The sequence below is a fragment of the Lycium ferocissimum genome, chromosome 2 (genome assembly GCF_029784015.1).
Source record: "Lycium ferocissimum isolate CSIRO_LF1 chromosome 2, AGI_CSIRO_Lferr_CH_V1, whole genome shotgun sequence".
NCBI classification, from domain to species: Eukaryota; Viridiplantae; Streptophyta; class Magnoliopsida; order Solanales; family Solanaceae; genus Lycium; species Lycium ferocissimum.
In genome coordinates this window covers 4,544,747-4,598,010 of record NC_081343.1, presented here as the reverse complement: position 1 = coordinate 4,598,010, position 53,264 = coordinate 4,544,747, and the positions used below count along the sequence as shown (strand labels likewise).

General features: G+C 37.0%; 1 protein-coding gene across 1 annotated transcript; it reads right to left on the bottom strand.

Moving 5' to 3' along the window:
• Positions 1-16,015: 16,015 nt before the first annotated feature.
• LOC132032968 (biotin carboxylase 1, chloroplastic) lies at positions 16,016-36,693 on the bottom strand. The gene is made up of 16 exons (XM_059422793.1): positions 36,256-36,693; positions 35,513-35,841; positions 34,740-34,881; positions 31,482-31,580; positions 31,312-31,368; positions 29,424-29,495; positions 28,664-28,753; positions 24,997-25,056; positions 23,301-23,486; positions 23,090-23,182; positions 22,565-22,646; positions 21,192-21,298; positions 19,075-19,150; positions 17,776-17,822; positions 17,631-17,693; positions 16,016-16,265 (listed from the first exon to the last, which is right to left on the bottom strand). Exons 1-16 carry the CDS (start codon positions 36,310-36,312, stop codon positions 16,212-16,214), a joined length of 1,614 nt encoding a protein of 537 aa, XP_059278776.1. The 5' UTR covers positions 36,313-36,693; the 3' UTR covers positions 16,016-16,211.
• Between the last annotated feature and the right edge of the window lie 16,571 nt (positions 36,694-53,264).

The window sequence follows — 53,264 nt, the reverse complement described above, 5'->3', positions numbered from 1 at the left end:
CGTGGATGCAAGCATCATAAGGATTGGCCGAGGCACATTTGTAAAGCTTCAAATGAGATCATGGCTTGCGAGCCGCCGATGATAATGGACGCCAACACTTGGAGAAGATTAAACGTATCAAGCCATTAGCTTCGACACACAAGTAGTTCACACACGCAGCCGGCTGTCGCCTTTATCATATTTTGTAACCGCTTTGGGAAAAATATTGTTAATGAAAACTAAGATTTATGGGGCCAGTGGTTCGACTCAACAAATGGCACAATCATGTTTCAAACGACTAGAAGAGCCTTGCTCAAAGGTCTTAAGAATGCGTCTAGCATAATTTATTGCAATTATATGATTGTGTGCCTATATGCTTTCACATGTTCCATCTAAATGATTGCTTGATGATACATTCCGACCACTGCCCAAAAGAAAAACACAAAAGAATACCAAAATAGCCAAAAAATATCATATGCCAAAATGACTAACTATTTACAACTCTAAAAGGTTGACTTGCTACCATGGACGCTCAAGATAGCCAAAGTGCCACCACCCCCATTGTCAACTTGGTTAGCAAGGAAGAAAGTGAGGACTCACTCCGTGAGAAGATTCTCAAGCTAGAAGGAAAGATCAAATTGGTCAAGGCAAATATCAAAAAGGTCGATCGAATTTTAGACTTGGCTACAAGCCCGCCAAAAGAAGCTATTGGGCTGGAACACTATCATGAGAACCTTACAAACGAGGTCAAAGGAATGACACGAAGTTATATACCACTTTTGGGCAAATAGGATATGCCTAAGAAAGAAACGAGGTTTTCAAAGAGGAGTCCGAACCAAATGAAAAGGAGAGGAGTCAGCCATCTAAAAGGGCCACCACAGCCGCCTCTGTTGCTAAAGCTGAAAAATTACGAGACACTTTAAGGTTCCACCTGCCCACCATCACCAACTTGGTAGGTAACTGCCCTCAAAGCCGATGCATGCCCCTACAAAGTCACACCAGGGCATGTACGATGCGAGGACTCTACGAAAAAAATAAAAATCGTGGGGGCTGCGTGCTCTAGTCATGAGAGGCTCCCACCATGGCTCCAATTTATGTGCACAAAAAGGTGCCTATTCCACAAAAATCAACACGGCCAGACCGCCGATGAATGCGTGGCCCTCAAAAGGAGGATCATAAGACTGATTGACGACAAGACAATTCGCAACCTGTGGGGACCACATACATTCTTTATTGGTCCATGATCTAATCATCCCTAGTGAAGGAATCACGCTGGACGCTTAAATTGGCATTGTCACTTCACCATTTTTAAATACTGGTATGCGAGCATCTTTCAAAAGTTGGCAAGTACAGGAAACATTCGCCCAATCGAGACCTGATACGCTCAAATTATGGCTAATAAATTGCATAACGGGACGTTGTCAAATATAGTAACCCAACTACATTGGGGTAGAATCCCACAGGGAATAGGGTGTGAAAAGCTTACTAATGTAGTTGAGTAGTTTCTTCCGGTCTAATTTCGTACTCCATTGAGTTTGTAAAAGATTGTTTGTTGATTTTCTTGTAATTGAATGGATTAAAGAAATCAAGGTTGTGTCCCTCTTTAGATGAAGTGTATGCTATGAGTATTGATCTTGATACACTTCTAATGGATTGTTGTATGAATGCACTTAACCTTTAATAGACTCCCTAATATTTCCCAATAGTTAAGGACTATTCTCTTTATGATTTTCCCAAATATAAAAGAGTCGATATGAAGAACGGTAAATATGTGCCAAGTAAACCCCTCTTATTCCTAAGTGAATCTATTAAACAAGGGTTAACACCCCGAGTTCTTGTTACTTGTTCTTACCAAACCCTACCCTAACTTATTTTCCCAAATAAAGAAAAGTTTATGGCATAAGCTAATGTTTGCAACCGTCAACTAGCATTAAAGAATGAAGAATAAGTAAACGCTAACAACCCATTTGGCGCATATATATCATCCCAATTCTCAATCACATGACACCCATCATTGGGTTCACAACCTTAGTATTAAATTTAGCTATTCATATTGAAGAACGAACAATAAAATATTAAACAAGTCATAATGCTTACGTATTTAATAAAGATGAAAAAGCTATAATCTGTCTCAAAAGCTTCAAAGAGATAAAGTATTCGATGCCATGAAGTCAAAGAATAAAGTCTAACAATGAATGGTACATACCAAAAATATGGAATTACACCTGACAAAATTGCCCCTGACGGCATAAGATACTGTCCGTACAATTAAGTTCTGACCGCATATCAAAATACGATCACCGTATTTCTCTGCTAGGTCAAAATATATGAGCAACTTATATGGTCCGTATTTAAAAGTACGGTTCGTATCTGTCTTCCTTCAATTTTCCAATCTTCAAAGTATGAGACAAGATATAGACCGTATAAACATACACGGTCCGTATTTCTCGACCGTATCCATAGTTCTTCAAGTTCAACTCTCTAGTCCTTTGCTCACTTATACATGACCAAGAGTACAGCCCGTACAAATATGTACGGTCCGTACTTCTCCACTTTTTGTGCCAGTTTATGCAATTTCCTTGTTTTTGTCCTTTGAACCTTCAATTACCTGAAATACACAAATACACGTCAAAACGACACTTACTTGCCTAAAAACAGGTAAAACTCATCGTCAAAAGGTATCAAGTGTGCTGTAATTCCACTGCACATCAACACCCCCAACTTGAAGTCTTTGCTTGTCCTCATGCAAGCAACACAACACAAACGACTCAACTAAAAGCTTAGATACACCAAGTAAAAATGTCTACAATGGTTTTGGCTAAGAACTACCGCCATGCATTTTTCTCACTATTGACCCTCTCAATTTCACAATTTCAAGACAAGATGTATCACTCAAAATATGTTATGATTCACAATGAAGCTTTAATCCATGACATAAAGTTATTGGAACTAATAATGTATATACAAACGCTACTTCGGGCAATCACTTGTTTTCACGTTTCATTTAAACCTTATGCTCACAAAGACCAAAGAATGTCCCAAACACATATGTACAAGAAGAAACGAGACAAAGACAAAGAAGGAGAGAAACAACTCACAAGGAATTTCATATACTACAAATGTAAATGCCATATGCTTGCCCTTATTTTCAATGCCTTCAACTTCGGACGGTTCGGTTGTGATCACACTAGGACTTTTTCTCGGCTTGTAATGTAGGCTTAGGGATGGGTAGGATAGATATTTGGGTATTAGTGACTCACCCTCCTTGAACACTACATTTCTCTTTCCTTTATTTTCCTTTCTTTCTTACTTTTTCAACTTCGATGTGGTTTAACAAACTACTGCATATTAACTATCTTTTTGTGCAACGATTTTCAATTTTTTTTTTTTTAATAAGCATTTACAGTAACTACAAAACAACCACATCGAATCCTCTACAGGTAACTCACACCACCCCCAACTTAGATTTTAGGCCTCTTTCACACATGTTTTACCTCCAACTTAGGATTTTGGCCTCGTTTTCATCTAATAGTGTTAAGGAGGGAAAATGTGCAAAAATAGGACTATTTCAAACAAGGGTATGGGTTAGTTAACGACTAGTCAAGAAAAGGATCAAAGGCTCAAAGGAGAAGACTAGGGATCATATACATGAACGAGTAAGGCTTATAAGACAACATGGCTACAAAGAAGGCTTAAGATCATCTCAACAACCAAACTGTCCTTAGAATTCAAGTGTCACGACCCAACAGGAGGGCCGCGAGGAGCACCCGGTGCTAGCCCACCCGGGCACCCCTTAACATACTTATACATCACATCTAGGTGAGCCACATAGTAAATCACGCTTTTCATTCATCATCATCCTAATCTCATTGGGCAACAACACATCTACATCATCATTAACAACTATGCCCATATAAATGTACATAAGTCGACAAGGCTATAAAAAATAATAACCCAAAATATAGGCCGACAAGGCCAAACACATCTAACCATATACACATGTCTACGAGCCTCTAAGAAGAATACGTCGTATCATAGGCGAGACGGGACCCCGCCGTGCCCATAAATATGTACACAAAAGAATCTATACCAAAAATGCAACGCCCAAATGAAATGGAGCTCCGCTACGTAGTCCCCGAGAAATCTAGCTATGGATCAAGTCTGTCTCACCCGGCCACCTAAGGCATGACGCAACGTTCACAAAAAAAAGGACGTCGTACGAAGAATGTACCGAGTATGTAAAGCATGATTAATATCAATATAAAAACATAATAGATAACATATGAAATAGGGGAGATAACAAGATTCACCTGTGACAGCACTTACTTGCTTTCCATAGGACGTTTCATTTCTATTGCGTATTCGTGTACATACATTCATATCCGTACTCGGCTTTACCTTTCGTATCCATTTTTGTATTCGTATTCATATTTCCTTTCATACTCATGCTCATATCATATACATTGCATATACATAGCCTTTACTTGGCATTTACATATACTTAACATATTCGTACTCATATTGATGTCACATACATAGCATTTATATAGCATACCCGACCACGAAGGTTCGGTGTTTCACATACACAGCCCTATCAAGGCTCGTTGTCATACATACCCGGCCCTACCAAGGCTCGATGTTATCCGTACCCAACCGCAGCGCGCGCGCGCGCATCGTCATATCTAGACATATATACATATACATATTCATTATATTCTACCCGGTCATATAAGCTCGGGGTTCACAATAGCCTCTCATGGGCACCCATACATATAAGCTCACATTTATCTTTAGCCTTTTTACTATCGCCATTCATTACATTCTACATTTAGAGGATTACTCGTCGTATAAGAGACTTAGTACAGTCGTATCATTTAGAGCGTCATAAGCTTAGTAGCTTCTAGAGATAGGATCGTTGGAGAATATCGTAAACCTGTAGAAGGATAATTATTTGGCCAAAGAACCATGCCTTATGAAAGAAGGGTTAGAACCATGCCTTATGAAAGAAGGGTTAGCCTTACATACCTTTCCGTGCAACTATTCTATCACTTGTACGTTCTTCTTCAAGGCTCACGTTCTACCTTCATTGAAGTGCATACTCATATTAGATAACGGATAGCTTAGCATTCATGACTAATTCTAGAGAAAATCAGACAGCATTTCCTTTATTTATACGACTTCCTCCATATTATATATCAACTCCCAAATATCAATAATAACATTCGCAATATCATCACAATAGCCTTTAGTCAACTACATTACTCTTACTTCACCATTCACTTCAATTCATCCATAACCATAGACATATCTCGACAATATGTTTATTCACATACAATGTCGATTTCCATAACCTCAATATCATCTACAACATGATCATATTCATAATGTATCAAGAATCATAGCTCATTCCAAACATTTACTCAAAAGTGGCACTATTGTACATTCATGACCCATTTCTCATATTCTTTTGCAACCCAAGTGTTTTAACTTCCAAATACTTTAAACAACATGGAAACATCATAAAACTTACCTTAGAAGGTGTAGGAATGAACCTGGGTGAAATACCTCACTTATGAGCAAAACCCTAGTTTTTCCTTCACTTGGATTTCTTGCTTTGGATGAACTTTAATGGGTTCTTATACTTGATTCACTTGGTTTGATGAAGTTGAACACTAATTTCTCTTGAAAATATTGTGAAGAAATATGGAGAGATGTTTTAGAGAGAAGGGGAGTGAAAGATGAAATGAAATACAATGAAACTTGGATCCCTTATCAAATACACAAATGTCCCTACAGTAACATACGGACCAACATACGGTCCGTATATTTTTCTTGGCCGTATGTCCGGGAGAAGTATGTTTGGTCCAGCCGAGGTGTCTTTGCTATTTTGGACTAAACCTACGCTGGACATACGGTCCGTATATTTTATACGGCCGCATGTCCGGCCGTATAATGTCCAAAGGTTCCAAACTTGTTCTGCCGACTCGTTTGATCTCCAATCCTTATGGAACCTTTTCTCTTGTCCTAGCTCAACACCTCACTACCATTCTAAGGGACGTTATAACTCTTCTCCAAAATATCTTTAAGTCACCATTAACTCGTTACTCATAAATTCTTTGTATACTTATCGTAAGCCTTGCCTATTGGCAATCTTTCTCGTCTAACATCGAATGTCTTTGAAATCTTACTTAAGGTCATCAAATGCTATTTCTTACTTATCGAAACACCATATACTTCGTACTCATCGCTAGTCTATTCACTGAGCATCAATGGAAATTTTTTTCGGAGGTGTAACATCAAGCATGACTAGCCAGGCAAGTTCTAGATTGCAAAAGCAATGCATGAACAAATGCTAACATCTGACCTACAATGAATAAGGATTATAAGAAAAGTGATATGACAAACATTCATCACACACGATACCGCAATACTCAAGATGTCACAAAAAGAAGCATGCATGTCAATTCACTAACACATTCCGAGAACATACAAATTTTTTGGAGAGGGGTCATCTTTTCATCAAAATACATATCATACATGCCATGCCCTAAGTTCATCACCACTACCATCTAAGTCATAATTACTCTATTTTACCTAAGCAACCTAAACATGCCGCCTTCAATAGAAAATAAAACCCTCAGAAAAGAACTGCAAGCAAAAGAAAAGCCGAGGGGGTCCTAAATACATATCTACAAAATACAACAACTACAGTAGCCCTACCCCCAACCAAAAACTATGCATTGTCCCCAATGCATCAAAATAAGCACAAGCAAGGGTAAGGGGACCTGAGGCGCACTAGGTACTCTGATCATCTCGAGACAATGCCACCTGCGGTCGGCAGCTGGAACATCGATTGTCGGTGGAAGCTGTTTCGAAGAGTAACGAGGAACAATGGGCTCAACCGGCATTGATGGTCGGTCGAGCGAAAGATCGACCCATGGTAGGTGTGACTGATGCGGTACCAAAACGTATCATGATAATTGTCACGCAGAGAATTATGCACATCCAACTGCAAACTCTCACCCTCCAATAAGTGCAACCTCCGAGTCACCTCATCCGGATCCTCATCCGATGGATCCATGTCGTCCCATTTTATTTTACCGTTGTTCTGTATCGTGGGGTCAAATTTTCAACCTGTATGAAATCCTCCAAGTTAACCTGGGTCGTCAGAATAGGATCATTTAAGACAACCTGCTCTCACCTTCAGCACCTCAACCTCAGCTTTCAACTTAGTATTCTTATCCCGAAGTGGTCCCATATCACCCCGGGTCCTGCCCTTTCTAAGACGGTCAATCGCGTCTCAAACTCATGAAGTCTCGTATGAATCACCTCATGAGACTGCTCAGACGCTGCCTGCACCGGTGCTATAGCATAGTTAATCTCTTTCTTAGTAAATTTTCGGATCTGCTCCATGATGATAGAGACCGACTTAGCCACTTTTGTTGCATTGATTGAAATATCTTTGAAGTTGTCTTTGTTCAATGCAAAGGGGTCAATCCCTCTTTGTACTTCAGGTGGAGGAACAACCGAAGAAGTCGGCGCAACAGTAGCAAGTGGTGCGGCGGTAGTCGATGGCTGGTGGTGAACAAGAGGAAGCTAGGGAAAGAAAGGAAATGATACCGGCGTGAAGCGCGGTGGGAGGTGCCTCTGTCGTGGCATCCCCTGTGGCCCCAAGACTAGGCTCGACTTGCATCTCTCCATGGTTAGCAGGCATCTCCAACAAAGTGTCATCAAGACCATCATCCTTTCTATTTCTCCAGTCAGCCACGTGTGCGGCCTTAACACAATGATCACGGTTTGGAATGCTCAACACACCTGCCTTCTGCGTTCGCAATGATGCACGAAGACATCATTGGGGGTGGCCGTGGCACTCTTTCTAATCTCTGCACCGCCCCATATTCGCCGGATACCTCGACAACGAGTTGCTACTACCCGACTGCGTACGCGAGGGAATTATTGTGTGAGTGGTGAGCACCTTGTACCTCACCAAGCTTCACCAAAATTTAGCCTCCAGTGTGAGAGTCCTCTTGAGAATCTTTGCATTCTGATTTGTCAACCAAGGCAGATCGACCCTTGTTATTACATAAGCTACCCATTTAAGCACAATTGTTGTCCCTCGCCTCTCTGATTTATCCAAAGATTTAGTCTCGTTGGATGGTGCCCCATAATCATTGCCAAAATACTTTGTCGATTGCTTTGCTGCTGATATCTACTTTGACATTTCGCATCGTAACCGCAACTAGTACCGGAACTTGCTGTATGGTCTGACCCGGTCATCTCATCAGTGTTAAAGTGGCCCCATACGATGCATAGAATTCCCAAACAAGGACAAGGAAATATTCTCCAAGACGGTTACCGAAGACCTCGAACTGATAAAGACAGAGTGCCTCAACAGTGCGAGGGTAGGTGCCCCATCCCTCAAATGTAATTCGCCTCTCCTCCCAAATATTTCTTCGCAGCTTTCCCCCTTTGTTCGTCGGAGCTATCCCTTGGTCAAATAGTTCTTTGGATCCCTCGACCCCAAACCGTAGGCTATCATCCGCCAATTGTTTACTCTTCAGTTCCAACCTTTTGACTTATTCTTCACTAGCAGAAGGCTCCGTGGCTGAACCTCTTTCCTTTTCAGTCTCCTCATCACCTAAGTCAGATGAGAAAGATTCCCCCTCTTCAGACTGGGAGGAATCAGATGATGGTGTAGTGTTTTGAGGTGCGGATGTTGTAGCGTCCCTTATCTTATTCACTGGTATAACCTCATCTTCCTTCTCTTGGTCAGAAGTCTCATCTCACAATTGGGTTTGGATAGTCGTCTTATCCTAATGACCCCTTCCAGTTGGTTGGGACCCTCCAACTCTTCTAATAGTGTTCTTTGGAGGCATACCTGTGGAGAGACATCATTAGTTACACAGAACTAAAGCAAAAGAAAGAAAGGAAAATCTTTTATTTTAGATGGTCGTAAAAAAGAATACGGTCCATATAAAAATATATGGTCTATATAAGCTGGCCGTAATATTTATGTTTTAGAAATACGGTCGAAGATGCGGTCTGTATAATAAAGTATGGTCTGTATTTTCTCTCGTAGTTCTTAGAATAGAAACATAAATTCTTGGCTCACTTATTACGGCCCAGGATATGATCCGTATAAATTTATACGGGCCGTACCTTAAGTCGTATTTCCTTATCGACCTCTACTTTTTTCATACACCTGACTTTGCTTTAGTTTAAGTTCACACACCACACAAACACATATATTTCATGGTTTCACTTCCTCATAGATGGGATATGAGGGTTGGGTTACTCAGACTTCACCCATTTTGAGCAATTTTTTTATCATTGGCATTTTGCCGAACAATTGGCGGGCATAATAATTTCAGACTTCAAAATAGAAATCGTCCATCGAAATGCCCTCAGACTCAGTAGGGTTTCGATATGCTCATCCTTATGAGTCTTAGACCCCATCACTTTGCTCACCCCCAATCAAAATTCATTAAACAAGATGTTCACCCTATTAAACCCTAAGTTCGACAATGGTAAACAACATAACAGATCAATCATACCATATTGTGTAAAGAAAAATTGATTAGAGCATTAACACACCTGTGAGTGATGACCTTGTTGACACCAGTTAATGAGCAGTAAGAGAAAAAAAAAATCTGGGAATAGGGTGTTATACGTATGGAAGGAAGGGGGAGTGTTTGATGGATGAGTTGGGTGATTTGTTTGAAGGATTTATAGGGATTTAAAGAGTGGTTATGGTGGTGGGTGTGTGTAAGGTCGTGGGGATGGTAATGAGAGGAAAAATGGGAGTGGGAGCGGGAAAGGCGGGGTGAGTTTTAAACCTTTTTCATATGTTCCGACTTGAAATACTGTCCGTACAATTAAATACGGTCCGTATTTCTTAAATATGTACCTGGACAATTTAATGACGTGGCATACCATAAATACGGGCCGTATTCCTAATCGTATTTTTAAGTACCGCCCGTACTTCTGGACGTATTCTTAGTTGGCACAAAACAATATGCCACTTTTCTTCCCTTACCATTATGGTCCCTAAATACGGTCTGTATAAATAAAAACAGCCCGTACTTCCCGGTCATATTTGTTGGATGGCAGAAAACAGTGAGCAACTTATTTTCCATCATCGATACGATCCAAAAGTACGGTCCATATAAATAAATACGGCCCGTTTGTATGCTTCTGTTACTTAATTTGTTTCTGCATTATAGTCCTACACCAAAGCAAATGTCAAACAGCACAAAAGCTACTAAAACACTGCAAAGAATTAAAGAAAACAAAACTAAAAACCTTGGGTTGCCTCCCAAGCAGCGCTTGATTTACGGTCGCGGCACAATGGTGTTACCGTTTTACTCTGGATTAGGAGTGTATGTATGCTTCAATCGGTGACTATCAACGATTATGTCTCCATCAATGCACCAATGGTAGTGCTTTATGCTCTGGCCATTCACTTCAAATGTCTGAGTTCCATCTCCAGACTTCTATTCCATTGAGTTATTGGGTGAAACACTCACCACTTGGAAGGGCCCGGACCATATGGATTTCAATTTGCCCTGGAAGGGTTTTAGCCTTGAGTTATACAACAAGACATCATCGCCTTTCTGAAAGTCCCACTTTAGGATTTTTACATCATGATAGTACTTCATCTTCTTCTTTTACAAGGTTGCACTCTCATATGTGTGGTATCAGAACTCATTCATCTCATTTATTTGAAAAAACATTAGCTTGGTTACCTCCTCCCAATCCATATTCAATTTCTTCAATGCCCACGAGGCCTTGTGTTCAATTTCGACTAGCAAATGACACGCCTTGCCAAACACCAGCCTATAAGGGGAAGTTTCAATGGGTGTTTTAAATGTTGTTGTGTAGGCCCAAAGAGCATCATCAAGTTTTGAGACCAGTCGGTCATGTTTGCATTGACCGTCTTGGACAAAATACTCTTTATCTCCCGATTGGAGACTTCCGCCTGGCCACTAGTTTGAGGATGATATGGAGTGGCCACCCGATGCTTGACACCATACTTTTTGAGCAGTACAACAAACACCTTGTTACAGAAATGCGTACCACTGTCACTAATGATAACTCGTAGGGTGCCAACTTGGGTGAAAATGTTCTTCTTAAGAAAGTTGGTGGCACTCTTCCCTTCATTATTGGGTAAAGCCACTGCTTCTACCTACTTCTAGACGTAGTCGATGACCACCAAGATGTATTTCATGCAACCTGAACTCACAAAGAGGGCCCAATAAAATCAATGGCCCAAACATCAAAGAGTTCAACCTCCATCACAAAATTCATAGGCATATTATGCCTCTTAGCAATCGTTCCTTGACATTGGCATTGGTCACAAGACATTGCCGTCAAGTTTGCATCATGATAGAGAGTCGACCAATAATATCCACACTCGAGCACCTTAGCCGGTGTGCGATTTTCACTATGATAACCCCCCATAAGAGAGTCATGGCAGGCCTTCAAAATATCCATCACTTCAGATTCGGGAACACAATGACGAATGATGTTGTCGGCGCATGTTTGGAACAAGTATGGTTCATCCCAATAATATAGCCTGTAATCTCTTAAGAACTTTTTTTCTGGCACGCTTTGATCTCGTCAGGAATCAGCCCGGTCACCAAATAATTCGCTATGCCAGCATACCATGGTGCCACATCACATGATACTGCAAGAAGCCTTTCATCTGGGAATGTATCATTAATTTCGAGTTCCCTCTCCGGTCTGCCAGCTTCCTCAAGCCTTGATAAATGATCAACAACTTGGTTCTCTGCCCCCTTATGATCTTTTACCTCAAAGTCGAATTCTTGTAACAAGAGAACCCAACTAATCAATAGCGGCTTAGCATCTTTCTTCGCCATTAAGTATCGTAGTGTTGCATGATCAGTGTACACCACCACCTGAGAGCCCAACAGATAGGCATGAACTTCTCAAACGCATACATAATGGCAAGCAGTTCTTGTTCAGTCACTGTATAGTTCATCTGAGCACCACTCAATGTTTTGTTTGCATAGTAGATTGAGTGCATGATCTTGTTGTGATGCTGACCAAGCACCACTCCAATTGCGAATCCACTAGCATCACACAGCTCAAGCGATAGTGACTAATCTGGTGAAATAATAATAGGAGCAGAAGTAAGTTGCTCCTTCAACTCATCAAATGCCTTGCGAAACTTCTCATTGAACTCAAACTTAGCCTCTTTTTCAAGAAGCTTGCACATGGGATTTTCTATCTTCGAGAAATCTTTTATAAAGCGCCGATAGAACCTGGAGTGCCCCACGAAACTTCAAACTCCTTTAACTGAGATGGGTGGAGGAAGCTTTGAAATCACATCAATTTTGGCTTGATTTACCTCGATTCCCTTTCAGAGATCTTGTGGCTAAGAACAATTCGTTCCTTCATAATAAAGTGACACTTCTCCCAATTAAGAACTTGATTGGTGTCCTCACACCTCTTCAGCACTAGACCCAGATGGTCAAGGCAATCATCGAATGAATCTCTAACAATAGAAAAGTCATCCATGAAAACCTCCAAAAAGTACTCTACCATATCTGAAAAGATTAACATCATGCAACGCTAGAAAGTGTCAGGTGCATTGCAAAGACTGAATGGCATCCGACTGAACGTAAAGATCCCATAAAGACACGTAAAGGTAGTCTTCTCCTAATCTTCCAATGCAATATTAATCTGATTATAGCTAGAGTACCCATCCAAGAAGTAATAATAAGACCGCCCTACTAGCTGATCAAGCATCTATTCAATAAAAGGCATAGGGAAGTGGTTCTTACATGTCACAGAGTTCAGCTTTTGATAATCCATACACACTCGCCACCCTGTAACAATTCTTGTCGGAATCAGCTTATTCTTCGTATTGGGCACCATTGTGATGCCACCCTTCTTCGGAACACATTGAACTGGGCTAACCCATTTGCTACCAGCAATCGGGTAAACCACTCCAACATCTAATCACTTAATAATTTCTTTCTTAACCACCTCTTGCATAGGTGGATTCAATCTCCTTTGATGTTCGACACTCGGTGTGCTCTCCTTCTCGAGTTGAATTTTATGCTCATAAGTACCAGAAGGAATACCCCGAATGTCTGCAATGGTCCACCATACCGATATTCTTTTAGAATTTCCAGCAACCTCTTCGTCTGCTCATCAGTCAGTAAAGTAGAAACAATGACCTGCAATATATTATCCGAATCGAGGAACTCATACCTCAGATGTGCAGGGAGCTGCTTGAGCTCAAGTTTTGGTGGCTCAACAATCGACGGTTTTGCTGGAGGTTTTTTTCGATTCTCAAGATCGAGAGACAACTGTTTTGGCTGATAAGAATAATATCCCAATCCTTCGAGCGAATTAACAGTCTCTACATATCCCTCCATATCATCTGCATCAAAATTGACTAGTATAGCCGCCAATGTCTCCCCAAGGCACTTTTCTTCCATCTTGAATTCAACGGCCTCGTCTATCACATCTATAGCATCAATAACCGAAATGCTTTCGTATGTAGTCGGTAGTTTCATTCCTTTCTTTGGCCTGAGAGGTCACCTCTTCATCATTAATACGAAATTTGGTCTCGTTCTTCTCTGAATCCATTAGAGCCCTTCGTGGAAAGGAAAGGCCCAAACTCATCCCAGTGGGACTTCATATGGGTAAAATGTCACGTTAATACTCATTTAACACATTCATACTTAACCCGGATTTATGGAGTATTACATGAATATTCATTGACGAAGGGTACAAAAATGGCTCTGTTTACCCTTGTGTTTTTATGAAAATCAGATTCTTTGATATTGTTGTGTGAGTTGATGACTCGAATATTATTGAAACTCTTGAAAGGTTTCCATACAGTAGATTATCTACTGAAAGAAGTTGAAATGAGAAAATTACACTGGTCTTGATTACATATTTTCGTGCAATTGATACTTTTATATATCTTGCTATAACTATGAGCATAATATAGTTTCTCTTACATAGAGATATTGAAATAAGATCAATTGCATACTGCAAGTGAGAGCCCTGATATGAATATGTTTTCTAACAAATATGGTCAAGTTTTTTTAATATACAGGGCATTCATTTGATCGACAGAAATGTTCGATCCCTATAGATTATTTATTCCCATGAAGATTATTGTCATATCATATTGTTCTACATAACAGTCAAATAACAAATATAATAGCAGCTTATATAGCAAGTTTGAAATGTACTTGACATGACTTCAACAATATATAACGATAATTCAACTCTATCAAAAGAATGGAGATGCAGATGATCAACCAGTTCGTCAAATGGTAATTTGACAGATCTGATCACAAAAGTGCTGCCAACAAATAATAAGCTAGAATACAAGATCAAAGTACATCATCTTCAATAATATGTGATGATTCAATTAGAAAAGTAAAATACACGATGTACTCTTTTTCCCTCAACCAAGATTTTGTCCATATGGATTTATTGGTAAGGTTTCACCGAGACAGCTAGAAATGTGTATAACCAAATATTTGTACTTTTTTTTTTTTTCCTTCATGAGAATTTTATCTAACATGATTTTTTCCTAGTAAGGTTTAGCGAGCCACAATATCTATTAAAGAACATCTAGGGGGACTGTTATAAATAGGATGCATTATGGATATCCATTTAAATACTCAACAATTTCTTGAAGAAGATGGCAATCAAACAGTCAACTTGCAAGTAGCTCATGCAGGCAACTTGCAAGCAGCTTTATGCAAAGCCTTATTTAGCTTCCTAAGGCTTGCAAGTAGCTGAAGCAGACAACTCGAAAGCAACTTCTGAAAAGCCTCACAACAACTTTTTTCTTCTATAAATAGAAAGCTAAATCAATTCATTTGTACATCAATCTCAAGAGAAAAAATATGTCTCCCCAACTTTTTTGGCTACATCTCTTATATTGTATTTTTATTATTATTTCATAACATGCAAAATATTCTTCATTCATCAGTGATATTTACAACTATTTGACAAGCGTATTAAATAGAGCAGAACAAGACAATTTTAAAGAATTGACAGGGCTGCTACACCTACTAAATCATAAATAAGAAAACATTGTAACAGCTGCTAACGGAAGAAACAACCTAAAAATGGAAAACAATGTTAATCTATCACTAAGCTTTGCAGTCTTTTTTTTTTTTTTTTTCTTCTTTTCTTCTTATGCCTGTATCTTTTCACCGCCGCCACCAACATATGCAACAGTTAATAGACGTTTAGACATGCGATTTCATATCATGAGATAAAATTCCAAATCACCCAAAAAGACATGACTTGAGATTCCAAATCATAATTTCAAAATTTTCAAATGTAAAAGTTAACACATAAGTTTATATTTTATAAAAATAGATTCATAAGTTGATAGATATATTTACCAATCATGTTTACCAACCATTTTATATCAAATATTAAAAGATCTACAAGTTGATAGTATATTTATAATAAATTTACTCTTACCAACCATGTGAGTTATATTAAGAAGTAGTTACACCACAACTCATGTTCAATTTTTCATTTTATTGAACTAAAGATTGATCAATTGATGTTGTATTTTTTTTTAAAAAAAGGCTTCTAGTAGCGTATTACTTTTGTTTTAAACTATGATTTGCTCATTTGGTAAGATTGTATAAGAATTGAGAAAGTTTAGATAGTTTTCATGACTTGTGAGGTTTTTATGCTTAGAAGAAAAAATACAACTTAAAAAATCCAAATTGCATGTCCAAACAAAACTTCAACTTCAAATCATCATGATTTCAAATCATGTCCAAACGGCTCTCCTTAATCTCGAGTAATGGGTTGATACTACTGTTTAACTTAATTATTTAGCAGCAGAAGGGGGTTCTCTATTACTCCTTTCACAAGGAAAAGTAGCTTTGATAAAGATTCATCTATCACTACTAAGCAGCCACCGATCACCCAACCCCCGCGCTCCTCTCCGCTCCCATTACTTTTTCCAAATTTTGGTAAGAAAACCGAAAAGGAAAAAAAAAAAAAAAACTTGTCGTACAATTTAATTCCATCTTCCAATATATAACAAGGCAAAGACCAAAACAAAAAGAATTCCATTCAGTCTTGTGTAGTTTAATACATTTAAACTGACAACTCTTGTATTCAGAACGGCAGTAAACTCCAGATCCCAATGCTATAACATTGTACCGCTGACGAGATGTAAAGGAGAAGTTAAACGCAACAAAAATGAATCAAGCATTAGCCTTAACCAACTCCTTGGTAGCTGCTGAAACTGATGGTTGGGGCTGCAGGTCACAAAGTTGAAAGACCGTTATATAGTGAACTATTAAATCTTACAACCTTATGCACGTCAAAAATGTAGTTTACAAGCTAATTGTGGAAATTGTTATATGTGGTACTGGAAGGATTGGGAAAGGGAGAAACATTGAGAACATTAAATGATTACACTGTGTCAACAATAATAAAGAATAGCTGTGATCTCCTTTCCATAACCAGAAATGCTAACTTATGACTGTCAAATTTGACATCCTTAGGTTTTTAAGAGTCTTGAGATATTGTTTGATATTGAAAGAACAGAAAAGATCAAGCACTAAACTGAAGTCTGAAAGGCCAAGCCTCCAGGAACTGCTCATGTTTATCAACTATCAGGGTTATTGGTATAATACAACAGTAGCTTCTACTTTACCAGATATTTCAGGTAATGATATGTGTGAATATCAAGACAGACCACACTACTGGTTGGCCTGACGCAAGAAGGATAGAGGAGGTACAAAGCTAGAAGGCTTTCAAAAAGAGGAGTATGCCCTGTTTCAGTCTAGAACTTGCAAGTTACATTGATCACAAGCAAAATCAGATCCAAGATTGGAAGTTAGCTACTAAATTTTAAAGTAACATCAAGCAAGTCAAGCCACAAGTATGCTTTTTAGCATAGATAAAAAAATACTACATGAAAAATCATCGAAACATATTAGATGAATAGGGGTGTGTGTGTGTGTGTGTTATACACACACATGTATATGTATATGTATATGTATACGTAGACATAGACATAGACACAGACATATCTGATCATACAATTACCTCAATGAATTTTTAATTCATGTTCCAAGACAATTAATGAAACCCTAACTTCAACACTTCTGCATTCCCTTTAGGCTAAAAATGCAACTAACACCTCAATCCCAAGCAAGTTGCCTCGTCTATATGAGTCCTCATTAATCATGCATTCCCGAGGGAAGAAACAAAAAACATGAGTGAGAAGCAGGATTAGAACCTGTGCGAAGTGTGGACCATAGTCCACTTTGGAACTACTTCCACTGAACCAGTGGCCCATTTCATGTAGGGTTCAGTTGCTTCTACATTTAGTAACAGTGACAAATTTTGCACATACACAGAAGGTCTGGACCAAACACAGTGGGTTCTGCTGAACCCACAGTGCATTGACTCTGGCACTTATTAGAAGGGAAGTAAAAAGCAGGCTGTTTCTTTGTGAACTCTACATAGAAGCCTCTATCAAATGGCACACTTATGTTTATTTTAATCAATCCTATTTATATATGACAAGTTGCAAGCAAGCAGTAGCAGCCAAAAATGAAATATGGATGGGTAATCTAGTTTAAGGACTCAAAAATTTCAGTTCCACTACTTACAGCAGCTAATTCCTGTTCATGCTTTGGAATAAAAGCGGTATCGACTTTGCCGTTTTTGAAGTCCTGTTGTCCAACAAACAGAGAAGATTAGGCTTATTAAAATCTCCTAAATCAGCAGTTCCAAAGAACATGGTAATCCGCCTACCTCAATATCAAGGATGAGTTTGTGATATTCTATTGTGGTTGGAACTCCTGTCACAGAGAGTAAAATTAAGACAACAGATAACATGTAGGAAAAATAAAGCTAAGTGGAAGTGGCAGAAAAACTTTAAAGGGCAGCCCGATGCACTAAGCTCCCGCTATGCGCGGGGTCCGGGAAGGGCCGGACCACAAAGGAAGTGGCAGAAAAACTTTGAATGGAAAAAATTGACTTCGGCCCAAATTTCAACTGAATGGACGCAAGAAACAGATATGTATTAGCACGCCACATGGATGAGAAAGTGACTCGGCTGAATATCTTGACATACTTCAGGGAAATCAAATTATTTACAAAAAAGTAAACTCAGAAAGTAAAGCAAGCAATGAGGATGTAAAGTAGTTTGGATTAAACTGTGTTACCAAAAATGAGGAACAGCTGAAATAGGTAGTTAGGTGCCTGTGTATGAACCACCAGCAAAGAGTTGCAAACTTTGCAAGTGGGAATTGCAAATAACTATGTTAACATTCAGCCATTCATTAGCATAACTGTCTGAACCCCCCACCCCAAATTCCTCAGCTTTTTATCCTCAGTGCAGTGTACTTTGCATATTATCTGTTCAGAGTTATTTATCTAATGAAAAAGTTATTCCGTTTGGATTTATTAAAAAGGCTTAATACATAGACAGCCGCTTAAATTTGTCAGAAATTCCATTTAGACACTCGAACTAAGGCTTGTTCCAATTGAGCACTTGAACACATAATGAGGTGTTTCTATTCAAACACTTTCGGGTCATTTCGAAAAAACTTTTGTGCGTGTTCACTAGCGTCCATTACATAGGTAAGTTAGACACTTAAAATATGTCACAACCTTTAATTATATGCATTTTCCTCAATAAGCCGTAAAACCTCAAACCTATTCCAATTGAGGCTGATGTGTATACTTAAAGGAGATGACCTATTTTATGTGGTTTACTTAACTATCTAATAGACACTTGAGAACAGGCACAATTTAAAAAAAAAAAAAAAAAAAAAAAAATTGAACCGAAAGTGTCTTGTAGGAGCATTTTATTATGTGTTCAAGTGCTCAATTGGAACAAGCCTTAGTTCGAGTGTCTAAATGAAATTTGTTGCCAAGTTTAAGGGGTTGTCTAAGTATTAAGCCTATTAAAACCACATGCTAAAGAGATAAATGCAACTGCTAGAAGGATTTCAAGAACCAGAGCAACTTTGACAACAATCTCCATTTTTGGAACAAATAACCACACCCAATATTGAGGAATACGATCAAGAAAACTGTTAGTTGTACCTGTGATAATTGTGTCATCAAGTGCTCTTTTCATGCGCTCAATAGCCTTCTCACGTGTTGGAGCCCACACAATTAGCTGCACAATGTTTAAAATTTAAAGTGAAGAAAGGTATTAACAGGAGAAGAGTAAAAGAGCTTCACTAAAAGATGAAACAGCTACTGAGCTACATTTTTCAAATTCAGAAAGATCATATAGTCATGCATGCTTTGAGAACCCCATAAAACAACATGCTCCGAAGTCCAATCAAGTTACGTATCTTAAAGATTTTTTTTTTTTTTTCAAATCAATAGATTTTGGGTATTGCAGGAGTATTAAGGTTGAGGAGGTTAAGGGTGCTGTTCGTAGGATGCGCAAGGGAAGAGCGGCAGGACCTGACGAGATTCCTGGAGAATTTTGGAAGATTGTGGGCTCGGCAGGTCTGGAGTGGCTGACTAGGTTGTTTAATGTCATCTTTAAGACGGCAATGATGCCCGAAGAATGGAGGTCGAGTGTAATGATCCCTCTATACAAGAACAAGGGCGATATCCAGAGTTGCAACAACTATAGAGGTATCAAGCTGCTAAGCCATACTATGAAAGTGTGGGAAAGGGTGGTGGAGATGAGGGTGGTGTCTATTTGGAGAGAAAGTTTGGATTCGTGCCGGGACGCTCAACTACGAAGCCATCCATCTATGAGAGACCGGTGGAGCAGGTATAGGGAGAGGAAGAGAGACTTACATATGGTATTCATCGACCTAGAAAAGGCTTACGACAAAGTTCGAGGAGATCCTATGGAGATTTAGTGTGCACATGGCGTACATTAGGGTGATCGAGGACATGTATGAGGGAGCCAAACCGGGGTAAGGAAAAGAGGCTTCCCGGTTGTGATGGGGTTGCATCAAGGATCGGCTCTTAGTCCGTTTTTATTTGCCTTGGCAGATGAATTGACGCGGCATATTCAAGGCGAGGTGCCATGGTGTTGCCCTGACAAGTCTTGATCGATGAGACTCGTAGCGGAGTCAACGCAGAGGTTGGCATCAAAGGGTCCATGCTGCAGTACTGGAGGGATCGGGACCCTCGAGGCCGGCGTGGAAGCGGTCATTCAGAAGACAAGCAGTTTCGAGTATCTTGGGTCTATTATACAAGGCCTGACGATGATGTCACACATCTGGAGCAGTGCTGTGATAAGAAGGTGCCACCACAACTTAAGGGCAAGTTCTACAAAGTGGTGGTTAGACCAAATATGTTGTATGGGGCGGATATGAGAATGTTGAGATGGATGTGTGGGCACACTAGGAGTGACAGGATTAGGAATGAGACTATCCGGGACAAGGTGGGAGTGGCCTCGGTGGAAGACAGAGCAGATCCGAGATGGTTTGGACATGTGAAGAGGAGAGACACGGAAGGTGCGGAGGTGTGAGAGGTTGGCCATGGATGGTTTCGAAGAGGTAGGGGGCCGAAGAAGTATTGGGGAGAGGTGATTAGACAGGATATAGCGCAGTTACAGCTTACCGAGGACATGACCTTAGATAGGAGGGTATGGAGGACTCAGATTAGGGTAGAAGGCTAGTAGATAGTAACGTTTATCCTTTCATATTAGTAGTCACATTATCGCGATATAAGTTCTTGTGCTTTGATTTCTGCTACTATTTGTTATCCTGTACTTTGATTATCTTATTTTATCTGTGATAGCTACTGCTCCTTTACAAACTGCTTCATCATGGCTTAGTCGAGTTATTTGCATTTCCATATCGCTTTGAATCTCTTGGCCTTATCCGACCTCTTGTTATGCTTTTATGAGGGTCTTTCGGAAACAGCCGTCCTACCTTGGTAGGAGTCGAATCACAGACATTCCACGTTGTGGGATTTCACTGGGTTGTTGTTGTTGTTGTTGTTGTTTCAAATCAATAGATAAGATATGCTGCCTTCAGTATCAGTTAGACGTATATGTTGACCAAAACATAAGGACAGACTTTCCACAAGTTTTAACTGTAGAAATCTGCTTCTTGGTCTTGGAACTTCCATTTAGTGTCTCAAGCAATGGAAAAAAGGCAACCTGACCTCCTCAGGTCCTCTTGCCCTAAAGAATAATGCTAGAGAGGGTCCACAGGGATGGGAGGGCGGGTGGGTGGGTTTACCTTTCCTAGCAGGGAATCATAGCTCGGCGGAACCACATAACCAGGATAAACGTGGCTATCCATGCGGACAAATGGACCTCCAGATGGCAAATACGCAGTGATTCTCCCTATTTATGCAAAAAACAAAGTTCAGTGTCTAGAAATATCAGCGTGAATCATAGAGAAGACACCTATTCCACTTTAGTATTAGGACTCCATCGGGTGGAACAGCAAAAACAACATACCCAGTGTAATCCCACAAGTGGGGTCTGGGAAGGGTAAAGTGTACACATACCTTACCCCTATCTTTGCAGGTAGAGAGACTCTTTCCAATAGACCCTCGGCTCAAGTAAAGCAGATACACAGCAATTAATGAAAACAGGTGGAACAGCAAAAAAAAAAAAAAAAGTGTATATTTAACAAAGTGCATTTATAATGGCATCCAAGTTACAGATTATATCTTCCTTCTCTCCAAAATTTCAATATATAACATACTGCTCGAGCTACATTTTAGGGATATGCAACAGCACTTTCTTTTTCTTTTAAAAGCTAAGATTTGGATAAGATCCATCAAGCCATATACATAGCGCACATTTGTATATCCCCGTCATCTGTTCTCTACAATACACGTAAATAAATTGAACAGTGAAAAGGTAAATATGTGTCTACAGCAAGAACAACAAGAACTACACTTCAACACTAGGCTATTTGGTGTCGGTTGTATACATCCTCAATATCCATTTTGCTCAATTTGGACTAGTTTCGTCCCAAACCTGAACAATTTGGCTTCTCTAACGATCAGGGGTTCTTTTTCTCTACTGACGAAAGAATGGATCTCTAAACAGACCAAAACGACTCATAACCAACATAAATATTTGTATGTTGCTCTGGGTAAAACAGATCAGCTTTAAAACCAGAATCAGTTCTTGGTTGGTGTAGAAAAAACACTTTTTAGCAAAAAACTATGGTTTTAACGAAAACATATCATAATAATCTAATAATCACTTATCGAACTGATCATACACAAAATCAGAATCCAAACCAGACAGGCCCTTGTGTATAAATATCAGCATAACCTTATTAAAGCATCCAAGATATTTCCTAATGATGTCATTGCTTATGCAGTTCAGAAAATAAGTGATTCCGTTATTCAGGCACACTTGATACTGCAGCGCAGTCTGATTCAACCTTGAGTTGCAACCAATTAGTGAGAGTTTACATTAGAGATTCCAGAAAGCTAAGTGATTCACTTATCCAGGCACACTCAATAACTTATCCAGGCACACTCAATACTTCATTGCAGTCTGATTCAAGTTTAACTTGCATACAAGTTAGTGAGAGTTTTACGTTGGAGAGTTTCCGAAACACAAGCTTCAAATCAACTATATTTTTACCAGGTCCGGGTCTGAAATTTTTGAATGCATCTTCTGCATTTATACGGCACTCAATGGAATGTCCTCTAAGCACTATATCTTCCTGTAAGCAAGAAAGAGAAAAGGAACGAAATAAAAGATTAGACTTTCACAATTTCAAAATGAACACATTAGTTCCATTCCAGCCAGTCTTAAAACATAATGCCCCTACTTGAAAATAAATACACTCATTCTCCTCTATTTTGTTTTTCAAAATTATACAAATCAAACTGTTAAATAAGACAGTTTATACTTTTTAAAGTTTCTTTTACACTATACAATTTATCAATAATTCAACGATCAAATGTGGCCCCACCCACCTACACAACTATCACTTAAGAATACATGTTCTTAAATTTGAGTAATTTAACAAGTTAGATATTTGTTTGATTGAAATGAGTAACTTATTTTCCTCAGTTTAAATGTTCTAAGTCAATTCTTTAGAAGAAGAAAATCTTAAAGGAATAAAAAAGAAAAGATAGAAAGGAAATGATTGTTCAGCATTACCTGTTTGTAGCGCAGCTTTTCTCCCATAGCCACGCGAATCTGTTCTTCTATCAGGTCAACAGAAGATATCATTTCTGTCACTGGATGCTCCACCTAGATTTCAGCAATATATTACGTTACTTGCACGCAAAAGAAACAAGAGGAAAAAGATACATTCTCTATACTTAAATTTGCAACTATTGACAAGACATTTCTTGACTAGAGCTTTTACCTGAATACGAGTGTTCATTTCCATGAAGTAAAAGGATCCTCTCTCATCTAATAAGAATTCAACAGTACCAACACCAATGTAACCTATAGATGCTGCTGCTGCAACAGCTGCATCGCCCATGGCTTTTCGTAGCTCGGGTGTCAACGCAGGGGAAGGTGCTTCCTCTAGCAACTTCTGGTTTCTTCTCTGCAGAAATAGGGTATTTCAAAGATGTTACACTAACTAGTGGATCTCTCATTCCCCAACTAAAAACTTAAAAAATGTAATTTAATGGATTCCTTAAACTTCAACAAGTAATAAAATAAAGAGAGATGATTTGATTGATCAACCTTTAAATTTTTTATAACTAAGCAAATTGTCGCCGGAACTAACATAATTTCGTACTCTGGAATGAACTATCCAATTATGCAAATCATGACGATTATATACTCATTGTGATTACTAGTTTAGATCTATTGATAATGTAACAATTTTATTAATGTGGTAGGGAATTCCCAACATACACATGGTATACAAAATTAGAGAACCTACAAAGAACATTATTAGTACAGATATAGTGACGACGTAAGGGCGAACAGTTTTTGGGGAAAAAAAGCAAATATTAAAAATTTGTCATGCGCAGAGATAGTACTAGTCACCTGCCTCTCTACCTCCCAAGGTAGGGGTAAGGTCTGCGTACTCTCTACCCTCCCCAAACCGTATGTTGTGAGAGATAGTACTTGGTACCAGTAAAATACCAAGTCTAGGTTGGGCGAAATCAAGGAAGTTAAGAAAGAAAGGTCACAGAGAACAATACCAACTGTAGTCATACCATACACAGAGCTGCCAGTGTGGCGTTGCCATATAATCCCAGTTGGGACTGTAATTGGCTGTAAGTTGCATGCTTATTAAGTAACTCAACCCACCCACTACAAGATTTTCTCTGCTTCCTATGGCTATAAATTATCATTGCAGGTGTAAGTAAGAGGGTAACCAGGTTAAGTACAGGTCTTGCACAAGTATTTTGTTCAGAAACTGATATACCGCTTTATGAGTTTACGTGGCGAAAACTGACAGGACCCTAGTCTTCCACTTTGTGCCTGGCAAGTCCAACACCAACAAAAATGAAAGAAAGTCAACATAACCCTGAAATTGCAGGCAGTATCGCTACCTCTTTGGTTTAGTTGATGGCATTTTTGACAAAGGTTTGTTGAGGTGCGCTTAAGCCCTGAAGCTAGGTGCAAGATAAGTTGTGTGCTTCCCGCACTTAACTGGCGCTTCAGTGCCGGCAACGAGGCACTAAGGCGTGCATCACACCACCCACAGGCTTTGTCTTAAGGAGAGCGACACTAAACAATAAATATTTCACCTAACTGTATTTTGTTTCAATTTTTTGTTTATCTTACCGTTGTTGGGATCAACAGTTATTATCCTTAGACTACATATATAATTTTTATCTTTCCCTTCAATTGCCCCGTTTTCCATTGAGGCCCGTGCTTCATTTAAGCTTTACGCTTAAAACCCCAACTGACTTCAGCGCTTCTTTTCACTTTTTGGACTTAGATAACTCAGGTTGCCTGCCCCTACTAGCGCGTTCCTAGTTACTACCACACAAAGAGATAAGGTGTATCTTAGAAACAGTGAGCTGCATTACTGACTCCGTAAAAGCTGCTTTTTCCAAGAGCAGAAACTCAAATTTCCGTAATATTATGTCTACCTGAATACTGCAATCACGCTCTCCGAAGTGCACGACATTACCATATTTATCAGCCAAAACCTGCATATGACAAAAGTTGTGAATCAGCAAGGCTGAAATCAGACCCTCTAAGAAAATTGACGGTAATTGAAATAATCAGATTGGTAATAACTCAATTGACACATATAGCCAGATAAAACAAATACATAATCAAGAGACATATAGCATATTCAATCAATACACTTAAATTCATCTCAGTTCTAAGGACACAATACCCTAATCATGTGGCAGCAATTTTCTCATATTCAATAATGTCATCGATAATGAAGTTACGCACACAATCAAAGCACGCAAAATAAGGGAGAAAACCAGCATTTAGGTCATCTTCAGTAAACATGGTGATATTATTTTCTCGGTGAATACTTATTTCACATCTGACGTACTCAATACGCATCAAGTATATGGATACTAAAGGGAGAAGCAGACTCCAGAACGAATTCATTAAATTTATCAGCAACTGCAGACTCAATAAACATGCCATCCTTTGAATAACAACTAAGATTTATTGAATACTAAAATAGTAGATATATCTTGACTGACATACCTAAAGCAGACAAAGAAGTTGGTGAGAGAAGAAATTTGCAGAACGGAAGCAAGATCAAGAATAAGAAATGCCAGCAGCCCTCTTCTCCACACCAATTTTCATCCCAGCAAAGAGAGATGTAAACCTCACTTTTTTTTCCCATATGGGTTCAAAGGACCATGATACCTCCAAAAGATTGTTTACGGTACATTGTCCATTCCAATGAGTGACCAGGAATACTTTTGAAATGGCATATTTTTCAGTGACAAAACTGATATTTGTTCTTTTTTTTTTTTTTTTTAAACTGGTAATGTTGTATTCCTCAGCATTAAGGATATGCTGGCAACCTTAAGACCAAAAAAAAAAAAAAAAAAAAAAAGAAAAAGGGATAGATACTACTTACAGAGAGCCTAACAAATCTACAACCTCTGATTCCTCTATTTCTTTCTCTTTACACCAAAAATAAAAAGATACAATACAATTCCATTTAACTATGTGAATGGAATTGGACCTATCTTCAAAGCTTCTACTATTCCTCTCTCTCCACAGAGTCCCCAGATACAGTGTGGGATAATTCTCCACCATTTCTTCTGGCTCTTGCTTCCTCCTCTTCTAATCCAGCAACTCAGTAGATCTGCAGTGTGCTCAGGCATGGTCCATTTTGTGTTTGTGAGGGTAAAAAATAAAGCCCATAACTGTGCAGTGAATTTACAATGCAGAAAGAGATGGCTGTTGGTCTCATCTGTTTCCCCACATAGTGGACATCTGGAGACAATGATCTGTCCCTTTCTCTTCAAAACTTCATGAGTCAAACAAGCCCTTCTAACTACCAGCCATGTAAAGCATTTCACTTTAGTTGGTGCGATTTTTTTCCAAACATTTTTCCACAAAATTTGGTGGTTTCTGTTTTGTTGTGCATTGTCAATTTCATAGACCCTTTTAACTGAAAATTGCCCATCCTTGTTATGTTTCCATCTTATAGAGTCTGAATCTGTTGTAGTGCCACTGAAGCCCTCCAATTCATGCAATAACTTTGCCACCCTGTCCACTTCCCAATCATTCAAAAGTCTCCTAAATGATAAATCCCACCCTTGAGTAGTCCAACACTCATTGACAGTTGCCTCAGGATTGTTGCATATGATGAATAAATCAGGGAAATCTTCCTTCAAAGGGGTCTGATTTTTCCAGGCATCTCCCCAGAACTTTGTTTTACTACCATCTCCCACTTTTATAGTCATGTTCCCAGCTAGCTTAGGCCAAAGATCTCTGATTGTTCTCCAGACCCCAACTCCATAGGGTGTAGAGCTGACATTACTACACCAAGGGCTATATCACCATATTTGCATTTGATAACCTCCTTCCATAAAGCTTGGCCTTCTTCATTATATCTCCATAGCCATTTCATTAATAGACTATTGTTCTGTCTCCTAAGGTTTCTGATGCCCATTCCCCCCAAATGTCTACTGTTCAGTACTTTATCCCATTCCACCAAATTGTATCCCTTATTCTCTTTGCATCCATGCCAAAGAAAATCCCTTCTCAATTTATCCAACTTCTTCAGAATCTTAGAAGGTAGAGGGAACAAAGACATAACATAGGTAGGTAAAGAATCTAGAACTAAGTTTATGAGAGTAAGTCTTCCTTCAGGAGATAAGTATTGAGTCTTCCACCTTGTCAATCTCTTTTCAGCCTTCTCTACAATGCCATCCCATATAAATTCCTCTTTGTTTCTGTTGCCCAGTGGCATGCCTAAATAAACAGTAGGTAGATGCTCCACATTGCAGCCTAGTACCTCTCTGTAAGTTGGCCACCTCTTTGATTGGGAACAAATTACTCTTCCCCCAATATACTTTCAAGCCTGAAGTGGTCTCAAAAAACAGAAGTATCAATCTGATGTAGTTTATCTGTTCCTCAATGGGTTCACAGAATATAACTGTATCATCATTCATCAGCATAAAGAAGATGACAAATTTCCTTAGCTTGCCCTCTATCACCTCCGATTTGAAAACCTCTGATCCACCTGTTTTGTATTGCTATCCTCATCATACTGTCAAATCCTTCCATTGCCAAAATAAAAAGAAAGGGAGATAGAGGGTCTCCCTGTCTTAGTCCCAGTCCCCTCCCTGATGGGAAGAATCCAACTGGTTCACCATTCACTAGAATAGAAAATCTAACAGTAATGATGCAGAACCTAATCCAACCCAGCCATTTCTCCCCAAATCCCATTTGTCTGAGTAAGTTCACCAAGAATTCCCAATTTACATGACCATAAGCTTTCTCAATATCTAGCTTGCACATGACACCAGGGACATGTCCTTTCAATCTAGAGTCCACACTCTCACTTGCAATGAGAGCGGCATTCATGATTTGCCTCCCTTTTATGAATGCCATCTGGTGTTTGTTAACCAGCTTGTCTACCACCTTTTTCAACCTTTCAGCCAGAATTTTTGCTATCACCTGGTACATGCCAGTAATCAGACTTATAGGTCTGAAATCCTTCAATTCTGAGGCCCCTGCTTTCTTAGGAATGAGAGCCACATAAGTTGCATTGAAACTTCTCTCAGTCCTCTGGTTAGCATGAAAATCATGAACAGTGTTCTTGATATCATCTTTGAGTAGATCCTAGAAAACTGATACTTGTTCTTTTAATTACCATTCATACTAGAAGATTCGTCATAGTTAACAGCAGTCAAATGACATCATATGTCCGACACCAATCACTAAAGTGGATTTCAGATGCAGGCATTCTCTGCATCTCGTTTAACAAAAGTACATAACTGGAGAAAACCTCGTATATGTGCTGTTTAAAATTTTATATACAGACATATATATGCAGATATCTAAAAGATTATTTGCGGAAAAAAGGACAGTTATTGCTTTTTTCCTTCTTAATATCTAAATTTATCAAGAATATGAGGAGTTGAAGTTCTAAAAACTATGTATCAAAAGCATCATTAACAAAGAATCCACATAACCACCTATTTTTAATAGGTAATTCAAATTAAGACCTAATTGCCTAAATCTCCAGAGAGTCAAATCCTTTAGCAGAGCAATCACCAGATTTCAGAAAAAAAACTTTCTAAATGGAATAAAACACAAAGGTACCTGAAATTCAATATGCCTAGGATTTTGAATGTACTTCTCCAGATAAACACCGTCATTTCCAAATGCAGCTGCTGCTTCACTCTTAGCTTGCTATCAAAGTTTTTTTTAAAAAAAAAAAAAAGCTGAGCTTAATACAAAAATTTAGACCTTCACCTTGAACATTAGCAAAACTGATAGATCTTTGCTTGTCTTTTCTTCTTTTTGTATCATACAATTCGTTGGCTGCAACTAGGACTTATACTACCTCTTTTTGTGTAAGCACCTCTGGGTGCTTCTATCAGTTAAAAACACATAACTTATGAAAGAAGATCAAAAGAAAAAAGAAACAATAAAGCTTTTATTGCTTCATGGAATCTGATTGCCTTTCCCAAATGGGCTCGAGGATCTTGAAGTATGGATAATCGATTGAAAGGGAAATGAGAAACCATCACGAAATGTGCATAAGGTGATGTAGAGGGTGCAGATTGGATATAGGTATAACTGAAATGCACATTGGAATAACATTAGAACATGACAATTGCAAGAAGAGGCAAACATAGCAACCATATAGTCACATAGCATGAGTAATATAATGTTCATCCCTGTGAAAGTTAGAAGAGTGCAATTGGATGAGATTGGTGAAGTCGTGACATATTTAGCAAGTGAAAAGTATGAGGGATGAAGGCTTTCCTACAACCATCTGAACGTAAAAACCCTTCACAATGAATGAAAAAATGTTATTGAGTGACTTGAGAAGTGAAATTTACTACGAAGAGATTACCTGAAACAACTTGACAAACTCATCAGGTTCTTTAGCAAGACGCATTCCACGACCACCACCACCAGCTGTTGCCTTCAAAACATAAAAGGCTTCTCAAGTTCAGCGATAACCATTCAGCCACTGAAATTAATTCCAGCATCTTTTTTTGATTCAAAAGCTTTATAATTTTGCTTTAAAGGGTCTTTCATCTTTTATTGGCTATTATATTCAAGAATAAAAGTAACTAAACCAAAGCGGGCTGATGTGAGTAAGATATAGCACCAGGTGCGTACAGACAATTCAAACTCTACACTTGCACATCAAAACTACCAAGATTGACTAGAGCTCAAATCAATCCGATAAAGTTCCAAACTGGAATGTGTTACAAGTTTGTCCAGTCTGACAAGATTATACCTTTAACTAAGTGTGAACCGTCAAATTTTCACCCATCTAGTTCTAGACTTCTATAAGAAATGGATCTGTTCATTTATCCCATCAGCAAGCTTTATAGGACTTTCATTCGTTGAAAACATAACTTAAGTAAATAAAAATGTGCTCTCCGACAGCTTAAGCTTAGTAACACACTTTAACATGGTATTAGAATAGGCATTTAGAGGTTCTGGGTTCGAGTCTCATTGATACCCATTATAAAAAGAATTTATACAAGTGCTTGGCCCATGAAAAGAATCAGGCCCACATGTGAAGGGGCGTGTTGAAGACATAATTAATTAAATAAAAATGTGCTCTCTCTAGCCGCTTAACCTTCTAAATGAGATGGTCACTCACTTTAACATCACTAATTGAAGGACAAAAACATGTCAAAGCTAAATTCTAAGACAAAAACTCTGGTTTGATGAATATTTCTCATTTGTTACCGAAAGAAAGAGAAAGGAAGAAAGACGCATAGAAAGGAAAAAAAAAATTGACAATGACATAGAGAAAAGAGGGAGTAACACAAGAATAAGAATGGACTTGAATTTGCTTTTCTTTTTCTTCTTGATGAAGTCAAGATTTTATTAATGAGATGGAGATACCCATCTCAGAAAAGGTAAAGAATCTTACAAGAAGATTTGACTTAAGGATAAGGAAAGGAGATAACAAAAGACAAAAGACTGTATCAGAGAAATGGAGGGAAAGAAACAAGGAACCGTTGTTGTGGTTGTTTATTCTTCTACTCAGTCTTTCCTGCTTATTTGATAAAATTCACTTTCATCTAACGTAACGCCTTTGCTTTACTTCACAGTTTATCTTATGATGTTGCAGTTGCCAAGAATTGATGTAGGTGAAGGCAACATTGTGAGGCTATTTTCTATTAAGATCCTTCCAAATAAGAGGTCAAGTAACATGCCAAAACCTAGTTGGACATGCATTAGTTCTTAATTGAATCCCCCACCTGCCAAGTTGTAAAATTTTAATCTGGATTATCCTTTTGGAACAATTTACTTCTCATTAAGTCCTAAGGTCAAAAGAAAATAGGTCCAAATAACAGCATGTAGAAAGATGAAACTATATCATTACATGAGAAAAATCACCCAAAGTAGAAAGCAAGATTTCATGTCATATACTACTTGAGCAGCTAAAGCAGCCAAACTATGTAAGAGATCAGAGAGTAGCAACAAGAACCCCCAGCCTAACAATGCAGAAAGCAGAAGACTCCCTAAATGATCCACAAAAGTCTAGGCTCCTGTAGTCACAACAAGCATTGGAGAGCCAAGGCTAATACGAGAAAACAAGCAAGACACAAGTCTTCAAATGCGGAAAAGCTTTGAAGACTCAAAATGTTATTATTTAGCTCTGTACTGCTGTCTTCAGCAAGACTAGCAGAGAATGAAACGCATCATTTTGTATATCCCTAGTCGAACAACCATGGATAGTTTACTAGAGTAAATTCATTTATGATAAATGATACCTTGATCATCACAGGGTAACCAATCTCCTCAGCCAGCTTCACTCCTTCTGCAGTGGTCTGTCATGGGGATTATCTAGTTATTCACAAAGCAGATAAACTAGTGTGTGCGAGTATCAGTGCCAATGAGAGGAAATATGACCCAAAGAAAGATGGATTGACCACGCTAATACCTGCAGTAGTCCATCGCTTCCTGGTACAGTTGGAACACCAGCGTTCTTCATTGTTTCTCTGGCAGTCGATTTGTCACCCATGACTCTAATGCTGTCCGGCTGCAATTATAAGATCAAATTTCTATCTTTATGCAGCATTGCAAATTTCTTACAATGATGCATGTGCATTTCTTCATGTTTGAATAACCATACTTGTTTTTAACTTAAGTAAAATAAAAGACAGTATAAGCAGTGTCTTTTACATTTATAGGTATCTGTTTGTCCTTTGGAAGTGGATTTCATGATGATAAGTCTTTTCTCTGAGAATGGTAAGGAATAATTGTATGATGATGATAAGATTATGCTTAAAAGACAACAAAGCTAGCTAAAAGAAGAAGGATCTAGCTAATACACTTAGGTACGTTTACAATGACGAAAGAACATTGCCTTGGAAAAAAGTTTCATGATGAAATGTGTTTAGTTAATGGAAAATAACTTCCTTAACTAATGGGCTGTAGTTACTTTTCTTTCTAAATATCATAATCCCTCCCTCCGTATCACTTGTTTCCACTAGAGGTGTTCATGGTTTGGTAAAAAACCGATCCAAACAACAAACGGAACCAAACCAATTAAATAAACTGATACTTTTTTGGGTTTGATTTTGTTTGGTTTTAAGCTTTTAAAAACCGACAATATTTGGTGTGCTTTGGTTTTATTCAAACCAAACCCAAGAAAAAACCAAACCAAACCGAAAATTATATACATAATTTTTATAATTACATATATATGCTATATATTAGTTTATATGAATAATTTTAGATACTTTTTGTAATTTTTCGTCAATACTTTTATTTTTTTATTTTTTTTATTTTCTTTACCATCAATTTTATCTCTAATAGACTAATGAACTTTAGCCCTTTAAGCCCATATCTTAAAAGAAAGGCATGAATCAAAATCAATTTTATGCAAGAAAATAACTATGAGATTTTTTACCTAGACTTTTTTATATTTCTTATAAACTTTAAACACCTAATTAAAGCTTATAGATCTCAAGACATTTTCTCCAAAATCTAAGGAAATTATAGCCACCATAATAAAGGGTAGTAAAGGATTATAAGTTGGCAAAGAATGAAAAACTATTTGCTTATTTTAGGAAAAAAAAAAAAAAGAGAGAAAAATACCGTTAGATTTCTTAATGTTGATTTGGCATTAATGATTAAGATTGAGATGTTGATTTGATATCGATGATTAAGATTGATAGCTTTATTTTAGGAATATATTGTATTGATGTAAATGATTAGGAATAGATTATGTAATAGTCTTTCCAAACCAATAAATATGTATTATATTTGATTTGGTTTTGGTTTTAATTATTGCAAGACCGACTAAATTTGTTTGGTTTTGGTTTTAACAAAAAAATGACCCAAACTGAGTCATGAATAGCCCTAGTTTCCACAAACCCATAGACATTACTTTCAACCTTTGCTACAAAAGGAATCACTGAAAGAACTATTTTCATACCCTATTCTCTACCTTGTATGATTATCACATGTGACCTACTTTTAAAGCCAAAAGTCAAGTTTTTCAACCAAACGCTTGAAGATGATAAGATAAAATGATTTCCCAAAGTAAAATATACGTTTTTCTTCCATACCAAACGCACTACTCACTAGAGTCTAGACACTACACATATCACATATTACAAAATGAGTATTTGAGTTGCACAACCTATTGATATAAGGGAACTCAATTTGAGTTAATATAGCTTTAAGTGGACTAAATTTCCTCGGTATACCTTGTTTTTGACCAAAATATTTGACTTGCTCATTAGTCATTCCAATTCGCCAATATCTCTTGGCTCAATGTTTTTTCTTCACTATGAACAAAATTATCAAATTGATAGACCATTAGTAGTTCGTGCTCACATGTAAGGGAATTTCTTTCAAATGTATTAGACATATACATTATACTGAACATATTCCCTTACTCCAAGAACAATTAGGTCCAGTGTAAGAGATGGAAAGATTCAAAAAAGAGGAATCTTTATTTCTCAAAGAAAAGTATATTCGGATCTTCTAAAAGATTTAACCAAACAAAAAATTAGAAGTATCAAAAGACGGAGTATAGCTGGATCACTTACATTTGGCCCAATAAAGTTGATTCCGTGTTCTCTGCACATCTCAACAAAAGCTGCATTCTCAGAAAGGAAACCATACCCAGGATGCAGCATTGTACATCCATCAAAGAAAAAGTCACGGGTGGTGTCTTGAGTTTAGCAGAAAAACAACTGAGATAAGACGTATTTGTTTACTAAAGGCCTCAACAAACGGAATCACTAAATACTTGAGTGGGAGTGTTGATTTGCATTAATGATTAAGAAATGTTGATTTGATATTGATGATTAAGATTGATAGCTTTATTTTAGGAATATATTGTATTGATGTAAATGATTAGGAATAGATTATGTAATATTGTCTTTCCTTATTTAGTCTTAGAACTCATGTATAAGTACTGGATTGTATATTCTCTGCTAAAAATCTACACTTAAAAATCGAACCAAACCAATAAATATGTATTATATTTGATTTGGTTTTGGTTTTAATTATTGCAAGACCGACTAAATTTGTTTGGTTTTGGTTTTAACAAAAAAATGACCCAAGAACTTAGAAAGCCCTATCCACAAACCCATAGACATTACTTTCAACCTTTGCTACAAAAGGAATCACTGAAAGAACTATTTTCATACCCTATTAAGTATGATTATCACATGTGACCTACTTTTGTATTCAACCAAACGCTTGAAGATGATCCAAAAAAATGATTTCCCAAAGTAAAATATACGTTTTTCTTCCATACCAAACGCACTACTCACTAGAGTCTAGACACTACACATATCACATATTACAAAATGAGTATTTGAGTTGCACAACCTATTGATATAAGTGGGGAGTTAATATACTTAAGTGGACTAAATTTCCTCGGTATACCTTGTTTTTGACCAAAATATTTGAAATTCATTCCAATTCGCCAATATCTCTTGGCTCAATGTTTTTTCTTCACTATGAACAAAATTATCAAATTGATAGACCATTAGTAGTTCGTGCTCACATGTAAGGGAATTTCTTTCAAATGTATTAGACATATACATTATACTGAACATATTCCCTTACTCCAAGAACAATTAGGTCCAGTGTAAGAGATGGAAAGATTCCTTCTAAAAGATTTAACCAAACAAAAAATTAGAAGTATCAAAAGACGGAGTATAGCTGGATCACTTACATTTGGCCCAATAAAGTTGATTCCGTGTTCTCTGCACATCTCAACAAAAGCTGCATTCTCAGAAAGGAAACCATACCCAGGATGCAGCATTGTACATCCACGACTGATAGCAGCAGATAAGACATTTGGGATCACTAAATACCTGCAGAAAAAAAGAATGTGACTGTCGTCATGCTTTGTTGATACCACAAACTTTGATACTCTGACTTGGGATGGAAATTTAGAAATATGATTACGAAATATTTCTTCAAAAATTAATCATGCACCTTCTGTTGAAGTATTAAGGAAATTATGAAATTACAAACAAATGAAGGAAGATATAAGGACCTGTTTGGCCATAGAAATGATTAATATTTTCCCGGAATAATTTTTCACTTTATTTGAAAATCAGTGTTTGGCCATGAAAATTTCAAATCCAACTTGAAGTTGTATTTCAAATTTGGAAAACAGCTTATAACATGTTTTCCAACTCACTTTTCACTTTTGAAGTTGTATTTAAGTACATTCAAGCATGAACATTATTCCAAATATTCTTTGCAAAAAGTATAACCAAACACAACTGCATAAATTCCATGAAAAATATTAGGAATCTATGGCCAAACCCTACAAATACAAACTTTGAAAAGCACCAAAACACAAGTGACTGAATGATGTGACATTCTAAAGAAATAAAGAGAATACAAGCACGCGAAGGATTATATTTTTTGCTTAAAGAATCTAAAAAGAGAGTGATTGATGAAACTTAAGCGGGTCTATAATTTGTGATAACTTACGATTGATTGCTTGGCGCTTCACCAATGCAAACAGACTCATCAGCAAGCTTGACATGTAAGGCATCTTTATCTATGGTTGAGTAAACCGCAACACAAGGAATTCCCATCTCATGAGCTGTCCGAATCACACGAACAGCAATCTCTCCTCTATTTGCTACTAGAATTTTCTCAGCACGACATGTTACAGCAAGAGCACCGCTACGTTTAACAGATTTACTACTAATAATTCTACATGCTTCAGCTCTCTGCCGAGGATAATTTATCCTACTCCCTGCCATAAAGTTACATTGCGAGCTCCTAATACCACTCCTTCTCCCCAAAAATAAGCCCTATTACAACAAAAAAAGGCAGAATTGAAGTAGCTCAGTAAAAACTAGGACAAGAATTCAGGAAAATACAAATCCTAAATAAGGAGTTAAGCATTAGGATAATAACTTGGGGGGGCCAAGAGGAACACAGGAGCAACATATTTCAAACAAAACAAAGGGTGTGGTCTGGCGGTCAATGAAGTGGGTTGAGAACCATGACGTCTCGGTTTCAAATTCGAGCAGACATAAAAACACTAGGTGATTACTTTGCATCCAGAGTAACCGGTATCTGTTGCTGGTGGGAGGTGGCATATATCTTGTGAAATTAGTCAGTGCGCGGCAAAGCTCTGAACAAGACGCTTATTGGAAAACAAAAAAAAAAAAACACACACAAACAAGTGAAGATTTGGAAAGAAAGGGAAGGCGGAGACTTACGGGAGTGGAGGGAATAGCAGATTTAGTGCAGACGCCATTCACGGCAGCTGACTCCATTTTTCTGATCAATGTGGCTAAAGAACAAAAGCAAATGTTTTAACGTTTAATTCAATGTCCAAGCGAGAATAATAATAGACCTGGGATTGATTTTGTCAAGATGAGAGGAGGTAGATTTGAAGAAAATTGGTGCGATGAAAACAAGAAAGCACACTCTTAGAATGGCTCCGCCCAACTGTGGGGTTTAAGGAGTGTGCTTGGGGCTCTTAACCGTTAAAGCTAACAAGTTTTTGTTTCTATGCTCTTCACGCCTCCATATTATTCCAATTTTGTCACCAAATGTTTATTGTAGGATTTTTGTTTTCCAAGTGTTTATATTATTCTCACTAGCGGAGAATATCAAAGAAACTAATCATACCAAATTGGTATTCATATCTTGTTTATACCATCACATCAAAACTAATTTCTTCAATATTTAAATTGTATATTTTGTTGACGCCATTTATTTTCTCTTTATAAATCAAATTTCTAATATTCCTATACAGGAAAAGGCTGTCAAAGTGATCCTTAACAGTCTTTTATCCTCAACTATCAGGTTGCTAAAAATGCAAATTATCACATTAAGTACTTTTAGATACTTATATTCTTTATTATAGATCAAAAATATTATGTCCTTGTTGTATGCACGTGTTGAGAGACTTACTTACTAATCATAAAAAAGGATACTGTATAAGTCATAACAATCACTACTTCAAAATATTTGGAAAAACTTCTGGATCTAAATAAAAACTGTCTGAGTCTAGTATGGTTTCGAAGTTTACTGCCAGTTCATTTTGCAATAAAAAGAAATACTTTAAGTGTGAAGAATTTGAATAGGGGTGATTATAGGTCAGTTCGGTTCGATTTTGTGTATGACTAATTCGGTTTGTTGGTTTTCGGTTTATAAATACGTGAAATCAATAACCAAACCTATAAGATATTTGTTATCGATTTATCGGTTTTTGGTCCTTAACGGTTCGGTTTTTAGTTTAACCAATAAGAAAATGCTCTGCTAATTATTTTGCTTCCCCTTATTTTCATTTATTCGTATATACACTGCCTTCATGCATAAAAGTCTACACAAATTACAAGACAAAAACTATAAAATGTTAATTTATCTTTGCTAATTTTGTAATCACTATAATTATTTATTCAATTATATTATAAAATGAGAACACAAAGAAGTAAGAAAAAGGAGGAAATTACATTTAAATTTGTTCATTTTCAAGGTTAGATTTTATTTTATGTGCATCGTCAGAGTAATTTTTTTTTTACACTGTCAAATCATCCAAACAATATTCATTAAAATATAAAATTTAAAGCTTGAAAATAAGATAAAAGTATGTGCTATAACAAGCTAAAAGAAGTTAGTACAGTAGTATAAAAATTGAAAATGTATATACTGGTAATTAGTACTTAAGTAAAAACTCAGATTAAATTGGTCTCCAACACCTCGTTTTGAGAGTTAATATATACATTTAACTTTTCTTTATACATTTAACTTTTCTTTCTTTTGATTCTCACCATTAGCCAAATAGTATTTTGTTTTTTCATTCATTCTATCTGAGAGATGCCAAAACCCTGGCCGTTGATTGCACATTCTATTCCTTTTTCATGTGTTTTGCTTCATTTATGAATTTTTCTCTGTTTTCAGCGGTATTACGAGCTTAACTTGATTTTTTTTGTTTTGTTTTACCATTTATTTAATAGTAAATCTTAAATCATCCCCTATGTTATTGAAGTATTTATGTTTCTCTGTCAAATTGCTTTTTGTTTTTGCTTTGGTGGCTTTTGAGTTTGATGGGAAGATTCTACATAAAAGTATATGTAAAGGGATTGAAGGTACTTCTCCAACCACAAAAGTTTTAAATTCAGAAAATTTCCGTTCAATATTTGCTTAAAGAGTACCATAGGAATTACTGATTGAAAAAAAGAAAAAAAGGGTGTACCAAACATTAGGTGATTTCGTCTCATCTACCTATGTTTGGTGGGCAAAGCTACTGCTTACTTGTGCTGCTTACTTATGCTGATCAGCGGTGGACTCAGGATTTTGCGGTAGTGGGTGCTCACCTTTCTTTAATTTAAAGTTGTTAACGATCGTAAACTTTAAGTGCACAACTATTTTTACGTGATAGTAAAAAAGTTAACGAAAAAAGGTAAAACAAAAGGTTAAAAAACTAAACGAAAAAAATGAACAAAGAAGTTAAAAAGGAACAACAATATACCCAGTGAAATCTCACACAGTGGGGTCTGTGTAGAGTAGAATGTACTCAAACCTTACCTCTATCTTGAGAGGTAGAGAGGCCATTTCCGATAAACTTTTGGCACAAGGAAAAGAAGTTAAAAAGGAAGAAGAAGAAAAATGAATCTGTAATGTAGAAAAACTAGGAGAAGTCAGAGTTTCAAGTAAGAAAAATTAGAATGTTAAGTTAAAACCAAGTAAAAGTTCCCAAGTATCTCTTTATAAAATTTGCGTTACCCAGGAATCGAACCATTGCCCTTACGTAAAATTGCGCCTTCAAGTCCAGCCCTTAACCAAAGCACCCACAGCACATTTTGAACAATGGGTGCTATTGGACGTATATAACAATTTCTAAGAAGTTTTTGAATAAACAATCATAGTTCAATTTGGGGTTAATGGGTGCTGAAGCACCCAGCACGCCATAGGTGGGTCCACCCCTAGTGCTGATGAGAGGTAGTAAGTATCTTTTGGAATAGTTGACGGGAGACACCACCGTCACCATGAAAACAAAGATATCTTGTTACTCTACTTTTCAATTACCTGATGTTTACATCTTAAGTGTGAAAGGTGTGTCACAAGTATTTGCTATGAAGCAAACAAGAGAATCCCATGTTGTTATTATGTTCACGTACGATGTTGTTTTACTGGCATATTTATAATTTTGCATCATGTTTTTCTCTTTGTACCTTTTTTTTTTTTTTTTTTTTTTTTTTTACCCCAAAGGGAAGAAATGCTGATTATATTGGTGTATTTGATTCTCCTTCTTAGGAAGATATGCCTCCAAAACATATCAGAAGAAATCATTCGAATACAAGCCAAGAATCAATTGCTGGTGAAGATATAATCAGTGACTTGCCAAGGAATGTAATAGACTGCATTCTGGGGAAAATGCCTATACGTGAAGCTATAAGAACTAGTGTTCTGTCAAAAAAGTGGAGATTTTACTACTTAACCATTCCACAATTAGTGTTTGATGACCAGTTCTGCAAAGAATTTCAAGACTATGCCGACAAGAATAAAAGTATTATTCTTGCGCTCAAGCATCAATTTGACCAAATTGTCACCAAGTCTCTTATGCTTCATCGTGGTTGAATAGAGAAATTTAAAGTACGTATTCCTAATTTCAGTTCAACGACGGTTCCTCATGTGAACAAATGGATACTATACTTATCTCAGAGGAATATCAAGAAAGTAACCTTAGAATACAAGAACGAAACTGTGCGTCATAAGTTACCTCCATATTTGTTTTCTTGTCTGGACTTGACAAAATTGAAGCTCCATAATTTTCATTTTTCGTCTTCACCACTCACCAGAGTTTAAAGGCTTCTTATACCTTGACCAATTAATACTTTTCGGGGTTCACCTTGCAAACAACTGCTTTGAAAGTATTCTCTCCAGCTGCCCTGTTCTTCAAAGGCTACTGTTGCACGAGTGTTCTGGTGTTAGTCATTTTAATATTAGTGGTTCTAAACTCAAGAACTTGTCCATCAAGGCCGATGATGATGTCGAATCGATCTACTTAGAAAACGCTCCTAACTTGACTGAAGTTTCTGTTTCGCTGAAGAGTGCTGTAACAGGTCTGCAAGGCGATTATATTAGTATCCCTGATTGGTTAAGTTTGTGGATAGCGTGCCTAAAGTCAAAATACTTCGTCTAAATGGCTATTTTCTGGGGGTTAGTGCTACTAAAATTACTTATACACGTCATCTCTTTTTTTCTATTGCTAAAATTCAGTTTATCTTTACCTTCATAACTGACATTATATATAGGGGTTCCCAAATTATTTAATCTGATTATAATGTGATTTCACGGATCATTCTTTCAGGTCCTAGCTTTCACTCCAGTTCCGCCTATGCTACCAACGTCTCCAAATTCTCTAAAGATACTTCAACTCAAAGATGTTAACTTAAGGGACTTTGATCAGATATCTGGTGTTGTCTGCTTGATTAGAAATGCTCTGAATTTGCAAGAACTTCATATTGCGGTAAGTTGTAACACGCCATCTTATTTGTGATACTTTGTTTTGGAGACAGATAAGGACTTGTTATGTTTCTGCTCTATTTTCGTGTAGGCTTCTATAGTGACACTACGGGAAATAGGTCCCGATTTAAAACTCCCGGACTGCACAGTTTTTCCCCTTAGCAAACTTCATCTGGTCAAGTTAACGAATATCTCAGGTTTCCGTGATGAGTTTGAGTTTATCCGGTTCCTTCTCTTTAATTTCCCATCACTTGTGACAATGAGCATCGTGGAGCACCCTCAACTAGGAGCTAGAGAAGCACTAAAAATAGCTAGGAAGCTACTCAAGTTTCGGCCACCATCAGCAGTGTGCATAGATTTCTCGATGGACAGGGAAACATAAGTATCAAGGGTTGGGAAATACATGAGAAAGTTTACTCTGCCTGAGAATGCAAATGCTGATGCAATTTCTATTGTTGTCAAGATGGGGTTCTGACTGTCACGGTACAGAAGTTGCCTCCTCCCTGAGCCAAAGAAACCCAAAACCATTGACGTCAAAATTGCTTGAATATAGAGGAACAGTTACTCTGTTTTCTGGAGGTTCTCTGTTTTGATACTTGATAATATGAATATGATGTATTAAAGTAATAGGGATCTAGGATTGCTGCTCTTCTAGTCTTTCTTCTCGGTTTACTGCTATGTTTTCCATGTTTATTATGAATGCGATGTATGGAACTATATGTTGCACGTGATATTGTTTGTTTTGGTGTTTAATGCAGTGCGATGCTTCAATGTTATTTTCAGGGAACTGACATTGGTAAGAGAATTCGTATAACTTTATGAATACTTATTGCATGACTTGTGCTGATTTGTTAACGTTCCAACTTTTTCGGATTGCCATGCTAAATAATTCTTACGAAATCTGAATCATTGTCTTTTACTAACATATACTTGATTATGTGCATAGGAAAATAATTCATTGTCAAGTCATGCTAGATACTATTTCTCTGGGTCCGGAACCAAAATGCCCCAAAAAAAAACAGTTTCGACCGCTAAAGAGTTAACGGACACAGCTCCGTTAACTGCTATAGCGCAGTAATTTACTGCGCTATAGGGCCTTTGTTTTTTTTTTTTCCCCGCTCTTTTGGTTAACCTTTCTTTGTTACACTTTTAACGTACTTTGACCATAGATTAATCATGCTTCGGGACCGAAATTTCAATATTTTATATAAACCCTACTTATTTTTGTGCGTTTAATTAGGTAGGATCAACACATCAAGGATACACAAAAGTTCGGATGATCGTTTTAGAGGTTAAAAAGTGCTCGAACGCTATTTTTGTTCAAGGATCGGTGACATTAGCTTGAAGTTCTTTACGAATACTTAAATTTGTTCATTAATAATTAATCAAAAGTTAGTCAAAATGGCGTTCATGCAAAAAAAAAAAAACTTAATTAAATTGCATCATTCATAACCTTGAGTAGATGAAAATACTTAACACACTAATTCATTAATAAGAAACCCATGATATATTAAAAATACAACCACAACATTCTTGAAAAAACTTAACATACTTAACATTAATACCTAAGAGCATAACGATATATTAAACTTAAAACTAAATCACAACATTCTTAATCATCATCGAGTACAAGTCCTCGATATCGTCCTCGAAGAAAAATATTGGCGGTTTCTTAAGACACGTCTTTTTTTCGGTAGCGATTAGTTCTCTACCGGTTGATGATGCTTGTTCTTCGGCCTAACTTTAGCATGTAAAATCTACATCGTCTTGCCGACTTCCGTTGTTTTCTTTTCTAATCCTTTGCACGGCAAGCTCGCAAGTTTACCAACACCTACTTGAGGCATGGTTAAGGAGTACCTCGTTGGTATTGGAGCGTTGAGATTTTCAAGTCACGAACAAGACGTTCGATTCGGCAAGCCGATGTGACCATTCTCGGCGTAAACCGCAATAATATTCCCGCGGATCCGAATATTTCACCTGTGAGAAATCATCATTACGCTCTATAAGAAGATGGGGATTTAGCTCATCTAGTTTGAAATCACTAGTATCGCTCGAAAAAGCTATGATTTGAACTCTCATCGTCACGCTATTTGGTTCTTTTGGAAGGAGTAAAGACCAAAAAAGCCTGAGTTTCTACTACTCGACATTGAATATGGTGTAGTCTAATAACAAAGAAAGGGCTACTTATATAGTTGCAAACCCCGAAGTACCACTGGGGGGGGAGGAAGGGCCCTACCTACTTACCTTATTGTAAGAAAAATGTTAATCTTCATCGGACATTTCACGTTCGAATCCTTGGATCTAAATCTTGTGCTACCATATATACCATATTCTACCCTATGGTAACGTATTTGCATCCGATTGTTCTCTTCGCAAAAATGATTAAGAGCCAAATTAAACTCTTGTGGAGCTCCGCGAGGCATTGACATAGCACGTTTTTTTGGGCGTTTAAGCCCCTCGGCCTAACTTGTGCTCCGATGATGCCCTCCCTAACACGCCAATCACTCCTCCGTCATTTTATTATTGTATTCTTGATTGAATCTATCGTTAGGGTTATTTGAGTAATGAAAATCATCATCATCTAGTTCCCGGGTCCTACCCGTTGCTTCAAATATTTTTTGGAGTGAATGATATAACACGGTTAATATCTCTAAATTGATCAAAAAATGACATAGTAGCTCAATTTTGTGTGAAATGTTGTGTGGTTGGTAACAACTATTCGTCAAATTACGTTATATAAAGCTTGATTCGAATCATGACGTTTTTGTTTGATAGTTGAGGTGACAATGGACCCGAGCATTTGTATAGCGCGATAAAATTATGCGTTATACCGCATGTGATAATTTGCTTGCGCTATAGCATCATATGCGCGGTTTTTGCGCTATACCGTCATAACGCGTTATTTTACTGCGCTATCTTTCTTTAAAATGTAGCATGGCGCTGTAAAATAATGCGTTATGCATCACCTCCACACTTATTTGATTAGACGTAACACTGTAATTGCATGCATGCGTTGGTTGGTTATAAATACCGAGTTCGCATAAAGCAAAAAAAGTAAAAAATTCAAAGTTTCATCTAGTTTTTGCGTTTTTTGTATTCCTCCTAAATTATTCAAAATATGGCAGATGTTCCAAGAATTAAAGTTTCTTTATTACGGGATGGACAAATTATATTCGAGAGAAAATAATTTGCGCTATGATTCTTCCCCAAAATACCATGTTAAGTTTCCACTTGACTTAAAATTCTCAAAACTACTCCAAAGCCTTGTATAATAGATTACAAATTAGTAGAAGTGATTTTGATCTAAATATAATTGGAAAATATCCAACGTCATTTACGCCGCAAGGTGTAACTAGTTATGGTCGATTGGTACATTCGAACCGATGAATCGTTGATTGATTTTTGAAGGCGCCTTATGATTATAGGAAATGCATAACTTTAAACGTCCTTGAAATGTATATAGAAGGTCCCGTTAATCGACTTGAATTCATGGCTAGGGCTCCCTGGAAGCCGTCTATAGTCGGGCCGAAGTCACTGACGGAACCTACTTATCAACACAATTACCCGACATGAGTACCTATCAAAGCATTTTGACTAGCCAAATGCCTCTTGGATAGTTTAAGTCATCAATTTGACGGGCGATGGTAAATATTCATTCTTTACATTATTATTATTAGTATTATTATTATTATTATTATTATTATTATTATTGTTATTGTTATTATTATTATTATTATTATTATTATTATTATTATTATTATTATTATTATTATTATTATTATTATTATTATTATTATTATTATTATTATTATTATTATTGTTAATATTGTTATTGATTATTATTATTATTATTATTATTATTATTATTATTATTATTATTATTATTATTATTATTATTATTATTATTATTAGTATCTTTATTGTTATTATTATTATTATTACTATTATTATTATTATTATTATTATTATTATTATTAGCTCTCGTTATTGTTATTATTATTATTATTATTATTATTATTAAACTTTATTATTATTATTATTATTATTATTATTGTTTTCATTATTATTATTATTATTAATTATTATTAAAATTATTATGAAATTATTATTAATATTATTATTATTATTATTATTATTATTATTATTATTATTATTATTATTATTAGTATTGTACTATTGTGTTATTGTGTAATGGCTCTGAAACTAATGATGTTGATTATATTATTTGGCACGGTTATACACACATATGGATCATATCCGGAAGAATGGATGGATGAATCCCGGTTGAACATCTTCTACTAATGTCATGCTTCAGGATATTGCGAGATAATGGTGAGAAGTTAAGGAGCCCAAGACTATGTTCGAAATAATTTTAATGTACGAGTTGTTAGTAATATTATTTATGAACATTGGAGGTATGAAAAATTGAGAAAGGCTAAGGGTAAAAAGGAAATGTGTAAAGTGGCATCATAAATAATGTGGAAGATCATAGACTTGCTTTTACTAAAAGTTCATATACCTTGCAAAACTTACATAAGTATCACTTGGTCCTATTATTAATTTTCATAGAAAAAGGAAACATGACAAATAAGTCATCTTTTGTTAAAAGAATTTTAAGAAAAGAAGAAGAAAATCAAAGAAAAGAAAGATCATATATATATATATATATATAGAAGGGGGACATGTGACCATACTTGAGGGACTTAAGTGTAAATCATAAAGTGGTGGAGGATGTATATATATATGAAGTCATCTTTTTACATTACATATATAGGAAGAAAGAACAAAAAGGGAGAGCATGAAGGCATGGGGTTCGGCCCGCTAGCAAGGAAATCGGTGTGCCATGAGAAATCTTGTTCCAAAAATTATTTTCTTGTGGTATTCCTACAAATTCAAGGGTCATCACATCATCATATCATTTGTTATATACACACTCGTTTCATCCCGGCCCTCTTGAGGGGACTCGAGTGAAGGAGTTGAAGAAGAAATGTAAGGATTACCCTCTTTACTATGTGTTAAAAATGATTTAGCTTGATTGGAGTGTATTAAAGTGGATGGAAGAAACCATATGTTGATGTTAAATCATGTAGAAGTGTTGGGTGGATATCATAATGAATCATTTTATTTTGAAAATTGTAGATGAGGATTCTATATAAAAAAAAAAAAAAAAAAATGAGGATTTAATGATTGGAAGTGAAGTTGTGATTATCATATATCATATGGAAGAAGTATCATGAGACATTAGTATGATTTCTTATATTTGAGAGAATAATTCATGCATGTTGTAGTATTGAGAAATGAATGAAAAACATGAAAATATGTATGGTGTGGTCGTGTGTGTTATGTAAGATTAAGGGGCCAATTTTATGTAATATGTTGTTTGTTGTTGTAATGTTAAGAAATAAGAAAAAAAAAATTATGAAAATATTTGTAATTTTGACGAATAGGGTAATTTACAAAACGTGGAAATTGATTCTAATTGATATTTTAGTTGTTGTATGTGAACATCAAGAAACAAATAGGATTTAATGGTTAGAGATGGAGTAGCGTATGAATTGAATTGAATTGAATTGAATTGAATATAAATGGAATGTTGTTGGCTAAGATTGTTGGTAAGAAAGGATGAGCTTTACATTCCATTCTCGGGTTGTTGTTGTTAATATTGTCCAAACTTAGATTCTCGGGGGATGGCGCATCTACAACAATGTCATTTTTGTAGACAAATGTGAATTCAAGAGGATTCCTAAAAGCTCTAATTCAATATTTGCTAAATGTGACAAAAATTTTGGAGAGTTTGGGACTTGAAGTTGGAGAGCGTCCCGGAAAAGGTATGTAAGGCTTCAATCTCTTCTTTGGCATGTCAAACATAATAGGCTTGGATACGTGCCTCGGGGATCATTCCAAACGCATTCTAACATCAATAACTCCTTTCATATAATTAGAATTGACATTCCATTTCATTCTCTTTAACTACATAACTTTCAAGTTACTATCAACGCTTACAAAACCCTCAAATGCCAATCCAAGATCATTGTATGTAGTTTGATTCAAAAACATTTCAAACAATCCGCTCAATGATCAAACAAGCCAATCCACAACCTTACCCGAAATGTTCCAATTCAACAAGAACATGGCCAACACAATTCTTTCTTCCAGTGTTTTAACCAATCTACTATTCCTCACAAGGTATGACAACATTATTTCCATAGATTAAATGTTTTAAGATCACATTAACCTTCAAACAAAGATTTATGGCAAAGGCTTTTAACTTCAAGGATCATTAAATTCATTTTACGTCATGGAATCCATGTCAAGAACGACCAAAATACATGATGAATATAATTCATTTCTTGAAGGTTCCAAACATTTCCTAGTCACGGCCACTCCTCAACATACATCATTCCATGAGTTTCCATAATTCTATTTTTACACATTACAAAAACACACAAACATGCTAAATACAATTAATTCTTCACTTCTACACAAGTCTCACTTATATTAACCTCAACACATTACACACGGCCACACACACACAACCATGTTATCATGAACTTCTTTCATTTATACATTTCACAACATGTACAAATCATCCACAACACATGAATATATGAGATATGAACCTTACCTCTCACTAGAGAGAGACTCGGCTAGCTTGTCTTTGTAAGAAGGAATGTTTTCTTGCCTTCAATTACTCCATGGTGTAGAGGACCTCTCAATTAGCGGGAAATATATATATATATATTTTTCCTTGACCTTTTCTTGGAGCACAAGTTCGGCAATATGGTGGCCGAACTTCTCCTCTTGTTCTCTCTCAAATTTTTCTTGAACTTTTCAAGTGGAAAATGATGAAAGCTTGCTTTGCTTGGTCATCCGGGGGCACTGCATATATATATATATATATATATATATATATATATATATATATATATATATATATATATATATATATATAAATGTGCACATGACCATGCACATGCTCCATGTCTTTCTCCCTTTTTTTTTTCTTTTTCTTTTCTCCAACTCTCTAGAATTTCCCTAAGTCACAAAGGATGAAGAATGATGAATTTGTCATCTTTAAAATAACATGTACTAAGCTTCCATGTGGCCATGGCCCACATCACATGTGGAGTCGGAGAGCACATGCCTTCATTTTCATGAAATAGAGACTTTCCATATTTAACTTTTGGCCCCAAATTTTTCTTAATAATCCATACCAATAAATCATAGGCAACTTATGTCCTAAAACAAAGTCGGAAAAATAGCCTTGTCTTTAACTTGTCGCAACTAGCTTAAAATATTCCGACGTACAAAATGCGAGATATAACAATATTATTTAGGGGTTATACACCTGATATGGATCATATCGGACGGTCTCCTCAATCGGGATGGATGAATCGGGTGTGACAGAACATCCTCGACCCTATCCAACAACTCAAAGCGATGGTCCTTCCTCAAGTTTCGGTGCAGTTGATTACTATCGGTACGTCTATTTTTTTTTAACATCAATAGTGTTATTTGATGTGTAGTAGTTAAAACACCCTAATTTCTTGTGCAGGGAGAATATGGTGGTTGCACCAAATTATAGGCAAAGGCGTGCTATGGATGGTCAGTTATCCGAATGTATAGTGACATCACCCGGCGATAGTGAGGAAATACCTAATGCGGAGGAAAGTGACGATGAGCAAAGTGACGATGAGATTGAGGTTGGAACTAATCGTCGACATCAAGTAGAACCGTTGCAAGACATGATGAACGATCGGCACACGAGGAGGAACTGAATTCAAAGCAACCATTTGAACGACAACGATCGACTCATTCGGCCGCAAAGCCAATTTCAACGACAAAGAGTCGACCCGATTCGATGGCATTCCGATGAGATCCCATATCTTGATCATCTTCAAGATCGCCCGGATGCCTTTGTCTTTACTAGGGATGATGATCATATTCGGCAAAATTTGTGGAAAGAGCCGATTGGTGGTAAAACAAAAGGCTCATATTGAAAAAGGGATGATTTTCGGCTCGAAAAAAAACATTGCAAAGGGGTTAAGATTTATTGCATCCGGGGGATGAGGAAGTTTAAAGTTGACGATTCCACACGAAAACTTTGGCGATTGGTACGCAAGCGAAAGTATCAAGGCGCGAATGGATGCTCCATGGTAAGGAAAGCTGCCGAAAAGATGTGGACTATTTCAAAGTTCTACACAAAGCAGCACTTGTGATATGGGTGACCTCCCAGATGATCATTGCAATCTAGATACTAATTTGATTGCGCGTGTATTAGTTGGCGACATTAGAGAGAACCCAAGGTATCCCCTTCGCCTAAGTTTCTTTTATTTTTTGTGTTAATATAATGTTCCTCGTTGTTATATCGATATTTCAAATTTTTAAGTACCCTATTAAAGATCGTATTAGAGCCGTCTTGAAAGTATATAACAAAACTGTCACTAGGAGGAAGGCGTATCTTGGGCGTAGGCGTGCACATGAAATAGTCTTCGGCAATTGGGAGGGCTCTTTCAAGACGTTGCCGAGATACATGGCGGCTCTACAACACTTCAATCATGGTGCTGTTGTTGAATGGAAGCTCAAATCGAAGTCTGGTGTGCCCGGTAATATTTTTGATTTTGTATTTTGGGCCTTCAAACCATGCATTGATGGGTTTGCTCATTGTCGGCCTGTAATATCAATAGATGGAACACACGTGTACGGGAAGTATGACATAAAGCTGCTAATAGCGGTTGGAATGGATGCAAATGGAGCTATATTCCCTCTAGCTTTTGCAATTGCAGCTAATGAGAGCATTAGTACGTGGGGTATGTTTTTGGACTACTTAAGGCAACACGTTATTAAGGATCGCATGGGAATATGTGTGATATCAGATAGAAATGCTGGCATATTGCACAATATGTTCAATTTGCAGGGGTGGCAACCACCCTTTGCCTACCATCGTTATTGTTTAAGGCATTTGAAGGAAAACTTCCAAAAGGCATATCGAATCCCAGCACTTTGAAATTGGATGTGAGCGGCTCGCAATGCAGCATCGGGGAGAAGAATTTTAACTGCAAATGGATATTATTAAGCGGGTGAATGAGGAAGCCTTCCTTTGGTTAAATGCAATTGATAAAGACAAATGGACATTACACAAGGATGAAGGTAGACGATGGGGTATCTTCGACAACAACACGGCTACGGAGTCATTCAATGGCTTGTTGAAATGCACGGGGACTACCCCGTCACCGCAATGGTGAGAATGACATTTAAGCGAGGTTGTGGAGCGGTTCGTCGGTAGATCAAAAGAGCCAAAGCACATGCAGCGAGAAGGTCTAAGATGGATGCCAAAACCGTTAAAACTATTCGAGTACCACAAATATAAGGCTCGGAAACATGATCGGATGGAGTACAACTGCCGTAGAGCGCATATTTGAACTCACAACAAGTGTGCACCAAGGTAAAGGAGGTAACGTTCACACAATTTGTGAGATTCCAGAACATGCACATGCGGCAAGTGGCAATCATATCACATGCCATGTTCTCACGCGCTTGTTGTTTTATCACAATGGGAAAGAACGCCTCCTCTTACATGGCCGAGAATATACGGTTGAAAATTATGCAAAACGTATCTTTGGAAGGTTCTATCCACTTGGTAGTGAGAGTTATTGGCCACCAGATCCATTTTCAATGGTTGCAAATAAAGCATTTATCCGTAAATTCAGAAAGAATGCATACTCGCGTATTCATAATGAAATGGATGTTCCACCGGGGAGATACACTCGAAAATGCTCATTTTGCAATTATGTTGGTCATGATAAGCGCAAATGTCCCTTACGGCATGGTGGTCAAACTACATCTCGCGGTGGAAGTACCTCTCGGGGTGGAGGAAACTTTAGTGGTGGAAGTACCTCTAGTGGTGGTGGCACATCTCGCGGTGGTGGCGGAAGATCAACTCAAGAGCATTAATTGATGTATGTTAAGTATTAAGTTTTTTTCAAGAATGTTGTGATTGTATTTTTAATATATCATGGGTTTCTTATTAATGAATTAGTGTGTTAAGTATTTTCATCTACTCAAGGTTATGAATGATGCAATTTAATTAAGTTTTTTTTTTTTTTTTTGCATGAACGCTGCCATTTTGACTAACTTTTGATTAATTATTAATGAACAAATTTAAGTATTCGTAAAGAACTTCAAGCTAATGTCACCGATCCTTGAACGAAAATGGCGTTCGAGCACTTTTCAACCTCTAAAACGGTCATCCGAACTTTTGTGTATCCTTGATGTGTTGATCCTACCTAATTAAACGCACAAAAATAAGTAGGGTTCTATATAAAATATTGAAATTTCGGTCCCGAAGCATGATTAATCTATGGTCAAAGTACGTTAAAAAGTGTAACGAAAGAAGGGTTAACCAAAAGAGCGAAAAAAAAAAAAAAACCACTATAGCGCGAAAATTACTGCGCTAACGGAGCCGTGTCCGTTAACTCTTTAAGCGCTATAATTCACTGCGCTAAAGGCATTTTTCGTAACATTTTTTTTGTTGGGGTATTTTTGATCGAAACTCCGTTTTTTTGCGCATTTCGGTTAGGACCTATTTCTCTCATTCTCTATGGTGACAAATGCAGATGTTAAAAAATTTGATTTAAACTTTTTAAGACGGAAGAGGCCAAACTGATATCACCCTTCTCTTTATTGAGTTTTTCTTTTATTCCTTTTAAAAAGAAACCACCAAAAGGCCAAATAGAAAATTACATTGCGCAAAAAGGCGAAGAAAATATTTGATTCCCTTTACACAAGTTCATATCATAGATGTGACATTTTTAAATCTTTCTAAATCTCTTATTCAAATTTCTGGTTTCGATGCTGACTGTCCATGACAATAATTTTCCTCATAAATGGTACTAAACCTTCACCCCTTTTTTTTAAAAGTTTACGATAATTCTTCATTCATATATTCTTTCTTAAATTTTGATAATTAACCACACATCAATATGGAATCTGAATAATGATATGCTTAATTAAACTATATACACTGGTCTGGATTCTGGAACATCAATTAATTATACATCATAAGAAGTACTATAGCAAATAATCGCAAGAAGACATATTATACGTTAAATAGTAAATATAAAATTGAGCTAAGCACTTAAAAGATGATCAAAGTTGACTTCAGCACAAGCATGTACTTGTCCATCACACATACAAAATACCTGTCAGGCCAGTCCGTCTAAAGATACTCTTAACGTGATGTGATATTGTACTTTGGCTCCCCGCACGATTTTATAAGTACATATCGTTAAGAGTATCCAACCACGGATCGTGTAGAGATTCAACATGTACGCGCCGCCACCCACCTGCCGTCGAGATTTACGGCCGACCGGCTCACAAAGCGGCCGTGTACGCGGTCAAAGCTACGGGTAAAGGTTGTAAAACCCGCCCATAGACAGCAAAAGTAATAAGCCGGCCCCACGCCACACTCCGCCATCTTCGTCCTTCCGCCAAACTATTGGCTGCCATACCAAATATTGTTGGGCTAAACGGTCTAAAGATACTCTTAACATGATGTGATATTGTCCGCTTTCGGCCAAGCCCGCACGGTTTTTGCCTCATATCATTAAGAGTATCCAACTCCTTATAAATAGCTCCCTTTTCTTTTTAACTATCAATGTGGTACTTTGTTCGCACACCCAACATATACAACACAAGGTTGCAAATCGTATATTTTAAAATAATCTTAAAAAAGCTACAACTTATACTTTCTTTACCGAAAATGCATAATCTAATGGATACAAAAATTTGTGCGTTAAAATTAAATCTAAGCTTTCAAAGGATTGGCTCGAGGTATAACATAATGTAGCACGGACAAGAAGGCAAAATACACATTTCCAAGAAACTTCTAAAGTTTCTCTTTTTAATACTTAAAATATTTTCTCGACACTTGTTCAAAACAACGGGATAAGAGCTCAATAAAAAATAACCCAAACTATTGCTAACGTATATTATATTATCCAAGTTGGTTTACATATTTAATATTGTCCAAAAATAAAGCGCATCAACTTTTTTTTTTCTCGATATGAAGTGTGTATGTATCTAATTGTTAAAATTGGAACTTTAGCCAAGATAAAGCAATTGCTTCGATTCATACACGCGATATCGAATTCCATTAAGTCTCGCAAGTCCGACAACTTGTACAATCACTGCTGTAAGAAGAAAAACCGACCCAATGGAGATCAGGTAAAGGCTGGCTACATTTTTGTTAAGGAGTTCCGGAAGAGATGTTTATATTAAAACCAATGCCTCATTGACTGATTCCTAAAATAATCAAGTACAAAAATAATGGTTTCTGTTACATGCTTAATTTGAGTCTATTGCAAGCATATATATGCTATTGTGACCAATATTACCGTGGAGATCATGGTTCCTCCCGATGTTTTAAACTCCAAATATGCGAGCTTGAGAGCACATACACGTTGGCCTTTTCCCTTTATTAATTGTAGTGGACAGGCCAGTACGAGGCGATAACGGAAGGATGATCGACTACCGTTATGAAGACGAATATCCGCCCTCACCCGATATTCCGACGTCAATCCCGGCGACGCAATTGCTTGCATTTACTTGCTTTATTTAGAGTTGTACTAGTTTGAAATTCCTCTACTATATAAAAGGGAGGCCTCCATGTATACGAAAGAGGGGGGCAAAATGTAAGGACAAAGAATTCATATCAATAATCATAAGAGAATATAAAAATTTTGTTTTCCCT

What these genes read in the sequence shown, in the direction of transcription:
- LOC132032968 (XM_059422793.1), bottom strand. Translation starts at nt 36,312, where the DNA reads ATGGAGTCAGCTGCCGTGAATGGCGTCTGCACTAAATCTGCTATTCCC. An exon ending in AAAAGCTGCGCTACAAACAG is followed by an intron (nt 22,647 to 23,089) that starts GTAATGCTGAAC and finishes TCTTGCTTACAG; the next exon opens with GAAGATATAGTGCTTAGAGG. An exon ending in AAATTTCAGACCCGGACCTG is followed by an intron (nt 21,299 to 22,564) that starts GTAAAAATATAG and finishes TTGCATAAATAG; the next exon opens with GGAGAATCACTGCGTATTTG.